General features: G+C 41.0%; 5 protein-coding genes across 6 annotated transcripts; 2 read left to right on the forward strand and 3 right to left on the reverse strand.

Moving 5' to 3' along the window:
- Positions 1-8,597: 8,597 nt before the first annotated feature.
- Positions 8,598-12,169, forward strand: LOC149298971 (zinc finger protein Pegasus). Of its 2 annotated transcripts, none has more exons than XM_089486972.1 (3): positions 8,598-8,730; positions 10,463-10,702; positions 11,217-12,169. In XM_089486972.1, exons 1-3 carry the CDS (start codon positions 8,598-8,600, stop codon positions 12,167-12,169), a joined length of 1,326 nt encoding a protein of 441 aa, XP_089343098.1. The 2 variants fall into 2 exon arrangements, with proteins under 2 accessions (XP_089343098.1, XP_089343100.1); XM_089486974.1 differs by having other exon boundaries at positions 10,520-10,702.
- Positions 12,170-13,616: 1,447 nt separating this feature from the next.
- On the reverse strand, positions 13,617-16,683 carry LOC149298972 (L-seryl-tRNA(Sec) kinase-like). Its single transcript, XM_089486800.1, has 6 exons — positions 16,468-16,683; positions 15,501-15,792; positions 14,854-15,049; positions 14,546-14,621; positions 14,206-14,299; positions 13,617-13,816 (listed from the first exon to the last, which is right to left on the reverse strand). Exons 1-6 carry the CDS (start codon positions 16,681-16,683, stop codon positions 13,617-13,619), a joined length of 1,074 nt encoding a protein of 357 aa, XP_089342926.1.
- A 2,987-nt stretch (positions 16,684-19,670) lies between these two features.
- LOC149298973 (disintegrin and metalloproteinase domain-containing protein 9-like) lies at positions 19,671-39,928 on the reverse strand. The gene is made up of 15 exons (XM_089486801.1): positions 39,840-39,928; positions 32,592-32,769; positions 31,906-31,977; positions 31,194-31,363; positions 30,578-30,662; positions 30,384-30,508; positions 29,895-30,066; positions 28,780-28,869; positions 28,268-28,463; positions 27,831-27,942; positions 25,501-25,681; positions 25,201-25,281; positions 23,668-23,773; positions 21,696-21,825; positions 19,671-19,761 (listed from the first exon to the last, which is right to left on the reverse strand). The coding sequence occupies exons 1-15, from the start codon at positions 39,926-39,928 to the stop codon at positions 19,671-19,673; spliced, it is 1,878 nt and encodes a 625-aa protein (XP_089342927.1).
- A 2,298-nt stretch (positions 39,929-42,226) lies between these two features.
- Positions 42,227-45,374, forward strand: LOC149298974 (ATPase PAAT-like). The gene is made up of 5 exons (XM_089486802.1): positions 42,227-42,363; positions 42,502-42,799; positions 43,084-43,290; positions 44,027-44,361; positions 45,101-45,374. Exons 1-5 carry the CDS (start codon positions 42,227-42,229, stop codon positions 45,372-45,374), a joined length of 1,251 nt encoding a protein of 416 aa, XP_089342928.1.
- Positions 45,375-47,213: 1,839 nt separating this feature from the next.
- LOC149298975 (CUB and zona pellucida-like domain-containing protein 1) lies at positions 47,214-52,926 on the reverse strand. The gene is made up of 9 exons (XM_089486803.1): positions 52,845-52,926; positions 52,102-52,231; positions 50,783-50,985; positions 49,988-50,138; positions 49,285-49,496; positions 48,888-49,060; positions 48,407-48,792; positions 47,918-48,183; positions 47,214-47,383 (listed from the first exon to the last, which is right to left on the reverse strand). The coding sequence occupies exons 1-9, from the start codon at positions 52,924-52,926 to the stop codon at positions 47,214-47,216; spliced, it is 1,773 nt and encodes a 590-aa protein (XP_089342929.1).
- Positions 52,927-71,705: the final 18,779 nt, after the last annotated feature.

Consider the following 71,705-nt stretch of genomic DNA (forward strand, 5'->3'; position numbering starts at 1 on the left):
ATACTTATTCTTTCATTTATTCTGAATTGCATGCAAGTACTCACCTACCCATGAACCTCCAGAGAAGACTGGATAAACTTCCTATGAATTTTACGTAACAAAATCCTATGTAGCACACATTGCTAGATACCCCGCTGACAATACAAATGTACACAAGAGCGTAACTAGAAATCACAGGCCCCTGATTTCATCAAGCAGCATGCCCCACGGTGCCAACTTTGTCCACAGACCTCTTGTGAGCACCACCTTCGCCCCGCAACAGCTTATCCGTGCCATCTTAGCCCCACACAGCTTGTCTGTGCCCCCTAACAGCCTGTCTGTGCCATATTTGCCCCCAGACAACCTCTCTTTGCGCCTGCCCACACCATTCATGTGCAGAAGTCGTGCGTCTCTCTTCCTCCATGTTGTGTGCAGACTGATCCAGCATGCGGGAAGTGGATGTGATGCCAGCATGCAGGAAGTGGATGTGATGCCAGCATGCAGGAAGTGGATGTGATGCCAGCATGCAGGAAGTGGATGTGATGCCAGCATGCAGGAAGTGGATGTGATGCCAGCATGCAGGAAGTGGATGTGATGCCAGCATGCAGGGAGAGAGTGTGATAGATAATCCCATCGGATGCTCTCTACACTCTCTTTGTCGATAGCTTTGGATATTTCTTACACCTAGCTGCTTTGAAGGGATGGACAAGTGGTCATGACCATGATTGTTAAAACCCTGAATGTACCACAAATGGTAGGAATTTGTCTTTAAGACTGAGAGAGCCACATACCCTAAATCTTACTCTTAAAAAGACCTCAGCTCCCACATGATACAAAGGAGCTTACATTAGCCAACTCCTTAGCCATCAAAGGGAACACAGACTTTCATTTTTCTTTGACCTCTGCCATATGTTCAGCTCCACTTAAGTAATTGTTCAATCCTCAGCATTTTAGAGGATCAGTCATCAACCAGTACAGACCTTGTTGCCACACATTACCTACAGGATCAGGAACTAGACAACTTCACCTATGTCAGAAAGACTTACCACTGTTCATATACTCACAACTCACAGATATTCACAGTGACATGTTCCAATACCACTTATCTTGAGGATGCCAGCATAAAATTAACCATTGGGGACCCCAAACACATCCAACAAGTTGTATAGAATTACTACATGTCTATATAATCTGCAAGCACCTCTTTCAATATGTTCTAATTTATTTATATTTTTTCCTGGATGCTCAACTTTTCAAAAGTGTGAATTAAAAAGTAGAACTACACCGTATTGTCGTGGTAATAGGCCACACATTTTCCTCCTAACTTAAATCTGTGATCTGGGTTTTGATATTCTCAAAGTCTCCCTACCTTCTGCACCGTCCACTTCTGTGCCCCTGACTCCTTCCCTGTAGTTCTTCTCTTCTATCTTCTTGTTCTTCTTTCTTCTGTCTTCAGTCTTTGTCCGCTTGCCCCTGTATCGTCTTTCAGCCCACTTGGCACACTTCCACAAAAGGGAGGAGCTTCTGAGCACACCATCTGCCCCCAGTGATTCCACTCTTTTACGTTAGTATTCTTAGAAGATTTGTGGAAAAAGAGAGGTGCGGAAATGCTTCTTTTTCTCCATGACTGTACTTCTGCAAAAGAGCGGTGTCACAGGGACAGCCTCTCCCTTGTCCCTCCAATCAGGTGTGCCTGGAAACTCTACTATTTTGCGAAAGTGCGTCTGGAGGCCTGACAGAAGACATTGTGACAAGTGGACGAAGACAGAAGATAACAAGGGGAGCTGCAGGAAAGCAGACAGGGACATGGAAGCAGTCAGGGGGAGAAGGCAGGGAGACATTCAGAGAGAGAAAGCCTAAACGAGTGACTTCGAGTGAGAGAGTGATAAATATTGTATTTAGCCTTATAGTATTTTTTTCTTAAAATACATTTTCTTGAAATCAGCACCAAACTATAGGTGCAGCCTATAATCGGGACAATACGGATCTTCTATTCAACTATTTCTTTAAGGGACAAGAAAAGCCTTGCAACACAGCAACATTTCAAAAGAATACTCCCCTTTTTTAAGTAAACTCTATCGTTGTTTTTAGCTGGTAGCCATGATCGACAGTGGCGTCTAAAAAACCCAAAGGCATAACACAATTCATACAATTAAAAGAAAAGCTGAAACAAAACAGTCAGAAATATATGTGACTTTTAGATGCTGAAAGTATCAAATTACCCATTTCTTTTATCATGACCTCTTCATCAGTGAAAGTGCCAAGAGGAGCAAACACTGTGCCTTCCTTGGGTGGCTGAGCCAGGGCATCTGGTGTGGAAGATCGTAATCGATGAGGCAAATTTTGCGCTGTGATAAGACATCGTGGGATTTTGTTGCCCAGACACTAAAAAAACAAAAGCAACAATTTTAATAAATACTTAAATGATGAAAAAGAACCAAACAGAATAGCATACTTTTAGTAATAAATTAAAAACAATGTTTCTACTTTTATATTGTACATGGTGCATGCCGGTCACAGTGAAGCAATGCCACCCTAATAGGAGTTAGACAAAATTATACACAATGCAAATGCGAACAACTGTAAGTGGACTTACTTAATTGCTTACGAAGCAGCATGAGAACAACCCAACCGTTATCATTGTGATATAGATAGAGACACTGAGCTCGCTGTATTGCTTATTTTTGTTTGTATTTCATTTAAAAAAATAACTTTTGTTCTTACTTTTTCCCTTAGTGCAAGAAGAAGAAACGTTGTTTCTCGTTCTCTTGCCTCCAACCTCCCCAGCACTGAACACACTGTGATCAGCAAGCAAGGCTCCATAGACTTGCATTGCTGATCACAATGCATGTAATCAGCCAGCAGGGGGAGCAATTCGAAAGGACAGGAGAGTCCCAGCAGGGTCTGTGTAGACCAGACCTGGGCAAAGCACGGCCCGCGGGCCACATCCGGCCCGCTGAATAGCTCGGACCGGCCCGCAAATAGTGTCCTGGTGACTCACCAATGAGTCCGGTGTCCCCCCCCGCCCCGGTCACTTACCTTAAACTCCTGTGTTGGAAGCGTTTGTCTCGGGTGCCGGCGCTTTACGCTGGGCGCCGGCATATGACGTCAGACGCCGGCGATCAGCAGTGAAGCGCCGGCACCCGAGACAAACGCCTCACGCTTCCAACACAGGAGTTTAAGGTAAGTGACCGGGGCGGGGGGGGGGGATCCTGAGAAGGGGGGGTTAGGGAGTTAGAGGGGAGATAATGAGAAGGGGGGGTTAGGGAGTTAGAGGGGAGATACTGAGAAGGGGGGTTAGGGAGGGAGGTCTTACTGTGTGTGTGTGTCTTACTGTGTTTGTGTGTGTGTGTCTTACTGTGTGTGTGTGTATCTTACTGTGTCTGTGTGTGTCTCACTGTGTCTGTGTGTGTCTTACTGTGTCTGTGTGTGTCTCACTGTGTCTGTGTGTGTCTTACTGTGTCTGTGTGTGTCTTACTGTGTCTGTGTGTGTCTCACTGTGTCTGTGTGTGTCTTACTGTGTCTGTGTGTGTCTTACTGTGTCTGTGTGTGTCTCACTGTGTCTGTGTGTGTCTTACTGTGTCTGTGTGTGTCTCACTGTGTCTGTGTGTGTCTCACTGTGTCTGTGTGTGTCTTACTGTGTCTGTGTGTGTCTTACTGTGTCTGTGTGTGTCTTACTGTGTCTGTGTGTGTCTCACTGTGTCTGTGTGTATCTTACTGTGTCTGTGTGTGTCTCACTGTGTCTGTGTGTGTCTTACTGTGTCTGTGTGTGTCTTACTGTGTCTGTGTGTGTCTCACTGTGTCTGTGTGTGTCTTACTGTGTCTGTGTGTGTCTTACTGTGTCTGTGTGTGTCTTACTGTGTCTGTGTGTGTCTTACTGTGTTCATAGCTTATTCAGTTATTGTAATAAATATTTTAGCCCATTTTTTAGCTCAAAATATTTTTTCCTTTTTTTTCTCCTCTAAAATCTAGGTGCGTCTTATCAGCAGGTGCGTCTTATAGAGCGAAAAATACGGTATGCACTCCGAAGCCTTGTTCATTTTGTTCACTTCTGTGCTGTGCTAATAGTTATTCAGGCCTTACTTATTCAAGCACCTCTACCAATGACGTAGGCTTGAATAACTTTATTAAACAGCACATAAGTTAACAAAATGGACAAGGCTTCGGAGTTTGTAGTTTGTAGAGGTCTGGCCCTCTAAAACCATTCCAATTTCTCATGTGGCCCCATGGGAAAATTAATTGCCCACCCCTGGTGTAGACACTGCTGGGACTCTCCTGTCCTTCGGTAACCTTGTGGTGAGTGTGACCAGTGAATAAGTGGGAATGCCCAATTGGTACTTCTTTATGTATCAGAGTGCTGTTACAAATGATCAGTTGGCTAGAAGCAAGCAATGCTGGCTTGTGCTGACGGAGGGAGTCCAGGTTGTCAATAGACAGCCTGATCTCCCACTCAGCGACAGGGAGATGTCCCTGCAACAAAGTCAGGAGGTACATTCTATGTTATGTTCTAATGGGCTTCTTTCGTGACGTACCGGTACGGTATGTCAAACAGCCAATCAGTGGCAGGAAAGTGTTCCCAATTAAGCCAATAGGAGCCCTTTCTGTGGATGAGCCGGCTGGTGATGAGCACACCATGTGAGTGCAGGCAGTAGGTCAAGTAGCTGAGGTTGGGGAAAGAGGCAAATGCATGAAGGGGTTCTTGCAATAGGGGTGCGTGCACAGGAAACTATAAAGGGGCTACTCAGCTTTCAGATGCATTCACTACTTATGATGGGTAATTGCCAGGCAAAAAATAACAAAACAAAATACCAGCATTAAGCATACTGTATAAAATAATAAATTAGGTCATTTTATTACATTATAGCCTCAAATCTGCAAATAAACACTTTGTTTAAATTGCCTCCGAGTCACACATTTCTAGCTTAACACGTATGTACAGCCCCCCCCGCCCCCCAATGATCAGTAAACCGATGCCATCGCTCTGCACCAGCTGTCAGTTCATGCCCTTCTCACCTGGGCTCTGCGAAGTAAGACAACAGCCATCGTTCTCCAACAGTCACACACTCTCGCGAGAACAGGGACCGGAAACCAGAATATTTGCTCCTCGTTGTGGATAGTGTGTGGTGCTTAGGTATCCGGAAATAGTAAGTTTATTAAAAGATTCATGTTTCGTACAGCGCTATCTGTGTTTAGATGAGGTGTTGGCAGTCCCTCGCTTATGCATCCGAAAAAAAAATAAAAAATACAGGTATGGAAAATGACTTTTGAATTATTTATCTTCTGTGCCGTATTGTTTTTTCTTTTCTTCTCAAGAGTTATACAGAGTCCTTGATGCCCCTGATTTTCTATTCAAAGCCGCCACTGCCCAGGTTCCTATGGTAACCTTTGAAGCGCCTCAACTGTAAACGTACTACAATTCCCAGCGTGCATTGCGGATTATGGTGCCATGACGGAGAGGTGTGAACATAGAGAGGCGTTCCTAGGCGCATGCGCTCTATGTTTTGCGAGGGCCCCCCTCAACAGCGGCAGTCGGTGTTATCGGTTAGCGGTCATTACGAATACCCCTTGGCAGGCTGGGGACGGCATGCGGTTCTACGCTGTGAGGAGCTCCCGGTAACGGTAAGGAAAACCGACAAGTGGGCGGGGCTAGCACGGCGTGACGTCACATCAAGGCTGCAGGGTGTCAGAAAATTCATAACAAAAGCAGTATTCTATGCCTCAACGTATACGCAGCACTCACGCAACCTGACGGCAAAAAGATCGTCACTAGAATCAGAACGGGTGTAGAAGTCATGGCCCTCCCATTAAAACAGTGCATGTATATGATCGGGGGGGGGACAAATTGTAGCCAGAAAATGTTAGTGCAAAGAATGCTCAGGGCATCATTAACCCCAGCGCTGTATTATTCGATACTATGTAACAAAGTAACCTGGAAATAAACATCTTCCAAATGACACAGAGAGCCGTCCTGCGTTGTGTTCATTATTATTGATGATGTTGCTAAAGTCCATTAGTAGCCTAAAATGCATTTTACACGGCGGCGATACGTCGGGGTTGTCGTTTGGAATTTGAGAAGTGAACTTATTGGCGGACAATCCGTGTTAAAGACTGGCCTGAAGTTTGTAAGATTTGCGAGTGTCTCATATTTTTAGTAATGGAATTTAAACTTGCATGGGATAGGGCTATCCTGAATCTAAGACCGAGGACTGATGTGGTTTGAGCTTTTAAAGTAGGCAGATGATAGGCTTAATTCTTACCTGCCACCAAATTGTATGTGTATGTTTAAATGGTTCTTGCGGAATCTGTACACTTTAAATAATGTTCCAAGGACATGCGGGGATTATTATATAGTTTGGTTCTGCGCTAATGATTCTGATACGCAGCATTCATAGCAGATATGAATATGGCATTCATATGTCAGACATTTTGACATATTTAATGTGAGACTAGTGGAAAACATTCAGTAAGACTGCTGTATTTTTTAAAAAAAATAGTCTTTTCCGTCTGTACAGAAAAAATTAACACTTTTGGTAAATCATTTATAAAGCTTCAGTTATAGCCATGGAACAGTAAATTCCCATTCATTTTCGCCTGGAATTGGTGCTTTGTATAGGCCAGGGGGTCTATAGAGATGTTATGTGTCTATCTATGGCACATGGTGGGTAAACAGAACTTTGATATCCAGAAAATGCCACTCACCGCATTACCTCTTCATCCGCCTCAACCAAGAGCAAATTGCCAAAAAGAGCAAGCCAGGGACACGCGATGAAACATGACATTAATGTAGCGACTGCTCCATGTGTTGAATTCTGCCCTTTATAAATACAGATCGACGTTTCACTTACTGTTAAACTAAGCCACTTCTTTGTTTTGCTGGAATATGGGACAACTTCTTAATGGCAGCTTGAGAACATTAGAGTTTGCAAAACTGAATGTGAATTAGCTTGTACGCCCTCAATAGCTCTGATGTTTCCGCTAACCGTAACAGTTGGATAGGAAACTATATATATATATATGTGCTGTTTGGCCAGCTATATATTTTCTTCCTCTAAATGATATTGTAATCAGCGAGGCTTTAAGATGCTTTACGGAAGGAGTGGTGAAAGCCCTGCATGCGCTGTTTCTCTCAGGCCACCCAGTGCGGAACACACACAGAGCTTCAGTGTTCTGCAAATATCGCACATGGATGCGACAGGGGCTTGGGTACACTGAACCATGTGTTGGCATTGGTGGGTCGGCCTTTGACACACACTACACATTCACACACACACACACACACATTCGCACACACACCACTGAATGCGACTAAAGATATAATAAACAGTCACCAACAGTCTCTGAGTGCATCCCTTACTCTGTGTTCTATCTACTTCATCAGGAAAACTGGAATAGAAAGATCTGTATCAAATGTCTTACTATTTCTAGCAGCCAGCAGCTTCTCTGAATGAAGCACTTTGCCATGTAGCACCATTAGTAAAAGAGTATTGCTTTTTAAACACGAACATAGTATCCTTGTGCTTATAATAATGCTTTAAGATTGCAAACACAATTTTTTTTGCTGGATTGTTGGTTACTGAGACAAAGCTTTATTCACTAAATGAGTCACCTGGAGACTTTCCTGAAGAGTTGTGTAACTCCTAAACTCACCGTACATTACGAAGGCCGCAGGAAGAGCTTAAATGGCCCTGTATAATGCTTAGTTAAATCACTGAGATAGATGTATCCAAATTCTCCTGAGATATTAAGTTATGAAGGGCCAGCTCGGTCCTTCTGGCTAGGGGCTGCCAATGTTAGCCTTTCAGTGAATAGATACCAAAGAACATGGTTAGAGAGCAATCCTGTTGATCACATTATCCCACCAACATCAAACGAGACAAGAAGTTGAGCTCATTCACTACAGGATTCCCCGTCATTACTAGTTCAAACCCAGAGACTGCCAGACACAGTAAGCAACGAAACTCTGAATTTATTATTTCACCCTACCCTGTGACTTCAACCAGGCAGAATCCCTACCAACGTCAATCGTTTGCTGTCCCCCTTAAACCCCCATAGTACTCCAGATAAGTAGCCAATACATAGAAATCCGGTCTGTCCATTTTATCTGATAAAGCTTATGCTGTCAGATCTCAGGTTTAATATGCACACTTCATGTGAAATTACAGATTTAGGAAACTTTTATATTTTGTGAATAATAAAATTTCTCTGTGTGTCCTAAAAGAACAGAAAAAGGCACTTACAATGCATTAGACACTATTCTGTATAGTGATAAAGGCTATAAAGACACTTTTATCCTGCATTGTATTTAAACTGGAATGTGTTTTATACAAATAAATATTTATGTAATAATATAGCAATTAATAGTACGCATATAAAGAAAAGAGGCCACATATCATATATAAGAAAGCCTAATATAATGTCCTTATGCATTTAAAGGGGTGCATTTAATTAAAAGGTTTGCTAAACTTAACGTTAATTTTTAAAATGTAAAAAGGTGGGTTTCAACAGGGGCTGTACCCACATTTATAGCAAACGGGATCTACTGCGTGAAGCAAAATAAACCAATGATTTTCTTTTCGGTTATTCAGGCAGGGAGCACTCTGGAAACAACAAGACTGAATATGGGTGAAAAGAAGCCAGAACCGCTGGACTTTGTTAAGGATTTCCAGGAATACCTCACGCAACAAACACACCACGTCAATATGATCTCTGGGTCCGTAAGCGGCGACAAAGAGGGCGACACGCTGCCAGGAGGTACGTAGCAAGTGTTTCTTTCATACTATACGGATTACTTTTTATTTGAAGTTGGAACATTTCAGGTCACAAACTTAAAGGAACAGTCTGGCCCCCTAATCTGTGTTTTTGTGTGTAGTGGACCTTTAAGAGTACAATTTGAAGGGTCAACCACAGAGTCTGTCCAGATACAGAAGACATGCTTACATTTGAAAAGCTGTTTAATGAGCAGCCAATAGGAACGTGTGCTTGGGGCTCCGCGGCATACTGGGATCACCCCTGAGCAGCAGAGTCAGAAAAAATGACATCATTTGCTACAAATATTTTAAAGGGGCCAAATGGTTGACTCAATATATTGACAGCTTTTTATGTGAGGCAAAATGTCCTTTAGGATGTAGCGTTACATCCAGCCATTTTTGCGCTTGGACAGCCTGGACTCTCCCCTATCAGCAAATTCTAGCATCACGGGCTTCCTGCTGACACATTGAGTGTAACGGCGCTCTGGGCGAGCGATCACACACCATTATACCCTGAAAGACAGGTTGCGCGGTCAGGTGTTTCCATAAGAGATCCCCAAAGGCCCATATAAGACTGAGAAGGTTCCTAAGCGAAACTGCAAAAAATGTGTGTGTGTGTGGGGGGGGTTCTACCGTAGTATATATTTTTTAAATGTAATTTTTACGTTTTGTGTGTTTCTTTGGCTTTTAAAGAAAACCCTATTTGTCCTAAAAAAGGATGTGTAATTTGTGTGTGTGTGTGTTTTCACACAGAAAAGGAGAATCTTGATTATGGTCATTTATGGTAATAATGGCAAAAAAATACAGAATTAAAACCCTTAGTACTGAAGTGGTTAAACAATATTCAAGCATATACTTTTTAGGACTAAAATGTTGGCACTGGGGGGACTAAAATACGTTTTGCTAAGGATTTCTCCTTCAGGATAGGTGCCAATGTTGATTCTGTTTTTGCAGTACTCATGAGAGAGCTGTGCAACATGACTAGAGGTCCTTTCAGGGTCTTGATACACTTCAGGGATCATTCTTGTAACCAGTGTTATCATGAGGACATACATTTTTTTTTATTGCTATTTTTATTATATATTTTTTGCTTCCAAATAGGGAGTAACTATTTGTCCTTCTCCTTACTATGATCTTACAGTAGTAGTTCATGGTATGTGTGATCAGCAGCAGGGGATTGGTCAGCAGGTACCCTAGCGGGGTCTGTACAGACCCTCTGCGATCTGTACTGCATGAAGCACAAGTGGAGGCATTCAGACGCTGTAAGTATAATGGCTCTCATACAGAGCGCCATTGCACTTAATCTGTCAGTGCAGGGTAACATGCTGGCGCCTGCTGAGATGGGAGTGCCCAGGCTGTTATTAGACATTTTGGATCTTTCGTGTATCAGAAGTGAAACGTGCCTGTCTGTAAAATAAAGAGGATGCAACGTCCTGCTCACTGTCGCAGGATGCAGTAGTTATGTCCGATAGTCGAGCGCAGGTTAATGCAGAGATTATGTATTCAGTGACAGGGCCAGTGTTCAGAGACTGTGCACAATTTCAAGATTTTTTTTTATTTAGACTGTAATGATATATATAAAAAAAAAAAAAAAAAAGTATAACTCCATGATTGCATGAATTGTCTCGTTCCCCAGCTAGCTGTATGTCCTATCTTACTAAGATTCTTACTATTGTTTCCCTTGCCGAACATACAACAGGGAGGTGCTATTCATTGACTTACTTTTTATAAATCAGGGCCACAAAACCACGATGTGCTCACCGCTAACTCTCCGTGCCTTGCTCTACCGGCAGCTGGGACAGACAGCGATCAGAATGGGCTGGACCACCCTTCTGTGGAGGTGTCTCTGGATGAGAGCGCTGGAATGCTGGTGGATGGCTTTGAGAGGACTTATGATGGGAAACTAAAATGTCGTTACTGTAACTATGCTAGCAAAGGCACTGCTCGTCTAATAGAACACATTCGCATACACACAGGTAGGTGTCTATCTGTGTGTGCTTGTGGGAACCTGGAGTATTGTCTGACAGCGTGCAGGGTGTGTTTTTCAAGGAAAATAGCAATATGAGACAGTAGAAGTAAACCTCCAAACAAAAGTACTATAATATCACAAAGGCTCACAAAGCAAGTAAGATAGAAAACACAGAGTATGCCTTCACCAAATGTGCCTTGTTGTCTACTTTCACAACATTTTTTTTTTTTTTTACAATTATGGTAATAAATTTGTAATACAACCCTACTTTATGTGTATACCACTGGGGGCAACCAGCAAGTTCCAATTGTCAGGATTTGTATGACTATTCTTCTTCCCTTTTACATTATTCTCTAGTTTTGTTAAGTGCGAGGTGTAGTAACGTCAGCGCAGAAAACGTTATGTCGGTTTTGCTTCAGATTTCAGCAATTTTTAAATAAGAGTAGCTTACTTTTAAGCCAGGTATCTCCAAAAAGATAAAACCGTCATGCTTGACGAAATGAAACTTTTTTTTTTTGCAGGTGAAAAGCCGCACCGTTGTCACTTGTGCCCATTTGCATCTGCATATGAACGACACTTAGAGGCTCACATGCGATCTCACACTGGGGAAAAGCCATATAAGTGTGAGTTATGTTCCTTCCGCTGCAGCGATCGAAGCAACTTGTCCCATCACCGTCGACGCAAGCATAAGATGTTACCCATCAAAGGTACACGTCCATCTCTTGGGAATAAGAAAATGTGGGGTGTCCTTCAGAAGAAAGTGAGCAGCCTGGGCTACACCCGCAGGACTCTGATTAACCTTAACCCGCCGTCCTTGGTGGTGCACAAGCCTGACTACTTGAGTGACTTTTCCCATGAAATACCCAGCATCAACGCCAATGAAGCATATGAAAACCTAGCAAAGGCATCTCATGGAGTAGGGCTGTCACGAGATCCCCAGGAGCTCTTGGTGGACAACCCATTAAACCAGTTGTCTACTTTAGCTGGACAACTCTCCAGCCTTCCACCAGACACCCAAAATCCCGCCTCTCCTGACACAGGACCCTGTACTGACGAAAAGCCCTTTATGATCCAGCAGCCTCCTCCTCCATCCTGTGCATCTGCTGCAGCCGTCTCTACCAGCGTGGCACAAAGCTCCTCTCCAGCCAGCCCCGAGGTGCGGCCTTCCCACAACCACAGAAACTGTAGCCCCATGGCTGGGCCAAGCAGCGAACGCAGCGGGCGAACCAGCACTCCTAGCATCAGCAACAGTCAGCCTAGCACTCCTGCCCCAGCCCTGCCCGTACAAGACCCTCAGCTCCTGCACCACTGCCAGCATTGTGACATGTACTTTGCAGATAACATACTGTACACCATCCACATGGGCTGCCACGGCTTTGAAAACCCCTTCCAATGCAACATATGTGGCTGCAAGTGTAAAAACAAATATGACTTTGCCTGCCACTTTGCACGAGGTCAACACAGCCAACACTGACTTTATACGAACTGTGGCCTGTTTTTAAACCCGACCTCTGAAGACAGTCTGCTGCGGCGTCTGCCGTCTGAGGTTTGTATATGATGTAAATATAATCTGTGCTCCTCGTGTGCCTGGACGGTGCGTGAGAACGCATAATTCAAAAGTGTTTTAAAATGGAGATGGCAAAAAATGCATTACAAGCTTTCCACGTTTTGCTGCCAAGACCCGCTTCCGTATGTTTTCATGAAGAAACACGTATGATGTTGGCAGTTGCCACCATGAGGCATCTGTCAATTAGCAGTCTTCCCATCTGTCTGCTGTGCAGGTGGGGGCTCTGGTGTATATCCACCGATTGACTGATGTGGTCATTCATTTTGCAGGAAAACGATGTTTCTCACAAACAAAATTTGTATGTATTTGGTTGTGATGCCTTTTACTGGATCTTATTCCTATAAGACAGCTTTTAAAGAAGTGATGCAAAAGATGCTTGCCACAATTCTGTGTTTTGTTATTTGTTTTCTTTTCAATATGTCCCCTCACGGTTGTTACGTATATATATCTCTGTGATACATTCACAGCATGTTGCGTGTTTCCCCAAAGATTTAAACTGCTTCATAACCCATCACTGCATAAAATAAACCTGATTGTCTATTCACACCTTATACTTGTGATCGCTTTCACGTGTCATGGTCCGGCCGCCATTGTGTACTTTAGTCATCTGTTGCGCTGTCCTGTTAATGGCAATTCCAGTTATTGAACGGAAATCTGTTTAACTGGTGTTTCAACAATTTACATATAAACCATGCATTTTGTATGAAAATATGGTTTCCTCTTCTAGGAGGAAAAACCCTTTTCATGAAACATCTCAGGGATCAATTAACTAACCCGAGACTATAACAGTTTTAGCTCCCTGACATCATTATGCATTCCAAAGGCCCAAACCCTCTGAACAGAGTTAAAGGCGGTGGATTTCTCGAATGACATTTAATGATGTCTTTATGCAGGGAGAGATCTGCCCTTCCTGCAGGAGAAGCTCATTGGGGTTGTCCATTTCCAAAGAGATTTGTGCGTTCAGATGTTCAGCTCACCAACAATTGCGGTTGTCTTCACTTTTTTGGGGTACTCGTAACACATCATTTAATGTGTTTAACAGTAAACGGAATGGGAACAGAATCCTCTCTACGGCTAGTTTTACAATGACTTTCTAGTACAGAAAAGCAACAAAATAAAGGAACGCCATCAAAAAATATAACTTTTACTCTTAAACATTAAAATGTAAAAGTGCGTTTAAGATATGCGCAGCTTTTCACAGAAATGTATGTTTTGAATAGTATCCTTTATAGACGCTGTTACTCTATTCATTTCCCATCTTACTGCTTTATACAGTTATGGATATCTGCTTGAACTTAGGTACAGAGAGGGAATGCCTTGGAACACATAACAGTGTTGTGGATAGTTGAACAATTCATGTGGCTTTACACAAATATGGATATACAATGTGTTCTGTCTGTTCTTTAAACAAGAAAAGCGTATCGTTAGCTGTGTGTGCCCCAAATGCCAGCAGTTCCTTTTGTGACATACTTTGCTTCAGTTGCTCCAGAAGTCTGGATTTTGCACCGTGCAGCTCCTGTGCTACGAGCTTCATTTCCTGCACAGAAATTGTGCCTAAAATACAGCGATAAAATAAAAATATAAAACATCTAACACCTTAACGATTTCTCCCAGTATGGCTTTTCAACATTTTTTACAGAAACAGGACAACGTTAGCTTGTTAGCATTCTTCTCTGTGTTTTGGAGGATCAAAAGAAGTGGCTAGAATGTTTATATGAAATAAAGAGAATATGCACACCTGAGATGCAATTCCATCCCCAATAATACCCCTTTAATATTTAATCACTAGAAATCTGTCTCTAGTAGTTATACTGCTACTTTCATGGTGACCCACAGGAAGACAACATTCCAACCTAAAAATATTAAAGTACATAGAAAACCGGGTAAAACATTTTACCAAACCACAGAATGAAAGACGTCCGTGGCTCAGACCGCACCCCCACCTTTCACTGACTGCATGGTCTCGGAAATTGATCTTCGAAGACTCTGGTCTGCCTGATGGAGAATGTTGGCTGCGCAGACAGCTCGGTCCTTGTCCTGTTTGCAGACACAGAGTAAAGAAAACAGATGCACTACTATGCACACAGCTAAAGGAGGATCACCTCTTAGGGGATAGGGAGCCCCTGGATGGCCACAGGTATAGGTTCAACATTCAAAGAGGACAAACAAGCCTGGCAAAAGGTTGCTTGTTGCTAAAAAATGGAACTGGTTTTAATAAATAAAATACTCTTTACTTCGCGGTGTGTTTTCCATGAAAAGAGTTCGCTCCACTAACTTCCATACCTTGTCCATAGAGTCTTCTTGTAGTGGCCTTAAAGGGTTTTCAACAGCTTCTTTCAGCAGGCCAGAAATTCCTGGACTTTAAGAAAGAAATATTAGTCTAAATCAGAAAAAAGCACCTGTCTTGTAAAAAAAGGTACTAAAGACAGTCTCTGCAACAACACCGCCAAATTTATAAATCCTAACTATTTGTATACAACATTTCTTTATTTACTACAACTGATCTTATCAGATATTTGGGTAGTTGTCCGAGGCATATACAAAGCAGCGCCATCGAGGGGAAATGCCGTTTCTCATTCCCCGATTCGTACTTCTCTTCTGTCAGAGCCGAGCTGTCAAGGATCAAGCTGTTTTGCTCCCATGTGTTTTTCCTTGGATTTGGAATCTCCATTTTTTTCTCCATAAGCCAAATGGTTTGGTCTGGCACAGGAACAGCTCTGCTTCTATTCCTCATCAGGCAGCACTCTACAGGACACTGTAAGTAGATCTGGCAGAAACCTAATGAATCTGTTAAGAGAAATTGTTACATCTGTTAAAAAAGATGTTTTTAAACAAAACGGATTGTTGTAAAAGTCTTGATCTAGTACTGCGGCAAAGCAGATTTGGTAAGGGGCGCACGAGGGACTCTGAAAGAGACTGGCTGCTGGGGACAAAGATAACAATGGGAAGCCGTTTAATGACAAGGATGGCTATAAGAAGCTGGGGACGAAGATGACTACAAACACCAGGAAGAGATTATGTTTAAAAACAGGGCTCTGGGGGAGTTCCAAGGGTATCCAACCAATGGAATGCATCTGCCGACAGCACAAGGCCAATGGTTGCTATGGTGATAAGGCTGCTTTTTAAACATTGCTGCACGGTACCTGCACCCTGGCCACCATCCAACTCTTCTTTACAACACTATTGTGACATAATGGAAACACAGATCACATACAGGTTGCATTTAGGAGGTACTCACATTTGCGCGCCAGTTGATAAACTTCGTATCGCATACTCTGGTAATAAAAATTATCATCCAGCACAAGGCAAGTAGCATTGTTTTCGGGGATATTTGTAACGTGGCACGGAGAACCATCATCCAACCTTGCAGGAGATACTAAGCCTTGACGTGCCAGACAATCAACGAACCGATGCCACGTTTCCTCTGATCTACTTTCGGGACATACTAAACCAGAAGAGTTAAGAACGGCCACAATAAGATGCTCGAGGTAGCCCAATATCTGTTGACGGTGCTGCTTCCAGACAGAAGTCTAGAAAAGATGAGAAAGTATACACATTTATCGAGGTCATAAAATGCTTTGGGACAAATTGGGATCCATTTTAACATCTGCAATGGTTGTAAATGTCCGCTGGTGCAAGAAAACAGACATGCAAGCGCAAAACTTTTATTCCAATTAAATTAAAAACTGCCGTGAATCTTAAAAGAAAAATGTTTTTTATTAGATACACCAATTAACGTTGTCTTTTAGGCGGCAGGGACAGTTTGGATAGCAGCTATAATCAGGGTCTGATCAGCAGCGACCCGTGCCGGCTCTATTGATTATTTGTGTTTGTCTGTACGAGTTTTAACCATTTCAGATCCCCGTTATCACCGTGCATAACGGTCACCAACACCAGGGGGCTTCTTCTGCAAGACAGGACTAAGATTACTCCGCATAACGTATAGCAAATTCAGAGATGTCATTATAAGAGACCCTCCAGGGCCACCCTAAGTCTTGCATGGGAAGCCTACTGGGTTGTATAATGTATGATAAAAGAGAACGGAAGCACGTATGAACCGGATTGTGCACCTCGTACTTGGGGCACTTTATTCAACCGGACAAGCAGTGTTGATGTACAGAATAGACACTTCTGGGCTAGGGTAGGACGCACTCTGCATGACAAAGACACCAATTGTACCACACGGAAATGGGTCGTTGACCTGCCTCATCTCTCTCGGGTTCCGCCGACAAGCTAGAAATCTCGCGAGACTCGCCGAGGGCTCTGCGGGGCCCCTCTGTAAACGAGTCAGCCGTGATTACGTCATCGTACGTGATAACAAAAACCGACTCGCTGAGCCAGTGTTTTTCCAGAGACCGCGCTAAAGTCGACTTTCCCGAACCAGGGAGCCCGCAGAGGAGACATATTGCAAGCCGCCGCATACGCCTGGGCTCACACACCGACACAGCCGCTTAGTAAACACGCGCAAGCGCCGTCACGCTGCATAACATGTGACTCCTCCAATCATTGTTGACTTCCTTTCGTAATTTATTTCCGTATAAACTCGAGAATTCTGGGATTTGTAGTTTTTCATAAATCTCTTTACCCGTTTTATTTTAATAGGTGCAGTTAGAGGGGTGGCTGGAGGCATTTTTTATTTCTTTAGCGAGATGTTTTAATGGGTGATATATATATATATATATATATATATATATATATATATATATATATATATATATATATATATATATAATGTATGCATTTTATATTGAATGCATAACCAGATTTCTTGTCCTAAAGGTCCCATTGTTGTTTGTTGTGACGGATAGGGCTGGTGGTACAAGCCTAATTCTGAAAGTACATAAAACGTAAAAATAATTACTGCTAATAAATTGTATTATTTTTTTTTAATACTTATGGCCGTTTCTCGGAATCGCTGCTTCTCCAGGTCACTAAAGGGAAACTCTGGGTGGCGGTGTTGCAACACGCCGCGCTCCCCACCCACATCCTCATTAAAAATACAACTAGAACGCCCACTGATGTTAGCGGGACCTCCTACCCACATCGCGCAAGGGGGTCTCCGGGTAGCCTTTTGGGCGTTTCATGGTAGTAAAAGCTTTTAGTTATAATTTTTAAATATATTACTAAAATATGAATAGAGATACTCTTGAGATCTTGCGGATGCCAGCGGTGTGATGGTGACATCAATGGGTTGTTTATAATGGAGTTTTTTTTATGTGTTTTTTCACATAATAGATCTTTTTCATTTTTTAGAAGAGGGAGGAAAAATCCCTGATCACCCCTGTACTGCTCACACTGTGATTAGTACACGAGCAGAAAATACTCCTGATGAAGCCTGTTATGGCGAAACGCGTTGAGTGACTTTTTTTGGACTTATCATTTTTTATTTGCACCAGTGCCTTTTTATTATTTTATTGTTTTTATTGATTTTATTTATTTTAGTTGCCCATTTTTTAAGCTGCATCTGTTATAGATCCAGCTCATTGCTACCTTGGAATAAATATATTTTTTACCACACATCTCATGTGGACAGTGGCTGTTTGATGCACCACACACCCACCAATATTTATCATCGGATTCACCAAACAGAGGAGGATACGCATGTGACCAAAACGTCACCAACTACTACGGGCACCTTGACACTGGTGTTAGTGTAAGTATTACTCCACTTGTTGCGCCTCCAGCGATATATACAATATACACTATTGGTTCCTCTCTTGTTTCTTTCTCGGATATATACCCCATACGTCGACCCTGAGAGTACACCTGTTTGACGCATTGAACCACATAAACAATGTGAGTGTAAAATCTGCAACACGCAGGGCACATCACATTTTTGTACACCTGCACTATTTATTTTTGTTTTTCTTTTGTATTTTTTCATTTTATTTATACGGAACGGAATACACGAGCGCCCCCTATCGAACCTTTTGCTGAAATTCTTCAACACCCGGAGAGTGTTGTATAAGGGCTGCAGCTGTGATTCCAGACTAAACAGGAAAGTTATTATAGCTTATCACTTTTTTTGTTCACTGTTCCACTCCTTCTACTGGTCTTCTCACTTTTTACATAACTCACACTGTGATTAGCAAGAAGAAAGAAGACCCCCTACCACCAAAGTAAAAAGTACCCACCCACCCCCAGCCCTGCAAAATGATATTTGGTCCTGTGCCCCATAGCTCTACCAATTCTGCAGTAAGTAGGGACCATGCTGGTGGGAACCAGGGAGTCGGTGGGGGGGGGGACATGTACTCTTTCTGACCATTTGGGTAGTGTCACCCCCTCTGTTTCCATTTTACCTTCTTAAACGAACAGACATCACTGGGTACAAAATAATGGACGCCTCTGGGAATATTGCTCAAAGGTTAACAGGAAAGAGGGCAATTTTTGCTTTAAGGTTGTGGATGTAAGAGGGCTTTAACTGGACTTTTGTATGACTCTGTAACCACTCGCATGATATTTATGTCATTTATTAAGACAGTAATAAAAACATTGCATGTCATTTACACAATATTTAAGAACCATTCAGCCAAACTAGTCTGCCCATGGAAGTGAACTTTCTGAAAACCTGACCTTCTAGAGAGCCAACGGTTGAACTGACAGATCCTCTCAGCATCTGCCATTAGTTGGCCATCTAGATGGTGTAATCATTTCTTTTTGTAATCTGAAATGAATTTTGATGCCTTGACATTAATTGATATAAATGATAATAGATGGTGAATGTTCATACCACTTCTCTTCGCATAACACATTTTCAGATTTCCTTAAAGGGTTAGTAAACCTTTGGTTTTATTAATAAATGCTTGTTAAGCAATGTGCTGATTTGGCCTTATTATTGTGGCAGAATTCAAGATGTTGTGCAATCTAGAACCTATAATTTAATAGATCGCTTTCCAAGCTTATTTATTGCCATGACGTGCCAGGCATGTCATTGATCGTTAACAGACCATTTTTCCGTGATGCCCGTCATTAATCGTACGGGGGTTAATAGTAAGATGTGTTTATCGCTAATATGGATTTCATCATAACTTCGGTGAAATTTAGGAAAGGTGAGTCAGGGAACACTCGCAGTAAAATAAACTTACAGACTTTTGTCATTACTCTTATAGTAGATATGCCACAAGCCAAACACCGTTTTCTTTGAACATTTTTCATGAAATTTGCTACCCTTGCTTCTCCTTCACTTTCATTCAAATACACCAATGATACATGACAGAGCATGGAATATACAACTCAGTTTATCTTCTAAGCAGCATTGAATGGCATCCTACTTGGTGGATAGATTGAGAACCCTGCATTGACAATACTGTGAAATCTGATGGCTATAATCTAACTGTATTAATTCCTCGTCCATGGAACATGTTTAGTGAGGTGCCTGCAGTTTTGCACATGCTTAGCCCTTCATATATTAGCTGTACTCAGGATTGGCAAATCTTTTGGGAGGCGTAGGAGGACATGGAGGTGGAATTGGGTTCCTGTTAGACACTTGCTGTCTGTTACTGTAAGAAAAAAGATCAATTGAAAACATACAGTAATTAATATACATTACATTGAAATAAGCATTGAGGCTTTCATTGGTGATATAAATGCATATGCTTGCACTGTTCTTGAGTTTAGTGTGATGTCACACAATAAGCTGAGCTGTATTCGTTCCAGCGCTGCCCGCGGCCTAAGCCAAGTCAGTGCCACCAGCTGCCCCCTCCACGCCAATAGCCTTCCATGACCAAAGGGCCAGTTAAAGGGAGAGCACTGACCTCCCTACTGATGCATTAACACTATGGAGAACTGTGCCTCCGTATTATTAACTAGAGAATAAAGCCCACGGTACCTCGGGATGATAATTCTTACGAACCACTTGTGTGAATCGATAAGGGTGATACCCTAGTCTTTCTTATTCTCTTAAAGGCTACCAAGAAACCCAGAGTGAAACGTTGCAGCTTGACTGCCCTTTCAGCTCTGAAAAATTGTCCCGGATTAAATACAGATGGGGACCAATATAATCCAACCTTTGTGGACCCTGACTTTTGTTTAGGCTCATTAACCGTACTACAAATTGCCTTTGTTTCAAAATTAAAGGAAAATCTGAAGGACTAAATCTATATGGCATCCATACTACTGTAAACAACAGTGTTGCCAGCTGCAGGTTCTGTATCATTTAAATTACCTGACATTTGCAACAATGTCCAGTATGTTCTTAAAACCAAAATTATTTTAGCCTAAAGGGCTAATTGCAGTATAACGCCAGTAAAATTGACCCAAGGACTTAAAGGCGAAATGCCAGTAAAATTGCCTCTAGGGTGTGACACTTGTTATCAATCAGTTATATTCAATATTTTACTTTGAAGCCAAGTGGGCTTTAGCTGCTGTTAATTTGGCTTTAAAACCTGTTAAAGCTTTTACTGAGCTCTTTTGTTTGAAAAATTATACAATGGCATTCTGTTACTCACTTAGTTACCCAAGTCTGTCTTATTATATAGATGGGCCTGAAGGAACAATCAGTGATTTTTCTTTTAACTGGCCCATTGGCCAGTGGTGCTACAGGGACCTGATTGCCTAGGCCACATGACTTCATTATGTATAACGGCAGGCATACTAAGCTTCCTCTGCAAGAAGGGGTGAACTGGCCATACATAATACATAGGTGAAACAGTGGGACGACAATCCATATAATATAATATAATCAAGAAGATAAGGTGAAGTATATTTTCAGTTGGACCAATTCATTTAGAATTTATAACTTCAATGTAATGAAAGTAAACTATTGACCAACCTGCTTGCTGGATTATGTGTTATGGTGAATACTTCTAGGAAGGTGTCCTGAGGCTAAAACAAAACACAAAATCTTTTAAATCAAACAAGTACAATATTAAGTTATGTGCCGCTAATTTGGGGGCATACAATGTACAGTACCTGGCTCCTTGATGTTTTGCCGGGAGTGTTATTATTCCCAATGGGCATTGATTGAGTTTGCTCTCTGTTGACGAGAAGGACTATTTTAAAAGACATTAAAGTAGCTAACACATTAGTCTTTCCTATAATAAGACGTCAAAGTCATGCAATGCACAGCCCACAACTGCATACTTCCCAAGTGTCTCGGTTTTCAATCAGGCTAATAGGGTAAGTAGGGAGATCCTCCAATCTCCTCTGTCAGTCCCAAGGAGCTGTGAAATCATCCCGACACACAGAGTTTCCAAAACGCATTTATCCTTCTTTTATGTATCCAGGGTCGCTATATGCACTTGTATTTCATTAGTCCAATGACTCCAATAAAACTCTATTTTATGGACAAGTACCCGCTGGTGTTCCAGTGTCGGCTGGCGCATATTTTTAGTGTGCTGGTCGTAGTGGATGGTGGAGCGGAGCAGCACCCGGGTAACACCAATTGGGTATATTTCGTTTGGGGTCAGCATTTCTGTGGCATTACATAAAGTACCTTGATCTTCGTTTTCTGCCACATATTCGACTCCGTATTGCATCACGTTTAATCACAGCTACAAATATTATGATCAAGATAGGCACAACGAGGAAGAAGAAAATGAGCAATCCATCGCGTAGAGAGTTGTCTACTGAGAAAAACAAAAAAGGTAAAATAAAATACCGTAAATATTTTTTTCTTTAAAAATTAATGTTATCTTCCATGAGAAAGTTAAGGAGTAGACGCTGCATATCTTTAGAAATGTAACTTGTAATGGGGGATACGTCGTAAGACTACCAAGGCCTGAGTTACTATCTAGGAGGTAACACCTGGCGATTAGGGTGACCAAGGATAAATTCCAAACACATATGTAATGGTTTTAAATTAATTCTTAGACCAGAGCGTCTCTCACAGGTAAATTAAGAAATTACAACGGTGTAAATATGAGTAGAAATCCTAATTTTAATGGGTAAAACCCACCGTTATGATTGGAGAATTCCAATCAAGACGTGGAGGCTATGATAATAAGCTCTGTTTTTAAGCTTATGTCTTGGAAAAAAAAAAAGAAAAGGACGGACTTATTCACCAAATTTACCCCAGAGTATTGGAATCTAAAGATCCTGGCACCATATTTCACTCTTGGAGTTACTTTGAGTTCTAACCTATATAACTGGTAGAAAGTTATATTCTTTTCCACTTAATTTCTTGCCAATGAACCTGGATTAATTTCTACAAGGACTGGTGGGACAACAGCAACAAGTGGTGGTAATTATAATTGTTTTATTATTCTGAATAGAGATGAATTTTGTCTTCTTCATATAGAATTCCCTGTTTCTGGGAAATAATATATTGCATTATTGTATATGACGGCTTGTGAGACTGCAGCTTATAACCCGTGATAATAACAATAATGAAAAGGTATTTTTACCTGTAGATGAAGTTTGACATCATTTGCATCTATTAGGAATTTCACTAATACTCTTAGACACAATTAAATTATTTTTAATTTGTTATATTAGTTGAACTAATATAAGAGAAATAGTGGTATCTTTATTACTGCCCTGATTATTATCAATTTTTGGTTGCTGAGTGGACTGGAAATTAATTGTGTGTTAGACTCATATAGTACTAATTCATATTGATAACTATCGATAATATATTGTATTTGAATTGATTCATTTTTGACATGTTTTAAGAACTTTGTGTTTTATATTATGCACTGTGTGACCCATATATAGATTTTATAAATTGTATTTACAATAAATATTTTTTGATTGATTATTTTGGTGATATATATCTGATTTGAATTATAATTTTCGGCGATCTGAAAGAATTTAGGATCGGAGATAAAATATAGGGTATCTCCTTAAATTAATACTGTGGATGTGGTACTACAATATTTGGTAGCGTCGTTATTTTGTGTGTGTGACGAAATATTGGTTTTGCCTATTTTGTCTCATTAATATCCCTAACACACCTCATGTGTGTACACCGTGGAAACAGCTATTTCTATAAATACCTTCTCCAAGGTTTACATGATTTTATCCTTTATAGAACTCCATTTTTGACTGAGTCTTTTTTTCTATCGATTCACAACAATGCAAGGTAAACAGATGAATCCTATTTTCCGGACTTAAGCCTCTAAATTATCCAAAAACCCTTCAAATGTTTATTATTGGCATGGCACATTTTATCGCATGCAAATTGGTGCATACATTTCAGTTTTTTGTCCTGCTTAAATCAAATGAACATCAACCTGCATGCTTGTGAGTTGATGGGCAGCTACTCACTGTGAGTTGGATCCCATTGAAGAACTACTATAAAAATGGATGCACACACTGATGTGTATGTGATATAATGTAGGGGCGACACTTTGGGACTGGAATGTCCCTTTAGGTGAACCTCGAGAGCAATGTGGGTAGTGCATTTATGGAACAAACACATCCCTTTCATTTAGTAAAATAATGTCCTAAATAATATTGTGCCTTACCAATATGTGTTGGCCCACTATCAATGCTACCACCGTAACCCAGCTCTGCACAGGATGGGGGGGCCCAGCCATAGTCGCAATGGCAGTTTCCTTTGTTATTGCATACCTGTGATAATATGAAGCCACCATCATACAATATATTAGGTAAATACATAAAAATACTTAAGTGAACAATGTACCTCCCTATGTATCACCAAACTCATTAAAGGGAATATCCCCTGGATGCTATACACAGTGCTATATACACTGTAGGTTAGTGTTTACACAAACCTGGTTTTATCTCATTTACCTTTTCACTGGAGGCTGCCATTGTTAATAACAATTTGTTATCAATCATGTGATTATTTGGGTGTTTTCCTGCACAAACACCACACTGAGCTGTTTTTGGCAATGCTAATGAAGTATGTTTCTCCACTGACCATTTGTCAGAGTGTCAGGCTAGGTGGTTAATACTGAGCCAGCATGATAAGGAGTTCATGATAAGGAGTTGGAGTGTTTGACCAGTAGACTGGGCTTGAGTTGGAATACATATAAACAGCCATTATGCAGATGACAGAAAACCTTATATTATGCTAAAATTAGAACAGTTTTCCAAAAAGGAAACGGCACAATGTTTTAAAAACTTATTTTTAATCTGATACTAGTGGTCCTCCCAATGCCGTAGAGTTATAAGCATAAAATATTTACAACTTAAGTTACTAGATGCTCAAGTCCCACCCTAAGGCTTATAGCATGTGAGGGGTAGAAATGCATACATATGTGTGTAGTAAATAAATGTGTGCAGGACCAAGGGTCAAGATCTCCCAAACTGGCCTACTCACGCTCATACCTGGGAACTTCTCGGCTCTGGCTACCCGGAGCCTTCCCTTGCGTGACGCGGCCAGGACTGCACACTGATGTCGGTGGGCGGTCCCGCTGACGTCAGGGGTGTTCCCGCTGACGTCTGGGGGAACACCCCCATGTAAAGGAAAAAATGGTCAAGACCCCGCTCCCGCGACCCGGAGGATTCGGGCCTTGAACCGGAGGAGCAGTGCTCACCCGGCAATCTCCGGGCCAAACCCGGAGAGTTCCCAGGTATGCTCACGCTGTGCGCCTTTAAGATAAGGCAATTGGGATATGATGTCATATAGTTTTTTTAAAAGGCACACAGCAGCTTTTATTGTACAGGAGATGCCAACCACGGAGGTGGAGGAGAATGGGGGCGCTGTCCTAGGGGTGGCCTAGGGCGGCCCCAAAGGTAAATACATGACTGTGCAGGGCAGGACTGGCTATGATGGGTCGGCTCCCGGCACCTTAAGGCCAGCTGCTGGGTATGTGTGGCCGCATGTTATGTTTTTATTCTCACGTAGCATGTGGACATACCCAGCAAGCAGCCGCACACAGAAGCACCCGATCTGCTGCTGCTAGAGCAGGTCATATTTGTGTCTTGTTTTGGTGCTGTAAGAGGCATACGTTCAAGATGGCAGAGGTGACACTGCATAGGTCATCTATTACAACATTTTTAGATAGTGTTAGGAGAATGAACCAACTTACCCCATGGTCATTGCATTTGACTTTGGTGTCACAATTGTATCCTAGCTCGCTGGCATTCACACACTTGTAGTTGACACAGGCCTGTCCAAAAATATAAGTGAGTAAACTGCACTGAAAGCTCTTACTGGTTCAGCCTCCACCAAAGCTTATAATACAGATGAGCAGAAAGAGGATAGCAGAAACACATCCCCTGTATGCAACAGGCTGCGTAGCGCCGGCCTTGAATGCATTATTTATTTAACGTCTCAACTGTCATCATCATTGTATTTCCCATCGAAGCGTGTAAAATAAGTGTCTTACCTTCCCCTCAGCACAAGCTGTCCCGTCACGTACCATTAATGGGTCAGGAATGTCAGTGTCTAAATCAAAGTCTGCACTGATACATTTCTCCGTCTTATTAAAGTAGAATGTCAAGACATTGGCATGAAGCATGGCATGGGGGTTTATGCCAGTGCACCAGAGCTTCCCACACAGACTGTTTCTGTTAAAGACAGAGAGAAAAAAAAGAAATATAAGAACTCCTATAATTCCATTTAAATAAAGGCATAAATGACTAGTATATCGATACACCTCGAGCCTTTACAGAAATGACATGACCGTGTAGGCCATTTTGTCCAGGACACACATTCATTTTATGTGTTGCTGTCCTGTATTATGTGGGATGTATAACTGAGTAACTGTGACCTTATATATCCCACTATCCCGGAAACACGTGAAAAGGAAAAATGGCCCCTGTGGTCATCCTACAAGGTAGGCATAAGATAGCATGAGAATTCTCCTCAAGTCAAAGGGACTCTTCAGTGTCCCAGGTAGCCTTTTAAGCAGATAATTCATATTAAAGTACATTGTAAGTTCTAAACAAATAATCAATTTCCTTTAGTAAAAGCTGCAGCAGAATGACATTTTATGCCAAAGCTTGGCTACTTGAAGCAACCAATCAGTGGCAGGAAAGTTATCCCGTTGAAATCATTGGTTAAGGAAAACTTGCCAAGCCAGCACTGTAGGTAACAGGCAATAACGTACCACATGTCAGGAGACGTTTTTGGCTGGCCTCCCATAGCACATCCGAAAAAGGGAGGAGCCGGTGTGCACATGCTCTCCCGCAATTGGAGGAATGAGGGAGAGGCTGTCCATATGGGACACAGGGCCGGCCTTAGGGGTGTGCGACCTGTGCGGCCGCACAGGGCGCCATGGCAACAGGGGCGCTGTCCGGGACTTAAATTATAACATCAGTTTTTTTTTGTCACTTAATTTAACATCCTCCATGTTAAATAAAGTTTGCTTTAACTTTATTTAACATGGAGGATGTTAAATAAAGTTAAACAAAAAAAACGGTGTTTTCATGTAAGTCCCGGGCAGGGGCGCCAAGCGGTTGCTCGTGAAGTTTTCAGCAACCGCTCGGCGCCCCTCACTCTCCGTGACTCCGTCGCGGTGCCGGCGTTTCGTGAAGCGTGCACCGTGGCAGAGGGGGAAGACGGACGCCTCCCGCTCCCACCGCAGGACTCCGGCATCAAGGTAAGTTAAGTATAGGGGGTAGATATAGTGATAAGGGGCAGGGGGGGGTAGATAGTGATAAGGGGAGGGGGGGGTAGATAGTGATAAGGGGCACTGGGGGTAGATAGTGATAAGGGGCAGGGGGGAATGCAATGATAAGGGGCAGGGGGGGGAAGGCAGTGATAAGGGGCAGGGGGGGAAGGCAGTGATAAGGGGCGGGGGGGAGGCAGTGATAAGGGGCAGGGGGGGAGGCAGTGATAAGGGGCAGGGGGAGGAAGGCAGTGAGAAGGGGCAGGGGGGGAAGGCAGTGATAAGGGGCAGGGGGGGAGGCAGTGATAAGGGGCAGGGGGGGAGGCAGTGATAAGGCGCAGGGGGGGAGGCAGTGAGAAGGGGCAGAGGGAGGAAGGCAGTGAGAAGGGGCAGAGGGAGGAAGGCAGTGAGAAGGGGCATAGGGAGGAAGGCAGTGAGAAGGGGCAGAGGGGGGAAGGCAGTGAGAAGGGGCAGAGGGGGGAGATTTTTTTCCTTTTTTGGGGGATGGGGGCACTCCAGAGGAATAGTCCGCACAGGGCACCAGAACACTTAAGGTCGGCTCTGATGGGACATACTGTGGCTCCGCCCTTTTGCGGAAATACTCCAAGAAGCCAGAATATTTCAGGTGGATCAGAGAGGGGGGTGCAGAAAGGTTTCTCTGTGAATCTAAAAAGGCGGAGCAACACAGTGCCCAATGGGGACATCTTCTCCCCCATTCCTCCAATCAGGGGAGAGGGTGTGCAATGGGGCTCAGCCCTTTTGCGGAAGTGCTCCGGGAGGCCTCGTTAACAGAGCTGATACCGGGGAGTAGCCGGCGAAGAATTAAGACAGGAGAACAAGAAGAGGCAAAAAAAAGCAGAGCTGCAGAAACGGAAGCAGATGGCAGAGAACATAGTTAAACATTGGGAGAGAACATGAAAGAGTGAGTGAGGGTGTTATAGAGCGTGAGTAAGAGTGAAAAAGCAACAAAATGCAAACAAGAATTCTGAGCTCTGCTTTCACTTGTTTTGTTGGGGGTTCCTTCTTGTTTTAATGCATTTGTACGAATTAAGAAAATTGCCATTCTGGTCTGTAATTTCTTTACGGTAACAAAGTATTGTACTTACGCATCAGTGCATGCAACGTAACTACCGGTATTCTCCAACTTCCCACAATTCCCATACTTTTCTCCTTGTATATTTTGCATCTTGAAACATCCATCAGCACTTTTTGTTACACCTGCAAGGGAAGTTGGGTGTTAGGAAGACCATATATTTTATGCTTTCTTGCTCAGTATTTGTTGATTCATTACCAACAGTGGTCTTTTTGTCTTCCTGTCTCAATTTAAAAGGTAAATATTTAATTGCTTGATCTCAGTGCCAAACTACTTTCTTGATCAAGGTTGCCACTTAGCTGGTATTTTGGTAGGCCATTAATGCAAATTAATGATAGTAGAAGCAATTACATGGTCAGTCATGGTCAGTTACTGGAGAAAAGGTAGCAACCCTTTCCCTTAGAATTGTCACTATTTTCATAAAATGCAGACTATCCCTTTATTACTCACTTGGTCCAAAAAAGTGTTGGCATTGCGCATCATAGTTTTGGCACTCTCCGCTGTGGCAGTAAGACTTGTTGTGGTTACAGGGGAAACCATTCATAATGTACACATCTGCTGGGCAAAGTGCATGAGACCCGTTGCAGTATTCCGGGAGGTCACAGGCACCTATTTGTGGGCGACACATCATGCCACTGACTTTAAACTGAAAACAATTAAAGGGCAATGTAAATAAAGGTCAATGCAGGGTAAGCTTTAATGATATAATTCTCCAGGCTACTAGGACGCTTAAGCCACCTGGTGATGTAAGTGCAGCAGACGGCCAGGTCTGCACAGCCACACGCTATGTTTTTAGGCTCACACGGTGTGCGGCTGGGCATATCTAACCACTGGCTGCACACTGCAGCAGGAGCAGTAGATCAGGTGAGTGTGTGGCTCTGTTGGCAGCGGCCCTCTGGATATTCGCCTGGTGTTCCAGATGCCCAGTCCTGGTGTGATAGAGAGCCTTTTGTATACTTTACCTTGCAGTTCTCACAGCATAATCCATGGGCACACTGTGATCCACTGGTTAGCCTGCAGGTGGCAGCATTACAACAGGGATTTTTGCATTCCTGAGAAATGTAGGAGGAAGAGATGGGGAATATGAAATATAGTTATTACAGTACTCTATAAGAAAATGAGAACAAGGGTTTATGGGGCATATTAACCCCTATTATGCCAAACCATGTACAGTGCATGTCTGATATATTGTCTCTCCTGTGCTCTTAACCGCAGTACTATGTCAGCAGTAGCGTTGCAGGTCACATAGAGCTGCAGTGATGACAGGGCTCCGCATGAGTTTGGGAAATTATAGTGTGTGTATACATGTGTATGGTGTTGTCGTAAGTGTGTTAGCGTATGTTGTTAGCTTGAGTGTGTGCATCACTGAATGATAGTGCTGTATGGTGTTAGCATGTGTGTGTTTATGTTGTGAGTGGGTGTTAGAGCGAGTTTGCGTATTAGTATGTGCTGGGTCCCGAAGAATTACTGTTGAGGGTGGATAAGAAAAGGTAAGGGTATGTTAGTCAGGTGTGGGAAGGGCAAGTATAGTGATGAAAGGAGTGCATATGGGAAGCATAGCAATGTCCCTTTTCAGCATATCAAGACATTTTGGGGAAGGCCCTTTTCTATTCCAGCATAACTTTGCCCCAGTGCACAAAGGTCCATAAAGAGTTTGGTGTTGAAGAACTTTACTGGCGGCACAGAGCCCTGACCTGACATATCGAACACCTTTGAACTGTATCTGAAAATGCGAGCCAGGTCTTCTCATCCAACATCCGTACATTCATACTGGATGAATGGGCAAAAATTCCTATAAAAACACTCAACAATCTTGTGGAAAGCCTTCCCAGAAGAGTGGAAGCAAAGGGGGGACCAACTACATATTAATGTCTATGTATTTAGAATTTGATACCATCAAAGTCAATCAATGTTGGTGTAATGGTCCATATAGTGTACAAAATGCATTTAAAACGTTGAGCCTCCTGCAGTATCAAAGCAAATATGACAGGCAATATAATTCAACTAACATTGTACTTCTTTGCCAGTCAAACCTGAAAACGTAAAAAAATATCTCTTGCAAATGTTTCCTTCTCACCTGGGGTGAGCCGCAGTCACACTCTTCTCCGTGATCTACAATGTTGTTGCCACACACAGGCAGGCTCAGCACATTGTTAGGGTTCGGAGCGTTCCAGAGGCAGCCTCCACCACCTTGCACAATAAATTCCTCAAAGTCATCTGAGCTGCAGGTGCTGAAGTGCTTGGCATCGCTAAGCAATGAAGAGGAGATCAATATAAATGCAAGTCTTATATAGGAACTCTTATCTTGTCTAATTAGACCCTTTGAATGAGAGGGATGACCAGCGTAAATGACTGGCAATTCATTGATTGGAAACAGTTTAAAGTTCAAAAATACAAAATAAGACTTTTCCAATACTTTTTCAGTTCAATTTAAGTTATAGTAGGTAGTAGCAGGAATCAATAAAGCTGAGGTTATTCCCTAAGAGAATTATGTTTAATAATATCACTAATTTAGGTAACATATGATAAGATCAAAAAAAACTTGGCAAATTCTTCTGTTATTTACCTGGCTGTACTATGCATTATATAGGAGCCTTTACATAGGGAATCATCATGTCCCATCCCCAGATTGTGTCCAAGTTCATGAGCAAAAACTGATGCATGTAACGCCGGGGTTCTACCTGTGGGAAACTGTAAAAGGGTAATAGTCAGTCGCTTGTCCATTATCATGCCAACATAGTGATACGGTCCTGTACTTACTACACTGAGAGAGATGCCATAAGAAGGTGAACACACAGTTCCAACATAGCCCATCCCAACCACGCCAGAGAAGGATTCACGTCCTCTGGAAGACCAAACAAGAATAATTTAGCATTAATAAATTATAATTAATTGAGTCCAAACTGAGGTTACCCACTAATATAAAATCCTTCTAATGCATTGGAAATCTGCACATTTTATGTGAATCAGCTACTCTGCAGGATATTATAGCTAGACGATAACACCATGAACATTCAAAAATCCTTTATTTACATCAAGCATACGTAAACCAGACTATTTATATATGGTCCTAAGGGACAGACATAACATTTTATTAATTGGTAGAGCGCCACTAGATTCCATTGAGCTATAACAAAAAGGGCATAGTAAAAAGTTCACGCTTACATATCGATATGACAACACTAACGCTGGTACCCAAGAAAGGCCACTTCAGCGCTGATAGGTAAACCCCAGCTGTGTTAATAATACATAAATATATCAGTTTTAACTAATTACCTAATTGAGAGTATACGCTGATTGTTAGGAACAATACAGTCTATGGAAAATAAAGTCAATAATAAAGTAGGAACACAAAGAGATCTTTCTGAATGCTCACATTAGCAGGTGGGAGATGTCACTTCTCTTGAGTCCTGTGGTCTTCTCCCTCCATCCCGCAAACTGTTCTAGAACTTTGCCAGCATAGTTATAGTTTACATTGATAGGATTGACATCAGACCACACGGTCAGACTGGTCAGGACTATTCTGATGTTTATATCACGAAACATCTAGATGATAAAAAAGTAAAGAAACACCCAAATGTCTTGTAAGAAAATATATACCGTACTGTCCCAATTATAGGCTGCACTTTTTCCATCTGATCTTTAAATTAGGGGTGTAGTCTATAATCGGGGTTTAGATATTGAGGATGAAGGGCTGTTTTTCCAAAATATGGTTCTGATATTTATACCCCATTTGCTCTTTTCTTAGACTTCTAACTATTTCTATTTTCTACCTACCCTATTCCTTTCCCCTTCTTTATTTATAACTACAACATAGTTTTCTATATTTCTGTGAACAATTAACAAATGCTGTCACAAGCAGAACTAAGTGCATAATCAATACCAAAAAATTTACAAATACATACATTTCCTTAAAAATTCAATTTTCTTTAAAATGGCCCCAAACTTTAAGGGTGCGGCCTATAATCGGGACAATATGGTATAACATCTGATGCTTTTTTAAGTTTGCCTAGTATATGAAAAATATTTGAGGAGCCTGCTCTTTAATTCAGTTTGCTTTTAATGTAACACAGCAACATCGTATTTACCGCATCCACGATGTGCACGAGCTGCACAGCATCTTCTTCTACAGCTGTGGCATTTGATTTATAAGCCCTAAACTGCAAACAAAAACAAAGATTTTACTGAATGAGAACTATATTAGAGAGGAGGGGATTGTCTATAAACACTGGATAAAAATAGGTGGGTTATGTATAAAAAGTGATTTGGGTTGAAAACAAATTGGACTTATCACCATGGCAACTAATGGAATGGACCAATCAGTAGGAACATTCTTTCAGAGCTCACTTTTCATACATAAACACTTTTTAATTCAATTGGGCCTAAGTGTCAGCTAGCCAGTCAGATACATAATGGGGACCTTCACAGCTTTTCCCTAAGATGCTATATTTATGTTTTTCTTAGGCCGGCCAAATACTGTTTGAGAAACATGGTAGTTGTGGCTCGTCAAGAGCAGTAGACGTGTCCTTAGCTATCCGAATAGTCACTTGATTGCATGGATATTCAAGAAACAGAGAATTACCATTTGGTTATCCACCACGATACTGAGCTCCACATAGCTAGTTTTCGCGAGTACAGCTCTCTTCATCTGTTATAAGACATAATATAGATACTGGATATCCCAAAGACAGCATATGTGAAAACATATAAAGCATTTTACATGCCCAGAACATTAAATGACACATACAACATAGATGGCTATATATGAACGCACCCTCTTCATCTTGTAATGTTCTGGCAGTATAGTATGTGCCATCTCTGTCTCAAAGTCCTCCACACCACATATGGAGTCTGCGCTAGGCTTTTCCATCTCGAAGAACAGGTGTTCTCCTTGTGATGAGTTTTTAAGTGGCTCTATCCCATAACGCTTGTCTTCCATATGCATGACTCCCCTGTATATAAACATAAATGAACACATCAGCTCAGGAAAGCATTACATTTATATCACAAATTACCACCTGTTTCAAAGTTGGACTGTTTTCAAAGGAGGACATCGGGTCTTAAATATTAATGTCTAGAAGAAATCATTAGATCATTAACTGACTGTTACAATCTCAAAAGGAGAGTATTGGTGGAATTAGAGATTCACCTGAGGCCATGACATGTACTGAGTGCCAGCGCTGAACCCAATATTCCTTCTACTTCTCCATGGTAATAACAAGAATGTTTCTGCAATGTGAAGGTGAATACAACAACAAAAAACTACATTATTTAGAGACGGAAAACATACAAATATAAAATAAAAAGAAGCTTTGTGATATAGTGTCCCCATTATGATCAAATAATTAAAGGGGAACTCCCCATAGTTGACCTAGGGCTAGGGTTGAAGGTCCAGGGAGGCGAAAGTCCCCATCATTGGGTCAAAGCTATAGTTGATAAACAACAGAAGCAACTTTAGGTTTTTAGGGTCCCCAAGCAAACATATTTAGAGGGGTCCTATCTCTAATACACGTGTGGAAAGGTATATTAATTGTCTAAACTGGACCATACCTGAAGAGCTACCATGAGGTGGCCATGTGGCAGCCGCATGAAGGCAGGGGCATTACACTTACCACTAATTTGTTATTAAGTGCTTGCAATCCATGGGCTGTGCTGTAAATATATCGAGCAAAGTCTCCACTCACAAAACCTCTGCAGACAATGAGGAAAATAACATGGGTGATGCCTACATATTTGTAGATGTCTCTAAGAATCTTGTAACAGATCCCAACCTCAGACCAATATTCTGCACATCAATAAATAATAAAAGTATATTTTATTGTATTTATTTGTTTATTAATCCAAGGAGCAACATTTTCCTATTTAAAAAGCTGCTTGAGCATTAGAAAAACATGATTTTACTTGGTTTACAAATTTAACCGTTACTTTTAAAAAATCTTTAGAATTTAAGTTTCACCATGTAATCACAGGCAGCAGAAGGGAATTCAGTATTTCAATGGTAACTGAGCACAGTAATCAAGACACTTATCTGTTTTTCAATATAGTAAATCCTGTTGAAAACAAAACTACGTATTTGTAATGCTATAATTTCAGTAGCCAGGATGTTTCCTTCTAGATACCCCTGATTCATATGCTGTGATTGTCCTATCCAACTGTGTACCTGTTTTGCTTCAGTTTCAGTAGAAGAGTATGATTTGATGTTTGGATAGAATAATATATATTTTCATCCTACAAGAAAACCATAGGTTAAACCAACATTATGTTTAACAAACATATTTAAATAGTGTGTTTTGCAAATATCTGAAATATTTAGTAGAGATAGGCAAGCTGGCAATGGCAGGACACAAGACATGCTGTAGCTGAGCTGGAGCCTTCTTGGAACGCCAAACAAGCCAAACGGGACTAATCCGCATGATATGCAAAATTCATTTTTGTTCACTTAGCTCTGCCTTGAGCATCTCCCTCCCTAGGCCAAGTCATGTGTTGGGTTCAAGCTCACACCAGCTTGCCCTGCTCTACCATATAACATGACAGCATCATATATTCAGTCACTGTCAACTCTTTGTACTGACACAAAAGGCACAACTGGAGTCCAAAACTGGTCCAGGTGTTTAAAGCACTTTTATGGCAACATACCACTGTGACAGAATGACCTGTCATACAGGGCCCCAAGGTACTCAGAGATGGCTCCAGCCTGGGTGCCAACCAAAGATAGCACAGGTAGGAACAGGTGGATTGCTGCCAGGGGAATTAAAGGTTGGGCTATATACATGTATCTGTTTATCTATGTTAATGCTTCATTCTTGCTGTACTCAAATCAAGGTAGTTGTGTCTACTTATTGGGTACACATAGCAGGGTTCCATGGTGTGCATGCTGACTGGTGCTGGAAGTGATTTTGGGGACAACAGGAGGATACATCTGGGTGATCTCTGGGAGTGACTGCAGCTTTCTTGGTGGACCTGTTACAACCACTATGTAAATTGTCTAAGGAAACCACCATAAAAAAAATAGATCTTTTCTTCCAGGTGCCAGGTTATGATGCCATAGTAGACTATGCTAGGCACCTTGGGCTATGACATTATAACAACACGGGTGAACTAGAAGAGAACAAGGATTTATATTTTGATGAGGTTTTAATGCAATTGTCTACTGATATGCTGCTACAATGTCATCTGCCACCTTTATGTTGACTAGATTAATTTACCCAGTGACACCAAATGGTATAGACAAATGGGTTACAAGGTCCTGCATCATGTTAGAATGCAAGTTCATACATAAAGGGGCATCTGAATCACCCAGTGCTCTAGAAACCCAAGGTCCTGCAAAGCAAAAACTTGATATTCTTCAGTTTCTCTGTATATCTCCATGTACTTTCTCAGATGAGTACAAGTGGATGAATCAGTGTTTTGCTTGCAATCCACAATCAGATTTGTCTACATTTAGAGAAAGAGGAAGCTTGCATTGTTTAGGGTAGTTGAGGATAACATTTGAGAAACTTAGTGCTGTTTTACATCAAGCAGTGAATAAAAAATAGACAAAGGGGCAGTGTGAGGAACAAGAGTCATCACACCAGTCAATCGCCATTCTGTTATTTCAGATGATATGCATTGGATTGTAATCTATATTTGCAAAATAGTAATATATTTGTAAGAAATCTTACTTACTTATAGTCCACTCAGGAGTCAACAGCTAAGAGTTGGCCAGTGAAAAGAGGTATGGGCTCAAGAAAGGAAAATATAATTTTGCCTCTTTATAAGTCAATGGTGAGACCCCGATCTTGAATGTGCAGTGCAAGTCTGGGTATCTGTTATCAAAAAGAACCTTATGGAACTTGAAAAGGTACAGAGCTGGGCTACAAAGTTAACAAGGGGAATGGGACACCTTTAGATGGCTAGAGAAACACAATTTGTATAAAAGCGTCTTAGAAGGGATATGATCAGGGCCGGCCCTACCATGGAGCAGAGTGGGGCAATTGCCCCAAGCGGCACTTTTGAAGAGGCGGCACTTTGCCACCCCAAGCGCCTTATTTTTTAAAGCGGAGGAGAGAGAGGGGTGCCGAGTGGTTTTCGCTTACCAAGTTGTCAGTACCCGGCGTCGGTGCCGGCTTGTAAAGCTGAGCACCGGAATATGACGTCATTTCCGACGCTCAGCAGTAAAGCAGCGCGCACCGTGGCAGAGCAGGGAGACTCGCCGCAGGACTGCTGAAAGGTAAGTGAAGTACAAAGGGGGGGATAGGGTAGATAATAGATAGGGAGAGAAAGGGTAGATAATAGGGAGGGAGGGAGAGGAAGGGTAGATAACGACCCCTAGCGTCGGCGGGGGGGGGGGGCGTCATTTTAAACTTCGCCCCATGCGGCATTATGTCTTGGGCCGGCCCTGGATATGATAGCATTATAGTAATGCATACGGGGACAATACTAGATGCAATACCAGATCATTTCTGATGACCTGTTCACTAATAGATTAGATTGTAAGCTTGAAAGAGCAGGGCCCTTTGTTCCTTCTGTATCAGTATGTGCAAATGAGTGTTATGTCATTTTAAATCACTACCACTTATTGTAACAGCACTACATAATATGCTGGCACTATATAAATAAATGTAATGTCATTAGTAGGACTGTGCAAAGAACAAGAGGTGATCCATTCAGATTGAAGAAAGGAATATTCACTTAAAACGGCAAACGCGTAATTTACAGTATGACCAGTAAACATGTGGAATTTACTAGCTACATATGTGCTATCAAATTTGATTGGTGCCTTTATATATGGGCTAGATAATTTTTTAGCAAAGAAGAATATACAGATACATAATTAGTTATAAGGACAGGATTGGATACAGCTTTTGGAGTTAGGATGGATTTTTCCGAGGTACAATTAGAAATTGGTTTAACGTGGATTTATGCCTTCTTCAGGATCAACGGCAAGGATTAAACTTGATAGACTTTTTTGAACCTAAAATACTATGTTACTAGGGACAATAGCACAAAGATAAACATATTTATTTACTAAGCAGGGTATATGGACATGTGAGCTAGCATTTGCTCAAACATGGATTGAGTTCCTCTCCGGGTTCAGCCCAGCTCATCTTGATGGAGGCACAAACAGGCACGTCTCACTTGTGAGAAGATGTAGGCATGTTTGGTTCATTCACGGCTCAGCCGTCTGGGCCTGGAGATGTGACTTGCTTATGCTTTAAATATTGTCCCCAAAAATCTGAAAGGCGATAATTTACTGTATTGTGTGGATCCAGGTGCCTCTTCTCCCTGCTCGCCACCAGCTGTGGGAACACGATCTCTTGCATAGGGTGTCCAGAAACCTGATACCCTAATAGATAAAATACAAAGAAGCAACTCACCATCATCCACCACAATGTGAATTTGTCAGCTATGTAATTCAGGCAGAATGGGAATAACCATTTTTTCTAAGCCTAATGAAAGATGTTATTTTGTAACACCCCTTTTCTTTACTATGACCACTACATTTTACCCACTCTGGTATACCTTTGACAGCATCCCACTGCATCACTTTGGCACAGTCCTACATAGTGTTTATAGGCTGGTTGGAAAGCTTTTTTATCTACATTTTAACTGGTTCAACGGTGACACTACAGGGCTCAGAGGGCAGTCAGACTCCAGCAAAGGGAGTGCCACCCCTGAACCTGCCGCACCAGGCCTAGGTTTTCTCTGCCTGGGCCAGCTTATGCTGCTTCCCCCATTCCTTGCCATGCCTCCCAACAATTCATCCAACCAGAAGATATTACCCTCTGAATTTCCAGCAACTCTCTACTGATCCTGCCCAAGCATGGCTACTCTTTAACCATTGCATTTGCTCTAGAGACATTAGCTCCGGCCACTGCTTGTTCTTTAATCGAAACATAGAATTTGATGGCAGATAAGAATCATTTGGCTGATCTAGCCCATTTTCCTGAATTAAAGACCCAAACCTTTATCAGTCCTTGTTCTCGTCTTCATCATAGCTTTAGGCCTATCCTATATATGTTTAAATTCTCTCACTGTATTACCCTCTACAACTTCTGTTCGGAGGCTGTTCCTCTTATCTACTACTTACCTACATTTTCAGTAAACTTCCTTGTGTTATATCCCTATAGTTTTTGTTTATAACCTTTTGTTGTTTAACATGTATCCTCCTTTGAAACAAACTTCTCTCCTGTAAGTATTTAAATTTTTCTATCATATCTCCTCTCTCTCTTCTGTCCTTCAGACTATCTATGTTGAAATTCCTTTCCTAATAACTTTTATCCCGCAAACCATTTACCATTTAGTAGCTCTGAATTCTCTCCAAAATGTCAATATCCCTCAGGACTGTACACAATACTCTAGGTGAGGTTTTACCAGAGTTCTGTAAAGTGTCAGAACCACCTTCCATCTTCCTGCTACTAATGCCTCTCGCTATACAACCCAGCACCTTGCCTGCTTTTTCTGACACTTTATTGCACGGGCTCAGAAATAGTTACTCCTAATTCCCTCTCTTCTGTTGCCACTGACAGTGCCCCAATCCTATATTCTACCTTGGGATTTTTTGTCATACTGTGTGTATAGACTTTACTGTAGATTTGGTTGCATGACCAAGAAGAGTAGGGCATTTTGCTACATAATTAGGACAGAATAGGGTTCCTCTAGACATCACAACTAATTAGAAGTGAGGACTCGACCATTCTTCTAATTTACGTTGATCAATTTGCATTTGACTTGTTTCCCCAGGAATGTCTACACTGAATGCTGATCTCTGTAGCATCTGCATTCATTTGGGACCTATTGTAATATCACTAATAACAATATTAAAAGGTCCCATTACTGATCCCTAAGGTATCCACCAGTAACAAGACCTTCCTCTGTATATACGGGCCCTGACCCAAAGCCAAACACTGCATTTCATGAGTCTTCTATGAGGGACTGCTTGAAAAGCCTTACTGAAATCTGGCTATGATGGCTATTTAAGAAACCGAGTAAGCCACTTAAAATAAGGATAATGTATTCCATTTGAGCAATTTAGTTTAGAAACTAATTATGTGCTGTTTCTATACATATTTTAGAGACTTTTTCAAGCTGTGGAACACTATGATACACTCACATACGTACCAAACATTCTGAGCTCTTAAAAAGTTGACATCTGGAGATAAAAGAGGGATTTGGGACCCAAAGAGACACAGTTCCCCCTCATGAATTAGCCTTTTAAAAGTTTAAAACATTTATCTACTAGGACTATACCTTAAACTCGGATATTGCTATTTTTGTTTGTCTAAAAGGTAACCCTGTGCATAAATTGAGTGAGTAAACTGACTGTATAGGGTTACAATTCATAAAATCTGTCTTTTTTAAGGAAATATGTAGAATAAAAGGAATAAAAGTCACCATATAACGGCTAACTAGAATGCAGCCTAGACCACTGCCTAGGCTCCTGTCATGCAGCCCTTTTTCACTTAAAAATATATAGGCATTGCTGTAATGTTATGGGGGAAAGATGTAAAACACAAATGATACAAAGTAATAGAGCTATTCTGTACCCGATTAATGCTAAAACAGATTCCCAAACTGGTTTGTTAATTCATCAGAAAAAGACATAAGAAACTAAAATATTTCTTTACATTTTGGCTTCTTTTGAAAAATGAAATACTAACACGAAATATAAGGAGTTAATTAGGTATAAACACAAGTGAATATGAATGCATTCTTCTGCTATCTGATCCCAAAAAATAAAAGCAATTATTTCCCAAGGGTTTATGGTATGGCTGGTATTATAAAATCAGCTTTTTGCTAATTGTTTAACAATACCTTTGTCTAGTTTAGATAATTGTAGTAATGAAAAGAACCTGTCAATGTGCAACTAAAACCAACTGGTGAAAGGACAAATGACACCTGTTTTTATGGACCTAAGTTTGGTCAGTTGCAAGGTCAACATGTATGTATTCTTCCTATGCGCGGAGCATTAATAAATCAGCGTAATTGTTTCTAAACATAAATCGTGCACTATGTAGGTTATACCACAAGCTAAAGAACTCACCCCAATGTAGAAACCACAACAGCACCAACTGCTCCCACATTGCTGAAGACTGCTTTGTTCTGTTTGCTGAAACAGTCTACAGCAAACATGTCACATGTTCTCCCCCCCAAAAAACAAGAAAAGCAGGATTGTGGTCCAGCTGTAGATTGTGATGGTAAAATAAATGGAAAAATAAACCTGCACTACTTGCATAGTTCAAAAGGCATGCGCAAGAACCAGATTAGCAAGTTGTACACTACAGACCAACAGGGAAAAGATGAGCTAACCATGGGTCTAAAATACTGGTTCATGCAAGTTAGCATTTTTCTTCCTTTATCAGTAGATCTGGAGGCTGCCATTGTAATATTTGTGATGTTTTGGCTGACTTTCCAAACTATATATATTAAGCTTATTCTTCAATGCAAAGCTAATAAAGCCCTGCAATGAAATGATTTCCTCCATTAACCTTCGTAAATCAGCAAGTCAGGCTGGGTGATTAAGATTGAGACATTCTACTGTTTTTTACAGGCAGCATGGAAATAAGTCAGGGGTGTTTGTCTAGCAGTAGTGTTTGTCTAAGATAACAGAGCTAAACATTACAGGGCTACACAAACTACACAGCATGTCTCTAAAAAAAGTGTAGACTTAAAACAGTAAACCTAAAACAATATTTTCCCATCAATTCTGATACTACATGTATAAGTACTGTTTAAGATGATGTTTCTTAATTAAATTCTTAACTTATGGGTAGTGTGACGGGATGCCCTGTACCCTGACTGGGTACACCCGTCAGCTGTTCTTTGCTTCCTCCCGGAACCGCAAAGGTTAATTGCTTGCAGCGCTAGACGGTACTGCGCGGAACCGACTCTGTATCCTCTGTGTAGTAACCCCAGAGACGTAGCCAATACGGTGCTGTAATTGTCCTGAAAAGGACAACGAGTGATATAACCGGTCCCTTAATCATTCGACGAGACTAATGTCAAGGTGAACAATAACAACCTTTATTGGGAAACACCCAGCCTTTTATACAAAGCGATTCGCGGGTACTGATGGATAGCTCGGGGTCCCTGGAGTATTCTGTCGAAAAAGCGACACGATACGCGGTTGGGACCCTGAGCGGTAGCAGGTTAAAGGTTCCCTGGGACGGACGGTGATACAGCCGGGCATGCGTCTCCATGGCCGCGCCGGATGAACCCCGTTCTCCTGGAAGTAGTAGAAACTGGGGTTCCATGGGAGGCTCTCTCTGCAATCCAGGGTTGTGACAGGTAGATATTGAAAATTCTATATCGCCCCACACTCACTGGACACTGAATCCCTCCAAATAAAAGACCCCATGATATTTCATCTCCTGCCAACTACTCTACTCTCTTACCATACCTGGGGCTTCCTGCAACCTCGCAAACAATGCGAATTCAAGCTCTCTTATGCTACCCCTTTAAAAATGTTTGATTAAATCCCTTGGATAATGCGGGCATATATATCTACATCCATTTACTTTTGTTAAAAAGTTACATTACTAGCAGCAAAAATAAACATTGTTACAAATTGGAGGATATTTGTGTCTCCTACTAAAAGGGTTTATTCAGACATTCGGTGACTGCTTTTTGTTCCAGAGTGTAGCACAAACACTGCTGTTAATTTTCATATTTCTTTTTGTATCATATTTTTTTATTTTGAAATATTTTGACGCTTTGTTTTTGCACACACAATAACGGCTACATTGAACAATTGAAATGTTTTTTGTTTTAATTTTTGGACGGGCTCTGCATGCAAGGAAACTCAAATCTCAGTCTACAAAAGGGTCATTTGTTTCAACGTGGAGTATTAACGGGGAACCGCTTCCATTATCAGATACATCGGTACGGGCGCCGTAATGCAGGAAAGCGGGACATCGGAGGCTGTAAAACAGACATACAAGTCATGTGACAGGAACCATGCCTCGGAGAGTATAGCATCACTATGGCAACCAGCTGTGCGACGCGCTCTACCTAATCCTGTAATCGGAAGTTGTATGCGTGCGGCGTTCCTCTTCCCGGAAGTGGTTGATGGTGGCAGTGGTTGCTGAAGGATGCCGGTAGACTTGGCTGGTCGGAGGGCTATTTGTATTCGTACAATGACTGTGACATCCGGCGATTTCTCTTAGCGGTTTACGGGTATTTACGGAATCTCATACGCACTACGAACCCTGCGTCCCACCGCAGTATTCTGCAGCACTGACACCCGCTGCAAGTTACCTTTATTGAGTATCAATAATCATTTTCTCCATTCCACTAAATCAGATACTGCTTTACACCTCAGCCGGTCAATATTAATCTGCACAAGAACATCCTGTTATCCCCCATTTCTGTATCCCCAATCTTAAAATACACAGAGGGTGCTTGTAATTATCTCCGCTGATGTCCGGACCCATGTCGTCAGACCTTGGAGGATACCATCAGGTGCCAGTGACGTGTACCAGCACCTGGCAGTGTGATGGGGAGCTGTGTTCTGTGTTAAACGCCTCCTATTCAGAAAATTCACACGAGAAAGAAGAAGATACATCAAGGTGAGAACCGGGTGAGGTTTTAATAAATTCAAATTTTTCGTGTTATTACTGGTTAACTGGAGCAGCCTCTTCAGATGTTTGTATGGGTACCTGGGCGATATATCGCTTTAACGTGTTTCATTGGATTTTATTTTTCAGAGAATGCTGCGTGTATTTAGAACCAGCGGCATCCATTGAAGCTGGGACTCCATGCTCGCTGTTTTTGTCCGCTGTCGGCCCAGAAAAGAATAGAATCCGGAGTGTTAGTGTTTGTAGTCAGGCAAGAACGATTGAAGTTTACAATGTATCATCGGATGGGAAAGAAGAGGAATACCTCGGGAGCTGTCGGGGAGAAAGGTTATGCACTTTGCCAAGCAAGGACGTGGTGGAGAGTCCTGTTGTTTTGTATAAAACATACCTCAAGTTGGATTTTCCTATATCTTCATGCAAAGTCAAGGTATAAATTGACTAACATAATATTTAATACACAATATATATATATGTGAGAAAAAAACATTGGATATAACATTTACACTGTATATCAAGTTTAATATATATGTTTTTAAATGTGTATATATATATTTATGAAATTCTTGTTGGATTTTAACAGATACAAAAGCAGATGCGGTTAAAATTGTGTAAAAATTAGAGGGAGTGCCAGTTTTTTATTTTATTTTATTAATTCCAATTCCATTTTGTCTCGCATTACCTAATTGGTAACTTTTTTGTTATATTATCCAGTTACTTTCGCTTGCTGGGAAACAATGTGTTGCTTTAAACAAGATTTTAGTGGAGATGACCTTAGTCCCAGAAAAATCTTCGCAGCCTTCTTTTGGACTAGGCCCATCCATCAATCTTGATCGAGTACAAAGCATAGTGGACAGTATGGGTGGGAAAATGTCCCCTGGCGCAGAGCAGCTGATGAGTATGGTGCGTGCTCAGCAAAAGGTAAGTGTGAGTGGAGACGTGACGTGTAGATTACTTGACATACTGTGACTCAATTTTGTTAAACCTCACGTTTTTTAGTCTTTCAAGATGCTCACATACAAATTTAGAAAGCCTCTTTTAAGCTTATGGGAAATCCAATATCAATAGGGCTTGATTTCAAATGTGAATTTGCCAGCCTCATCACATTTCCAAAACTGCCTTGCAACTGATGACCAAAGCCATTGGCTCAATTCGAGTGTTGGAGTTGGTTTTTATGTCTTATAAGAAAGCGAGTACATTTGTACACTTGAAAATACATAGCCCTGGCCTTTCTATTGTTCTCAAGGAAACATTCTTTTGTAAAAAGAGCCAAAATGTTAAAATACCAAAATAAGGTTAAATACCATTCTTGATTTCTCGCTGCTCTTTTTCAACTTATGGGATTCTTGAAGCTGGAGGCGCAGGGATTCCACCAGTAGAAATCACAACCAAAAAATTGAGATCAATTAAATCATATTGAAAAAACCCTTCATACTGAAGACAGCCAGAATACAAATACACTAGACTTTATGTTCTATGTTCATCACTTGATATCAGGTAACGATTGGAATAGTTCTTAAATAGTTAAGAAATGCATATAAACAGCACAAGTGCTAACTTTGCCTTTGCCTGCCTCAGAGACACTTGACCGACACCATGAATTATTATTTTTTTCTACTTCTAGCATCAAATTCCCTTTGGGCCCCACTTATTGCAGTTGTTTGGCAACTTTGACCATAGCACAGAGGGAGTGCAACGGAACAAACGGCTTGGAACACAAATCCCCCCAGTTAACAAAGTTTCTGAAATGTTGCTTAACCAGACAAGAGACTTTCAACTACCTTCAGAATCTCTCGCCTCCGTACAATCTGCTGTTCCACCAAATAATGATCTAAAGACAGCAGTGTGTTCATTCTTGCAAACTCCAGTGAATGGTATTACTGGTGCTTCAAATTCAGACTCGCTGATGCCCCTTCTTCGCAATTTGTGTGTAGAACAGAACCAATCGTTAAGAGAACAGGTACAGGGTCGACAAGAAGCTCAGGAAACAAGGTAAGGTCTCCGTTACACATTTACTTTGATGCGTTTCAAGTTTATTAACATAAATAAGAAGTAAATAGCAGAATGTTTCATATAACATTTAGTCTTTTTGTTTTTACGCCTTCAGTCCCAGGGGTTTTTGGTACTTGACATCCCAAAGCCTTTTTTTGCCATTTAGATTTGAGCAGGGCCCTCCTCACCTCTTGTCTCTGTTAGTCAATTTGTTATGTTACATACTACTTGTTATGTCCGGTCTACCCATTGTACAGCGCTATGGAATTTGATGGCACTATATAAAACAAATAATAAAACAATAAATAATAATAATAATTTAACCATATGTGGGTTTCATTAAGATGTACATATACATTCCAAAGGCCATTATTGAATGCCTTTTTAGGATGTGCATGTATGTCCTCCAGGACTGAAGGGGTTTAGAAGTGTCTCCCTACTTCCCAACCAATGGAGAACATCTATTGCCTATGACTAGTCATGGTATTATATTGTTTTCAAATGTAATGCCAAATATATATTGTTGTATATTCCTGTATATAAGAAATGTTTTGAGCAAGGCTTTTTCTACCGTGTGCATCTGTTTCTCTCTGACCATTCAGTACCCCATATATTGTATTAAGCTCTGTCTATATTGTTGGCTCTGGTGCCTGGTAGATCTTTTTTTACTATGTGTTAATTCTACCATTAATATCTTTGTGTGTAAACTTCCTGTTTTAATACATTTAAATTTGTTTAGGGAGGGTGCAGCTGCCCTGGAGAAACTAGTATCGTTACACATGGAGCGAATGGAGAAGACCCTTATACAGCACATTGATCAGAAGATGAAAGATCTTCAGGAACACTTGGATGCCAGACTGGATGGCTTAATAAGTGTTATACAGAACAGTAATTCCTTATCCCCTGGACGGGCAGGGGTGAAACACATCAACGGTGAAATTGATCACAGCGGGAAACAAAATGGTGATTATACGGCACTTTCCAATCATCACATAGCTGACACTCTTTCGTAAACTGGAATGTCTGCTGCATTTATATCCATAAAAACTCTTTGTTGTGAAGACTTAATACAATAATGCAGGAACTGAAGAGGCCTCCATCACCCATCAGGTACCCTATGGGTTTACACAGCTTTGACACAAGGTATGAGTTTTTCATTTCACCTCATCAACTCATCATGCTTTATGAAGCAGCAATCCCTTTGAGAAGGACAGAGTTGGACCTCCATAATGAATATTTGGCGATGTCTCATTGATTAAACTGAGTTTTTTACAGGGCCAGCCTTGGAATGTAGGAGAAGCTCACTGTTTTTTTCTTCATAATGTTTAGTGAAGTCAGTTGGTTAAATGACTAAGCCTTATATTCTATATACGCATATTTGTGCTGGAAATCAGCAATAGGTTCTATCTCCAATAAAATTAGGAAGTTATAATTTACCAATTTTTTCCAAATTATATATTTCTGCGGTTTTTTTGTATGTACTCAGATTGTAAGAGTCCAGAATGAAAAGGCAACATCTAAAGAGGTACATCAATTTTAAATAAAACGGATAACGTTCCATCCTTGATTTCTAATGGTTTATAATTTTATGTAGGCTCTTTCATGGTCACTCCAATAGTAATGCATGTAAGCATTTTCACAGCTTCATACCCCACACGTTCTTTTTTGCATCTGTCCCTCCTATAGAATTAAAATCACAGGGGAATGCTTGTTTTACACAATGGTAGGTTAGACACATACCTGCATAATTAATGTATAGCCAAGGGGTTATTTTTGTAATAATGCAGTATTATAGTGTTAAATGCAGGCCTGGACTGGCCATCTGGCACAATGGGCAAATGCAGTGGTCCAATGACCGATAATTCCACACACTCACCAGATCAGGTGCCTCAGTGTGCGGCCTGGGGCTGGATATGCCCAGCCATATGCCACGTGAGCACAAAAAGCTGCTCATAGCTAGCTGTCAGTCGCACTAACATCATCAGACAGCCACGGCCCTTTATGTGCTAGCGCCACCTGGTTACACCTGCCCGGCCCCGATTAGATGTGTGGTCTAGTACAGCCCTATGCCATGCCACACAATCAGTTTGAAGCAGGAGAAAGCCCCCCCCCCTCCAATATGCAAGAAGAAAAAACATTGGCCAAAACAAGAAGGGAAGCAAAGGCTTGTTTATTTGATAATACTGCAATATGAAACGTTACTACCCCACTGCTCTTACCTATTCCATGCCCACTAAAAATATAGATGTGGAGTTAATATAGAATTATATCTATTTTAAAGAGGATCCAGCCACATAGAACACGAAATAGAAATGTGATGAAATAGATTCTGGAAGCCTAACGCCAAGTATATAGATTTCGAGGAGCAATATAGCAGATAATGCCCTGCGCTGCTTTGTAGTGTTACAGCACAGACTCATCGTACCAAAGATCAAGCCAAGATTATTAATTAAAAAAATGCTTATAGTGTACAATTACAATATACAAAGTGCAAAATATAGCAAAGCCAAAAAAATGAAATTCAAATGGATTATAGCCCAAGAATCAAAGCTATTCAATAGAATATACAACTTTTCTGACTAGTCTATTTCACAGTTTGTCTTATGTTCAGACAGTCTATGAAATGGCCAGGCAAAGTGTTGTGTTTTTTTAATTTATTATGTTTTCTATTTAAAAAATTCACAACCACTTCCCAACTAAACTCTTGGATACAAATGTGTCTCGGAAGAGTCAGTTTATAGGTGAACCAATTCATAGTAATTGTTAGAGAGATGGACATGTTGATGCTTTCTGGTTTTATTTTTCATCAGCTTTTGTGCTTCTTGGTACACAGAATATTGCCTGTAATACTCTTAACTAGTCGGTACTGGCAGGTATCCATGAGTACTTGGCTGTTTCCTAGAATACTTCAGGACCACGAATGCCACAATAAGCACATTGGCCACCAGTACAAGTATTCCAAACAAGTAGAAGGTGCTCTGTTCTGCTTTGGAACCATCTTTATTCTTCTCACTAACCGAACCTGGAAAGACACATGGAACAAGCAAATTGAATTGGAGAATTCGCTGAATACATATGTATATGGGTAAAGGTGGGCCAAACTGGCCAAAGAGTGGCACAGACAGAACCAGACTCTTAGGCTCAGCTCAGGACCCAAATACAGAGCTAAATATTAACAATATTTCTTATAATCATATTTAGCAGTTAAGTTTGGTTAATTCAACCCTTCAGAACAGATTTATGAAGACATCTTTAATAACAGACACATGGCTAGACTGCTCCACTTGGAGAGAAACCTGAAAAGGATTTGAACGTGTCTGTTTATACTCTCTTATCTTCTTCCACTATCCACACTGCCTGAAAGGCAAGTTTAAGTTGTCACCTATTAAAAAAATATGCCTCAACTTAAAGTTACATTTCATATTTCAACTTGTGAGCTGCATCAGCTAGTTATTTCTATGTTGGATTGATTGGGTTACCCTCGTCTTTTGTTACATCCGATCTACATCTGTCTTTTTCACTTATTGTTTTAGTATACCTGGGATGTATGTCTTACCTAAAGGCTCAGCTCCGCTCTGGCGTTTCAGGCGGATCGGGCCAACCACTGCATGTGCTTTCCGTACGTTTGAACCCAGATCCCTGCGTTTTCGAGTGATACAGCCCTGGTTACAACGGGATCCAGAGTCATTTGCGTCGCATATCACAACACGACACTGGAGGTACACAGAAGGTTGCGCTCGAAGAAACTTAAAGGCACTAAAGCTGAACCGAGAAAACCCACTCCCAGAAGGAAAGTTATGGAAAGTGTCATCTTTTAGGCACCTGTAAATTAGAAAAAAATATATATATAAGGGCTATCAAAACCCAGCTTTTGGATATAATACATTTAGTTGGTTATAGTTTCCATAATTAATAATAATAAAATAGATTTTGCTGTGTTTTTTCTGTGACAACCACACAGCTAGCTTAAGAGCACACTAAGGACTGAAGGTAAACACACCTGACCTGGTATGTGTTAAAAATGTTTTTTATTTCCTCTCCTTACCCGTTTCTGATAAGGTCATAATTTGGAGAGGTAAAGTCTGGCTTGGAAGATGCAAAGCAGGTGTCTGTGAACACAGTGAGTTCTGGGTCGTTTGTCTTTAGTGTGGCTTGCAGGAAAAGTGTGTTATTGAGCTCAACAAAGTAAGGCGAATCCAGCACCGGCGAGTTGAAATCTTGGGACTCGTAGAAGGACAGACTGACGTCGTATTTGCCCGTTTCCTGCTGATCCTGAATGATATCATTTTCTGTCACATACATGATCTCCACTGCAGACTCGTTGTCTAATTCACATGTCACAATGATTTGTAACTGCTTACGCCTTGTGATCACTCCTCCGCCAGGGGATGCAGTAATGATGTTGGTGTATGAAACAATGTGGTCATCCACCTACAGAACAATCAGAAATAAATACATTTGCAAAGTGATTTTTTTGTCAGGATCTGTAGCAATGAACCCAAAAGGTACACGTTTACAACTCCTACCTTTTTGACTGTTCCACAAGCTGAGAATGGCACATTAAATACAACAGGGTTGGAAGAAGCAGCCACACACGATGCATTGGACAGCGCTAAATCATTTACATCATATCCCAATGAGGTGATGTAAGAGGGATCAATAATCACTGTCATTTCCTCTCCAGAGCAAGACAAAGCACCTGCAATTACACCATACCATTGGTTACCAAAACAAAGTGAGATCAAATGGACTTTTAACAAACGACAGCTATTAGTTATCCTATAGATATCCTGTAAAGGTAAATGTCTCCTAAACAATCCATCTTTAATGCCTCTTCACAAGAAGTGCCACACTGTTAGCTCAGGTAGGTCTTCTGCTCTACAGTAATGGCAAATTGTGACTATTTACTTTGGTTGCACTCACTTGTGTTGGATTTTGGTAATGCTACATAATTAGCAGAGAATCCATAATATGAGTTGGCATAGTCAGTGCTCAACAACAAGGTCAGGCTGTTGGACGTTGTCTCTACTTCTGCCACTGTACGGCCACACAGTACATCCAATAGCGGTGAACTCGTAGAGGGGCCATCGTACAAAGCAATGAAATCAAAACGGCATGCGGGGTCTATTTCCAAACTACACGGAGAAGAATAAACACGTTAGAAAGAAATATCAAAGTTCAAAACATGAAAGTGAGCTAGGTGTAGTGAAATTGTGAATTGTGTTTTCCTAGGTTTAAAGATAAAATTGTCACAATAATATGTATACAAAAAGTAGAGAATGTGTTCATAATTGTTTTTCTTCTTCTAGATATCTTACTAAATGGCATTCACAAGTCACATAGAAAGTTGTGGCGATGTCCAATCTCTAACTACACGTCTTAAAACAATATTTTTTATTAAATTCTCAGTTTATTTCCATTTAGATCGCTTTGACAAGCAGGACATGAGTAGACACTAGAGGACATCATAGATGAAACAGGAGGCAGACTCATATTTATGATAGGTATTGTGACTCCAAAACATCATCAGGAGTCTCTAAGCCCCTTAAGAATTATTCTGTTAGCAGACATCATAATAAAATTCAACGTCTAGTTCTAATTAGTTGCCAAAACCTTAAACACTTACAAGATTTCCGTGAATGTTAGATCGATCTTGGTGTTCTTTGGTACTTCCAGGTGCCAGATGCAATATGCAAAGTGTGGGTGCCGCCCAGGATAATTTGGACTGGCGATCGTTCCGGAAAAACCTCGGAGATCCCCCCCACAATTTGCAGGTTCTGTTTATAGTCCACGGAGACAAAAACCCAAAGATATAGGTTTAAAAAGACATATTTAAAGGAACAGTCTAGCCCTAAAAAAACTCTGGACTTTGATGCATGCAACTAAGAACATGCATTGTTTAATTGTTGAAGTTAGAAAATGAGATTCGGCTGTCATTTTTGTACCAGTCTGTTTCTAATGAAAAAATTAAGATTGCATTAGTATGTTAGCTTCTTGTACATGCTCAGCAGAAGTCTTATCGAAGTCACAGAGCAAGCAAGCAATTGTATCATGTGTTCTACACATTGGTGACTCCTATGACTGCCTTGTCCTGACAACTCAGGTAGCTGCTGACTCATCTGTTATTAAGGCCCTGGGTTGTCTGCTCCCATTGAATATATACTCAGTAGAAGCAGCCGGGGGAAGAGTTAAATGAGATAAATACATTCCAATAAGTTGAGAATGTCTGTACATGTTTGCATGCAGTAAAGTACCAAATATTAGTTTTGTTTTTAAACTTTCCAGTATTATAAATAAACGTGAGCCCTGATTTTCAGCAAGTTCTCAGGGTCCACCTAAAGTCCTAGATTCGGTGATTCCATGCTACTGGTTATGTTATGCTACTGGTAAAACAGGCTAATACAAGTTGTAAATAACTTACCACTACCAATAGGAAATGAGTAATACAGGACATAGGCATTCCGTTGGAAGCTCTCAGAGTTGGTGGACACGCGGACAGATGCGCTGCCAGTTGTCTCAAACACTGCAATTCTAGGAGAGTCTGGGCAGAGTACACCGAGTACTTCAAGATTTTCATCAAACACCGTTATGTTCTCTTGGGAGCAGTCTGCGACTGGGTTCAGACTGGAGAAAAGAAACCAAGAAGATTATTAACTGAGGCTTCAAAAACTGAACAACCTTAAAAATCTCTTTTATGATTTGGGTTGAAAATTGGTTTCCATAGGGAGCTGAGCCCTATGAAGCAAAACAAGTAAATCACAGAACGTATTGTAGCCTCAAAATAATTATTAACCATCTATTTTTTGTTTTATTACCTTATCCTTTTAAATATAGTCCTTGCTTTAAAGTAGACATAAAAAGCATGTCTTCATAATACTTGCCTAAAATGCCCATTTTGGTTTCATATCAGCAAATTTCAAAAGTAACATTTAAAAACATCAGAATTATAAAAAACATGTCTCAATTTGCTGGTCCATTAGAATCAGATTAAAATATGTTTTCAATATTGTGCTGTTTTCTTTAAATATAATTAGACTTCATTAGCATGGCCATAAAGTATCGGCTCTGTGTGGTACGTGAGTCACACAAAATATTACAAATGACAGCAATGTTTACTGGAACAAAATGAGTTAAAACCAGTTTTTGTCAGTGCTAACCTACATTTCTTTATGCAGCACTGCATTTTATGCTCAAGCGGAGAAACATTTTTCAAAGACGAATAGTCCTGCAGATGTAGCAGAGATGATTGACTACACATGCTAAGGTTCTCCTTCTCACTTGTCACCTCTTCCTTTTTCCCTCTACGAGATTTCACTCGGGCTGCCCCATATGTCTGGAACCTGCTTCCACCGAACCTTCAGCTTTCACCCTCCCTCCCAACATTCAAGAAACATATCAAAACCCACTTCAGAGAAGCCGCACCATCTTAGTTACTAGAACTTCCCTGTCACTGATACAACCCCCACACTACCTCTCACCCTTTCTCTATTCCTTATGTTTGTCCTCACCCCATTCCCTCAAGATTGTAAGCTTGCGAGCAGGGCTCTCTCCACCTAATGTATCGGTTTGTCTTAGTCTGTCAATTCTAGTCTTGTTATAATGCTTGAATATATGTATTGTAAGAAGAGCTGCGTAAATTGTTGGCAATATATATAAATAAAAGAAAAAAATAATAACATATTGAACTACACCGAGAATAACCATATTTAACTAAATTATAGCATACAAAGTAGCTCTCACTTTAGCACAGAGAAGACAATTCTTGTGGTTTCATTGTTTGGTCTCACAAAGTCCCATGTGCAGTCAGAGTCTTCGTTCACCTGGATCTGTATAGGTTTGTAGGCTTCGGTGAAGCTGGCCCCACATCGTGCTGCATTGGAGAATTTGATTTATTCCTCTTTAGGGTAACACAGTCAACATATATATTTTGGCTCAGCACTTATGGCCTCAGTTTATTATATTTAATGCCATTTTATCTCTTTTCAGTACAAGTAGATTACTTTAGATATCACAATTTCCCAGTCATCATCTAGAATTTCATTCTAATTACAGGTAGGTGGACTAGTGGACATTTCAGTCATGTATGTGAAATGCATCCATAGCTGATGCAAGTTATCAATGAAACAATAAGCCATTTATTTGCCAATTACAAAGCATGGATCTGAGTGATAGTATGCTCCCGTTTGTGTATCGCTATTATCATCGGTGGTCTACTTGAAAAGCTCTCTGAAGCCTTACTTACTATTATGCTAATGCACATAAGACTTTACAACACAGCATATTAAATATACAGTCTAAAACATGTAACATGTAAATGACGTAACATAGAAAAATAGAATTTTATGGCAGATAAGAACCACTAAGTTATTCCTGTACTCCAGTATAATGTAAAAACATCCTACAATTGGAAACTGGAATTCCATTTATACAGCTATAATAAAATAATCTTAATAGTCGCCCCATAATCTAGATTATTTACATACGTTGAATTTCCACAGATTTCTCCTGGGCTTGCGAAGCAGTGACAAATAAAAGGAAAAACGTCAACACCCCCACCGGTGGCATCTTAAAAATGTCTGTGTGAAACATTTCCCTGAAATTCTTTTTAAAGGATACGTAAATTAATATATACCCATGCATAACCCTGCCCCGTCCTTCAAACGTTTTTCATTGAGAAACTTCTTGATTGCCCCAGCTGTTATTATTCAAGGTGTATCCCACAGCTTTTGAAGTGACAGGTGTATTAGGGTGATCAGCACCTGTTTTTCTCTCATCTGCATATCTCAGCGGGCTGAGAGATTGTACATAAATGTTGCGGTGCCAAGGATAAAATGTACTCAGAGCTGAGGTTACTTTCTGTTTTACAAAATACTCTAAACATATAAACATAGGCAGATCCAGTGGTGTTTTTTGGCCAATGGCAACTATGCTAAGGGTAGCATTTCCAGGGAATCACAGGGACAGCTCACAATCACGATTGGGTGATCAGGCTCCCTGGTTCATCGCTGATCCATGCACTAGTTGGGAAGATCAATGATCTTGCTTATAATTGGCCTTTTACACCATGTGCCTAGTTTGCAGAGGCTCTGTCAGGGACTGGTACCATACAGACGACTGTAATGACCCAGGGCGCCCAATAAGGGGATTCAGGAGTTAAAGCACAGTATCGGAGTCGGACACTGCACTCTCCCGGGTGATGAGCACCTAGGGTTGTGTGGTCACAACCAGGGCCCTGACATAGCAGCAGATGTTGTCCAGAACAAAACAGAATCTGGTCATATCCTACAGGCAACCTGGAGTAGACATGAGACAAAGCAAGCAAGGGGGACAGAGCAAGAAAAATAGCCAGACAAGACATACATGGTAAAGGACACAACAAAGGACAGGAAACCATGCAAGAAACACAAGGGATGGAGTGAGGAGCTGAGATCCTCAGACACTTCTCCTTTAAGCAAGGATAGGATATCTTAACTGGGACATGGGGAGAGGAGAGAGGAACCGAGATACTCAGATGATTCAGGGAAATGAGGGCAGAGGTACATAAAAGACTGACACACATAAATACAGGACTAGCCTAGGACTGTATGATAACAATTGGAGATTTAGTCACATTGTATGGCCATAGTATGCTTAGCCCACCACTATGCTAAAGTACTCCAATATTCGGTGGGTCCTAACGCTAAACCCTGCCTACTGAATTTCTAATAAGCTGAAACTAAACATTAAATCTAAACACAGAACCGAGAAGGACATACCTTTAGACTGCTGACTGACAAACGGGTAGGGCACACCTTATTAAGGAAACAAAAGCTAAAGCTAAGAGCAGGACCGTAACAAAGTATCAGAAGTAAATGGCAGAGCACAAGGAAATCCATGGGGGACGGGGAACTGTAGCGAGACAGGGGAACTGTAGCGAGACAGGGGAACTGTAGCGAGACAGGGGAAACTAGAGATAAGCAGCTCCACAGCCTGAATGGGGCCTGACAAGATATATAATATGTCATATTAATATAACATGTACCAGCATTGCAATACAATTGAGATAAGTGAAGCTGATGTAGTGCATTTCTTTATTGTTAATAATATATAAACATAATATGTGCTTCAAGAGGGTTGTGATTAAAGCTAAGAAGAATTCTGACAATAGAATAGAATGGTTAAACATGGCTGGTTAAATGATCAGTGACACTCAAGTGAATCTGATTTATAATACGTACAGTTGAAAAACTCGAGCATTACCTTTGGCCTTTGGCTTTTTGAGTCTAGGGCAATATAATTCCCTTGTTAGTTTGGGGAATGATGCCAGTTGTTACCACTAGAAAATATTACATTGACCCCTGGAAGTTTTTATTTTATATGCTGCCCAACCACCCACATGATTTGGGTGTTTTTTAAACACTGTGGATTTGGGCTAGAATTCATAACTGATTGGGATGAAATTTATAAATTGTGGGGTGCAATTATCGTTAAATTTAAATTCACGTTTAGTGAGTAACTTCAATGAAAGTTTGGATTCCCTGCTTTCTTCAGTGAGATCTCAGCTCAGGAGCTAAGCTCAAGAAAAGCTTGCTCAACACACACTACTGGAAAGTCTCCTAAATTGCACTGTTTGTGTAGAAGGAAAAAGTTGTTCCACAGCTGTGTAAACAGGATTATCACACTCATATCCAGACTTCTTATTTACTTCGGATGTTAGAACTCATCAGGGACAAAATAAAATTTATGAAGTCCCATATTGTGTGGTCCAAAATGCTAAAATTATTGTGATATGGATATGGACCTTTGTGTCATTATTCAGATGACACATTGTTTCTACCCAATACTGTATTTTTCAACTTTGCTTTACTGTCCAGTGGAGGGCAGAACAGGTGAAGTGAAAGAATATTCTTTGAGCATACCCACTATATCGTGGTAGGGGCAAATGAGTAGGATTAGGGAAATGGAGAAATCTAGATATAAAAGGTCCATTTGGTCTGAGGTATGCCAAAACTGACGTACCAGGTAGGCCTAGAAGAGCCCCCCAAGTTAAAGAAATGAAAGAAAGGAGAGGGAAAGGAAGAGAAATAAAAAGGGGGGGCAAGGGAGGGCAACCACGAGACGCTGCTACCTAGCTGTAAGAGGACCAGACATTGGTTAAATAACCACAGCCCCTCCCACAACTACAGGCTAATGCTATCAGCCTTAACATGTATGTATAGAAATGGTCAAGATTTTAAAGCAGCTGTATTTTCTGTTGGGAGCATGATGGAGAAGGTCAATGCAAAAGATCCAAATGCCCCAGCATTAGATTATTTGCCAGTATAGCAATAGGAGACAGTATTTTAAATGTGGGATGACTGATTCTTAATACAAATGGTGTTATGTGTAGCATTATAACTTTTTATTGCTGGACATTATTGTGCTAGGAGACTAACTAAACGCGGGTCTAGAGCACCACTATTTTTAGAGGAGCTGTGAGACATAAATATGGTGCTTAAGCACTTTCCAATGTTGCTTTTCTCATTGAAAGCTTGTGTTGCTCAGTTTCAAACCATGCCCTGGTCTTAACATCTAGTTAATAAATGATGTCTTTAGTTATGTAGAAGCTCCTCGCTTTGTAGTTTTTTGACTAGTGCACATGGAATATAAATCTGGCACAGTGTGTTCAAACCACTCTTCTCGTTGGATTTTGGTCCATGTGAGTATCCGTACATATGACAGAGAGGACTTTTCTTATGTTGTAAGTAGAAAAGGTTTGGCTTTCACTCAGCACAGTGTGTGATGCCCTGCTGCTTAGCTCAGCAACCACCATATTGCCCTCCACTCCAACATTGACCAGTATTAACACAGTAAATGGGGATGTACAACAAAATGATATGTGAAAAAAAGGGGGCAATGCTAAATGTAGATACTTTCTACAGCAATTGCTGTCTTTCTGTTCAAGACAACAGACATGGTACAGAGTATTAGGGGTAGATGTAAATGTGTTACCTCAATGAGGTCTTTCGCTGTTTCAGGCTTTTAGGAAAACCCAACTAGAAAAATGTGTCACGGTGTGCCTGATCAGATTGTACCAGTCAAAGCCATGTCCCAAGTTGCCACTCTTTAAATACGTAAACCTCAAAGTCAGATGGAGTCAGTCTGGTCTTAACCATAACCATGGTAGCCAAATTCGGTTTATAAATGTTGGGGTTTTGGGTCAGGGACAAGGGGAGCATGTTTTATGCAGGCAAACTAAGATCAAACATAACATCTTTTGATGGGAAAACACCATGTAATAATATAATAATGCTTTTTTTTAACCCCTTAAGGACAATGGGCGGTCCCTAAACCCATTGAAAACAATGCATTTTGAGCCCGTACATGTACGGGCTTTGTCATTAAGGGGTTAAAGGCAATTGTCTGTAAAAAGTAATGGATATATAAACACTAGAACACTGTAACATACTCCGTAAACCTCTTCTGCGTTTTTCATCAAGTGCTCCAAATAGAACATAAAAGCACTCATACGTTGTTTTGATGTCACAATCAAAGCTTTTACAATATTACTTAGCTTTTTTTAAATGCCAAAAGGTCTGAATTTCTCTCTTTCATCTTATTCTAACAGCAGTTGTTATTTGTGTGAGCATCTCTTACTTGCTTTGTGCACAACAAGCTTACAATGTCAAATGACGCGTGGAAGATTTGCCTAAAGTAAACAGCAACCATTTTATCTTGTTTGTCTCGCTTGTGTCTTTGTCAGAAATTAATGTATTAAATGTGTATGTGTGATATACATTTTGCTCTAAGTGCCTAGTTACGAAAGTTTGGAATGTTCACCAAACCATGTCACCTCTCCTTGACCTCTCTAGAAATAGCAAGCAAAGGAACTATAGACTGGTTATGGTGGGATTTTGTATGTATTTCATGTCACCAGATGTTTGCTTTGTATGCTAATTGTTTTGTGTTTATTTGGATATAAATCGGAGGGGGGACTCTTTTGCTTATTCAACCTACTGAAGCAGTGTCGTCATTCACAGACGTCATACAAGAGTCCTCTACAAAGACAGAGGGTATGATATTGAAAAAGATGTTCTGGATCAAATTAACCCCTTAATGACAAAGCTACGGGCTCAAAGTGCATTGTTTTCAATGGGTTTAGGGGCCGCCCATTGTCCTTAAGGGGTTAAAAACTATTGTTGTATTTGCTGGTTTGCAAAATCAAGGAAGCTTTCACAAGGTTTGAATTTTTTTCCTTCTGCAAATCTCCAAAACGCAAGGAGAAACCTCTGAATATTTATTATGTTTGACGTGGCGGGTGAGCTTAATTATGCTTTGGCCAATTCATATAACCAAAACCTCTCATTTATATTATGTTTATATATTTGTTGCCAACTTTATTAGGGTAAGAAGCGCAGACAGTTTTTGTTTTTTGTATACATTGTACAGCCAACACACTGTTTTTGCAGCATGCTTACACCTGTTTGGTAGGCCTCGTGTTATACATTTGTATTATTTGAGCCTGAGACTAGCTTAGCGCACCGACATTTTTTCTTTTCCCTGTTTGCACATATTTGAGGTTGTTGGCTCATCAGTCTGGTTGCAGCTTGCTGTCCAGGGGTTAATGGGGAGGAGGTTTAATTGCACCTCCCCCAACACATTAATGAGGTTTTGGTAGCAGTATAAACTGCTTTGTGTGCTTACTATGTAGGAGGTGAGAGTAGGTTCTCACCCTATTGAGAGTGTGCCTTGACGTGGCGGGTGAGCTTAATTATGCCTTGGCCAATTCATCAGTGGTGTCGCTACAGGAGGGCAAGGGGGGCAATTGCCCCTGTCACGGTCAGGACTACTTGCCAAGCCGTGACTGTGTGGAGGGCGTGGGCATGAAGGGGTTAATAGCACCAGGCCTCTGGATTTACTAACTTCACCCCTTAACAAGGCATAAATTACACCAAATTAACCCCCAAATCCTGCCTGTATCCCCCCAGGTAGTCTGCCACCACTCACGATTTTGATACCGGATTCGTGAGAAATCCGAATTAGAACCTTTATCTCTATATATATATATATCAACCCCCCTGGGCAACCAACATATATATATATATATCCTGTAAAACTTAATAACAATATGGTAACGTGTTATCCTCTCTTAGGGTTCGTGGATATCAATACTAGAGCCCAAAGACAGACTTGGATTATGAATATTTTAATAACAAAAAGACAAAGATTACACAGTGCCAGAATTACAAAAACAAGACATACAAAATAAAAGTATTTTTACTTCAACTGTAATTTCTCTCTTATCAATTGGTGCACCCACACAAATCATATATTGTTTTTTTCAGCACAAGTAGGGCTTTCATTTGAAACCATAGTAAGCTGGGTAGTACATTGTTTTGTTTGAAAAAAACTGGAAAAAGTGGGGGGGAAATGAAAAAACGCTTTTTTTTTTTACAGTTTTGTATACATACAAATTGTACACACATTAAACCAATGGGAAAAAATTATCCCAAATATATTCATTAACTTGTCCTGATTTGGAAACCACCCAACATGGCCAGGATTTTTATCTATTTTGACCAGTATAGGGCAAATATTGCAAGGCATGCATCACGTTTTTGAAATGTAATTTTTTTCAAATTTGGCATGGCAGTCTAATAACTGCAATAGTTGTCACAGATACTGATTACCCCCCAAAATTATATGTTTATGAACAGTAGATAAGTCAAGGTGTACAACTAGGGTCATTTTGACACTTTTCAAACAGGGATTTTATCGCCAATTGCTGCCAAATTTTGAGGTATTTTTATATTTTTTGGGGTTTTTTTGCATATGTTGCAATGTTGCTTTAGATTTTATATTATATTTTGTATAGAATATGTGCAACTGCAGAACAAAACACCAAATTGTGTTCACCAACATCCCCCGGTTCCAACAAGGATTCACATGCATGGTTCATGCATTTTTTGAGGAAGCTATGAGGGCAAAACTGGAACATGCGCATTTTCGTTTTCACATTTGGAATTTTCAGAAATTGGTTTCCTGGGCCCATATCCCATTTGGGACATTTTGGAAGCCCCCTGCTGTAAATTACCCCATAAAAGTATATATTTATGAACAGTAGACAAGTCAAGGTGTTCAACTAGGGTAGTTTTGACAGTTTTCAGCTAGCCTTTTCTTCACTGATGTCTGCCAAAGTTCACGGAAAATTTATTTTATTGCGTTTTTAACAAATACATTTCAATGTTAAAATTTATTTCTTGCACAGCATATGTGCAACAGTGGAAGAAAGCACCACATTTTGTTCACCAACACCCCCCGGTTCCAACAAGGCCTCACATGCATGGTTCATGTATTTTTTGAGGAAGCTATGAGGGCAAAACTGGAACATGTGCATTTACATTTTTTTAAATATTTTTTTTCATCAGATTACTTGTAAGTGACAGGTTTAGGCCGCTGACATCAATCAGGGAGACCGATCAATAATCAACGACTTAAAATGTCACCGACAAGTGATCAGGTAATAATTATGATTTTTTCATTTTATTAATAATTTGTGTTTTTTCATAATTACCCTAGATGACCCCTCTCTCTTTGTAGAGCAGGGTCATCCGTGGGCTGCCATAATGATCCGATCACTCCTATTGGCCAGGGGCGATCTGATCAGCCCAGCATTTGACCTGGAAGCACCCTGGACTTTCAGGTCAGTGCTGTTATTTTTTTTTTTATTATTATTATTATTTTATTAATTTTTTTTTATTTATTTATTTATTTATTTTTTTATTATTATTATTATTTTTTACATTTTTTTTTTTTAACTCTTTCAATGCTGATGCTCCATTGAAGCACAGCATTAATTGATATTTAGTCCCCACAAGCTTGTGGGGACTAATATTAACCCCTGCAATGCTGCGATGGGGGTCATACACAATCGCAGCATTGAAGAGGTTAATTGAGGAAGAGGGGGGTAGGGGTTAACTGAGGAAGGGTGGGGGTGGGGGTGGGGGTGGGGGGGTCTGGTCTCCACACTCATGTGGAGACCAAAGAACCCTGTCTCCCTGTCCCTGAAGCTGCCTCTGGCAGCTGGGACACAATCTCCAATAGACTGGAGATTGTAGGGGAGGAGTCTCTCTAATCAGTCCTACAGGACTGATCAGAGGACTTCTGGGGGCTCGTTTTTGCTGTTGCTGGTCTGCCTGGGCTTCCAGGCAGACCACCAGCAGCAGAACCCCCTAAAAAACGGGAATTAACCCCTTCAATGCCGCGATCGCGGCATTGAAGGGGTTAACGCTGCACTGACGCTCTCATGGAGCGATCAGGCAGCAGGGGGGTGTTGGATCAGGTCCCCACACTTGTGTGGGGACCCATTCAATACCCCCCCTTCCCTGAAGCTGCCTGTGGCAGCTGAAACAGCGATTGCAGATTTTTCTGCAATCGCTGTTTCTGCCTACAAAATCACTCAGTGGGAGTGATCGTGGGCTTGGGGGCGGGCTTAGACAGGATGTGCTGTCTGCCCAGGAGTCCTGGGCAGACAGCAGCAGCAGCGCCCCCACGATCACCGCGATTGTGGTGATGTGGGGGCGTTTTTTGGAGGAGACGTACCTGGTACGTCCCGGTCTACCGGTGACTGTTAACCAGGAAGTACCAGGTACGTCCCGGTACTGAAGGGGTTAAACACAGGACCCTCACTCACGAGTTTCTCCAATAAGTAGGCCTGTGGGAACTCCTTAAGTCCAGATGATTTCTTGTGATGTTGTTCCGATCAGAGTATATCATGGAGTTCTGCCTTGAGGTCGCTGCTTTGTCCCTAAATCAGACTTTTGCAAGCAAACGCCCCTCTGACCACATGACTGATTATATGACACCATCCCCAAGAATCGGGTCCTATCTTTGATGTGCCAATAAGTTATGGTGGGGTAAAGGTGATGGAAACCCCTCCACTTAAGATAGGAATGGAATTCCTATAACTAAGGATCCTTATCTGTTAGGCCATGAATCACCACAGGGGTCCTTTGGGAAGATGACACCTCTAGCCAGAACAGATACAGAGGGCATTCACAAAGAAACACATTAAATCAACCTCAGATTAACTAATTGAATGCTTAAACAAAGAAACTAACCACCTCTGCTGGGTTACCCTTCCATGCATCCACTACGTTATATGAGTTAATCATGACAGCCCCCCCTAGGATATTCCTTGCCCCCCCTGTTGCCCCCCCCGCCGAGGTGCCGTCGCTAGCAGTCCCAGTCAGGTGCTAACGACGGCACCATGCCGTCACTAGCACTACCCTACCTTGATGGAGGTCTGTGGACCTCCATCACCACTTACCCCGGCGATCGGCCCCTCAAACTGAAGGGCATCACCTGGGCCACCCGATCCGCCCGGTGACGTCTCGCGCAATGACGCGATGACGTCACCGCGCAACTTTATTAACAACTGACAATTGTCAGTTAAAGAGGTATGGGGGCATGCTGCTTAGATGCCTGTATCTCAGGCATCTAAGCAGCTACAGACCCCCAACATATACCATTGGAAAGGTATATAGATTGTAAAAAGAATAAAAAATATTAAGTTAAATAATTAAAAATTAAAAAAAAAAGTTTAAAAAAAGAATTAAACATAAAGTAGTTTAACTTAAAAAAAAAAAAAAAAAGTTTAAGTATTCTAGCTAAATGATCCACTGTGGTAGCCAATGTTACCACAGTGATCATATAGCTATAAAAAGTCACATTCCCTTTTTAAAAATGGCCGATACTAATTTTTAATCCCATGATCCCTTTGATCATGGGGTTAAATTTAGCCAACGGCAATTTTTGAAATCCTGATGAACTGCAAATATTAATAAAATCAGCCATTAAGCCGGTGTGGTACGCGAGTAACCATCTTATCCCTGGAGCGCCTTGCATTTTTACTGCAAAACTTATTTTTGCTGTAAAAGTGATTTTTTTTCTCCCTTTACCATCATTTCTTTGGGATTGTAAGGGGAAAGAATGGTGTGTGCTTCTGTGAGTGAATGTATGGAAAGTATGGTGTGTGCTTCTGCGAGTGAATGGAGATATGAAAGGCGTGTGAATGATCAGTAATTAGGGTTGAAGCCTTGACGTGGCATTACTGCTCATGTAGGAAGTTAAATTATGGTACATAAAGTACACATTTGCAAGAACTACACCCCTTGGCGCATCAAATGAGGGGCTGTATGTGTTTCTAGTACAAACCTGGAGTGCGCAAGACACAAATGAACATGTCGCTATGGTTAGAAAAAACATTTTCTAGCCAAAGCGACATATTCCATCATTATTTGTGCAGTCAACTTTTGTCCTAGAAATACATGTAGCCCCTCATTTGAAGCTCCAAGGGGCGTAGTTTCTTAAAATGGATGAATTGTCCGAATGAGGGAGAGCATGAGTTAATATGTGGATGAATTGTCTGAATGAGGGAGAGCATGAGTTAATGTGTGGATGAATTGTCTGAATGAGGGAGAGCATGAGTTAATATGTGGATGAATTGTCTAAATGAGGGAGAGCATGAGTTAACATGTGGATGAATTGTCTGAATGAGGGAGAGCATGAGTTAATGTGTTTGTGTGTATCATAGATGTATAATTGTGGAAGGGCAAAGATGACACTAGCAGGATGTTTGAGCCTTGGGGACCAAGATGGCACAGGCAGGTCAAATCTTATGTGTGTTATCTGGGTGCTGGTCAGGTTCTATGTGGGCAGTGTTGACGCCAGGGCTGACTTTGGGGTGTGCAACCTGTGATCTATGCCTGTAATTTAGGGGGTTTAAAATATAAATGTTTTTATGTGAATTCCAATTGACCTACACCTGCAAAGCTGGGTTTCTGTGTTATTCTGTAGATCCATATCTGCTATGCTATGTTTCCATACATTATTTATGTATACCTGCAAATACAGGGTTTGTATGTCTTGTTCAGTTGATTAATACCTGCAATGCTGTTTCCATGTATTTATTTGATCTATACCTGCAATGCTACATTTCATATATTATTATTGTATACCTGCAAATACAGGATTTGTATGTCTGATTCAGTTTATTTGATATATACCTTCAGTGCTGAGATCACAAGTGAATTTCAATTGATCTATACATGCAAAGCTGGGTTTGTGTGTTAGTGTTGATCTATACCTCCTATCAGCAGCAGGATATAATATTTATATATATATATATTTAAAACACTTTCAAAAAGAAGGTCAGCACTCCCGGGCTTGGAATATTTGGAATGGTGTGCAATGGACTCTGTGAGTAAATGGATATTGATATAGGACTTGTTGCAGTCTTGTCCTACCATTAGCACCCACCATATATAATGTATCGAGTATTGCCCTTTAAAATTGAATGGGAACTACAGGATTAATCTAATCACCATTGGATATATTGAATTGTGGATTCCTCTATTCATGGAATATACATTGCTGCACTGAAAGACACTCTTGCACTTTATTTTTGTGAAATACTGAAAACTGCAATTTCTTTGGGACTGTGCAATAACATTTGATGCTGCTAATTCAAACTACTTTGACTGCTGCTACACCTGTTTGGAGGTGTTATTAGGATCATTTTGATTGCTGCTATATACTTGGACTGGTTTATATTAAGTGCATATATATCTATTGTATATATTTACTAGTATTTCCAGCACCTAGGAATCTATAACTGCTGCGTAATTGACCATTCTATTTTGAACTGGATATACCCTTTAATCTACTATTGTGAACTTTTTAAATAACATTACTGTGATATAACATGGAAGACTTTCTGCTACAAGCAGGGGCATTGGCCTCACAGGCAGAAATGAAACAATTCACAGAGGAAGAGGCTAAAGACATTTTATGGAACATGTGCATTTACATTTTTTTAAATATTTTTTTTCATCAGATTACTTGTAAGTGACAGGTTTAGGCCGCTGACATCAATCAGGGAGACCGATCAATAATCAACGACTTAAAATGTCACCGACAAGTGATCAGGTAATAATTATGATTTTTTCATTTTATTAATAATTTGTGTTTTTTCATAATTACCCTAGATGACCCCTCTCTCTTTGTAGAGCAGGGTCATCCGTGGGCTGCCATAATGATCCGATCACTCCTATTGGCCAGGGGCGATCTGATCAGCCCAGCATTTGACCTGGAAGCACCCTGGACTTTCAGGTCAGTGCTGTTATTTTTTTTTTTATTATTATTATTATTTTATTAATTTTTTTTTATTTATTTATTTATTTATTTTTTTATTATTATTATTATTTTTTACATTTTTTTTTTAACTCTTTCAATGCTGATGCTCCATTGAAGCACAGCATTAATTGATATTTAGTCCCCACAAGCTTGTGGGGACTAATATTAACCCCTGCAATGCTGCGATGGGGGTCATACACAATCGCAGCATTGAAGAGGTTAATTGAGGAAGAGGGGGGTAGGGGTTAACTGAGGAAGGGTGGGGGTGGGGGTGGGGGGGTCTGGTCTCCACACTCATGTGGAGACCAAAGAACCCTGTCTCCCTGTCCCTGAAGCTGCCTCTGGCAGCTGGGACACAATCTCCAATAGACTGGAGATTGTAGGGGAGGAGTCTCTCTAATCAGTCCTACAGGACTGATCAGAGGACTTCTGGGGGCTCGTTTTTGCTGTTGCTGGTCTGCCTGGGCTTCCAGGCAGACCACCAGCAGCAGAACCCCCTAAAAAACGGGAATTAACCCCTTCAATGCCGCGATCGCGGCATTGAAGGGGTTAACGCTGCACTGACGCTCTCATGGAGCGATCAGGCAGCAGGGGGGTGTTGGATCAGGTCCCCACACTTGTGTGGGGACCCATTCAATACCCCCCCTTCCCTGAAGCTGCCTGTGGCAGCTGAAACAGCGATTGCAGATTTTTCTGCAATCGCTGTTTCTGCCTACAAAATCACTCAGTGGGAGTGATCGTGGGCTTGGGGGCGGGCTTAGACAGGATGTGCTGTCTGCCCAGGAGTCCTGGGCAGACAGCAGCAGCAGCGCCCCCACGATCACCGCGATTGTGGTGATGTGGGGGCGTTTTTTGGAGGAGACGTACCTGGTACGTCCCGGTCTACCGGTGACTGTTAACCAGGAAGTACCAGGTACGTCCCGGTACTGAAGGGGTTAAACACAGGACCCTCACTCACGAGTTTCTCCAATAAGTAGGCCTGTGGGAACTCCTTAAGTCCAGATGATTTCTTGTGATGTTGTTCCGATCAGAGTATATCATGGAGTTCTGCCTTGAGGTCGCTGCTTTGTCCCTAAATCAGACTTTTGCAAGCAAACGCCCCTCTGACCACATGACTGATTATATGACACCATCCCCAAGAATCGGGTCCTATCTTTGATGTGCCAATAAGTTATGGTGGGGTAAAGGTGATGGAAACCCCTCCACTTAAGATAGGAATGGAATTCCTATAACTAAGGATCCTTATCTGTTAGGCCATGAATCACCACAGGGGTCCTTTGGGAAGATGACACCTCTAGCCAGAACAGATACAGAGGGCATTCACAAAGAAACACATTAAATCAACCTCAGATTAACTAATTGAATGCTTAAACAAAGAAACTAACCACCTCTGCTGGGTTACCCTTCCATGCATCCACTACGTTATATGAGTTAATCATGACAGCCCCCCCTAGGATATTCCTTGCCCCCCCTGTTGCCCCCCCGCCGAGGTGCCGTCGCTAGCAGTCCCAGTCAGGTGCTAACGACGGCACCATGCCGTCACTAGCACTACCCTACCTTGATGGAGGTCTGTGGACCTCCATCACCACTTACCCCGGCGATCGGCCCCTCAAACTGAAGGGCATCACCTGGGCCACCCGATCCGCCCGGTGACGTCTCGCGCAATGACGCGATGACGTCACCGCGCAACTTTATTAACAACTGACAATTGTCAGTTAAAGAGGTATGGGGGCATGCTGCTTAGATGCCTGTATCTCAGGCATCTAAGCAGCTACAGACCCCCAACATATACCATTGGAAAGGTATATAGATTGTAAAAAGAATAAAAAATATTAAGTTAAATAATTAAAAATTAAAAAAAAAAGTTTAAAAAAAGAATTAAACATAAAGTAGTTTAACTTAAAAAAAAAAAAAAAAAGTTTAAGTATTCTAGCTAAATGATCCACTGTGGTAGCCAATGTTACCACAGTGATCATATAGCTATAAAAAGTCACATTCCCTTTTTAAAAATGGCCGATACTAATTTTTAATCCCATGATCCCTTTGATCATGGGGTTAAATTTAGCCAACGGCAATTTTTGAAATCCTGATGAACTGCAAATATTAATAAAATCAGCCATTAAGCCGGTGTGGTACGCGAGTAACCATCTTATCCCTGGAGCGCCTTGCATTTTTACTGCAAAACTTATTTTTGCTGTAAAAGTGATTTTTTTTCTCCCTTTACCATCATTTCTTTGGGATTGTAAGGGGAAAGAATGGTGTGTGCTTCTGTGAGTGAATGTATGGAAAGTATGGTGTGTGCTTCTGCGAGTGAATGGAGATATGAAAGGCGTGTGAATGATCAGTAATTAGGGTTGAAGCCTTGACGTGGCATTACTGCTCATGTAGGAAGTTAAATTATGGTACATAAAGTACACATTTGCAAGAACTACACCCCTTGGCGCATCAAATGAGGGGCTGTATGTGTTTCTAGTACAAACCTGGAGTGCGCAAGACACAAATGAACATGTCGCTATGGTTAGAAAAAACATTTTCTAGCCAAAGCGACATATTCCATCATTATTTGTGCAGTCAACTTTTGTCCTAGAAATACATGTAGCCCCTCATTTGAAGCTCCAAGGGGCGTAGTTTCTTAAAATGGATGAATTGTCGGAATGAGGGAGAGCATGAGTTAATATGTGGATGAATTGTCTGAATGAGGGAGAGCATGAGTTAATGTGTGGATGAATTGTCTGAATGAGGGAGAGCATGAGTTAATATGTGGATGAATTGTCTAAATGAGGGAGAGCATGAGTTAACATGTGGATGAATTGTCTGAATGAGGGAGAGCATGAGTTAATGTGTTTGTGTGTATCATAGATGTATAATTGTGGAAGGGCAAAGATGACACTAGCAGGATGTTTGAGCCTTGGGGACCAAGATGGCACAGGCAGGTCAAATCTTATGTGTGTTATCTGGGTGCTGGTCAGGTTCTATGTGGGCAGTGTTGACGCCAGGGCTGACTTTGGGGTGTGCAACCTGTGATCTATGCCTGTAATTTAGGGGGTTTAAAATATAAATGTTTTTATGTGAATTCCAATTGACCTACACCTGCAAAGCTGGGTTTCTGTGTTATTCTGTAGATCCATATCTGCTATGCTATGTTTCCATACATTATTTATGTATACCTGCAAATACAGGGTTTGTATGTCTTGTTCAGTTGATTAATACCTGCAATGCTGTTTCCATGTATTTATTTGATCTATACCTGCAATGCTACATTTCATATATTATTATTGTATACCTGCAAATACAGGATTTGTATGTCTGATTCAGTTTATTTGATATATACCTTCAGTGCTGAGATCACAAGTGAATTTCAATTGATCTATACATGCAAAGCTGGGTTTGTGTGTTAGTGTTGATCTATACCTCCTATCAGCAGCAGGATATAATATTTATATATATATATATATTTAAAACACTTTCAAAAAGAAGGTCAGCACTCCCGGGCTTGGAATATTTGGAATGGTGTGCAATGGACTCTGTGAGTAAATGGATATTGATATAGGACTTGTTGCAGTCTTGTCCTACCATTAGCACCCACCATATATAATGTATCGAGTATTGCCCTTTAAAATTGAATGGGAACTACAGGATTAATCTAATCACCATTGGATATATTGAATTGTGGATTCCTCTATTCATGGAATATACATTGCTGCACTGAAAGACACTCTTGCACTTTATTTTTGTGAAATACTGAAAACTGCAATTTCTTTGGGACTGTGCAATAACATTTGATGCTGCTAATTCAAACTACTTTGACTGCTGCTACACCTGTTTGGAGGTGTTATTAGGATCATTTTGATTGCTGCTATATACTTGGACTGGTTTATATTAAGTGCATATATATCTATTGTATATATTTACTAGTATTTCCAGCACCTAGGAATCTATAACTGCTGCGTAATTGACCATTCTATTTTGAACTGGATATACCCTTTAATCTACTATTGTGAACTTTTTAAATAACATTACTGTGATATAACATGGAAGACTTTCTGCTACAAGCAGGGGCATTGGCCTCACAGGCAGAAATGAAACAATTCACAGAGGAAGAGGCTAAAGACATTTTATGGGACCGTACTAGCTTAGATTTACCCAACAGCACCACTTCTAAAGATGTGGGGGTGCAATTATTAAGGTTAAAAAAGAGGGAAATTGACCTGGATCTACATGGCCTGTTTCTTTCTGATTACTATAAGGCTAAACAAATCCCTAGAGGCTTCAGAGTGAATAACATTCCAACTATTGGCAGATTAAAGCCTGGTGTATGCAAAGAGTGGACATCAGTTCTCAATAAGTGTTCATTTGATCTAATGCTCATAATTATAAAGGATGTGAGAGCTGATCTCATGGTAACAAGACAAAAAATAGCTGAATTGGAGTGTCTACATGCAGTAGAACTTTCATCTACAGAGGGGCTATTCACTTTACAAAAAATAACAGAGGATGCCACCAGATATAAAAATGAGCTTATCCGATTTAAGAGACAGAAAATGGAGAAAGTAAAACAAGACTACCAGGGCCATCGTGTCTATAGGTGGCTGTCGGGAGACCTGGTAAGACCTAATAGATCCCGGAGACGTATTATGAAACCGAGAGTAACCACCATAGATGTAACATCTGGTGAATCAGCATCAGAAAATGAAAATCAGACGGCTCCTAGTGATTTTTTAGGGGCACAGGGGGGAGGCACGTGCGGCACCTTAACCAGGAGCCAAACAAAAGAAAAAGGAGGAGACGCACAAGGAGGGGACAAGGGACAGGTAAACTACAGAGGCAAGGGACGTCCTCCACACAGGAGGTAATGCCAATATATAACCTGTCCGAACACATTTTAACCCCTGAGGAAACACAAGTACTTTCTAAAGGCCTTTCATTTGTGCCTACTGAACTACCTGATTTGTTCAAATTGAATGTGGAGCTATATCAATTTGGCAGACAGATGCGATTGAAAGAATTTTTTAAAGAATCAACAGGAACTGAACCTAGACAAGAAATAGCAGCAAAAAATATCAGTAAGAAGGATGAATTTAAAGTCAAGAGTAAGTTTGACCCTTTGCCGAATCATGCTTCCATTAAAACATTTTTGAATACAATAAAGGTGGAAACTACAGAGGCTATCAAAAAGATGGAAAAACCAAAACAGAATCTGACAAAGAAAGAGAGAGCAGCTATCAAAACTTTGAGGATGGACAGTAACATAACAATACGACCAGCCGATAAAGGTGGTGGAATTGTCATCCAGAACTATGTGGATTATTCCAAAGAATTGCATACTCAGTTAAATGACAAGCATACGTATACGGAATTAACGGGTGATCCAACTAGAATGGTACAAACCAAGGTGGAGGAGACCCTAAGTATAGGACTGCGCATGGGAATCATTGATATGAAATTGTACGATTACCTGATTAAGAAAAATCCACGTACCCCAATTATTTATAGCTTGCCAAAGATACACAAGCATGCTCAAAGACCACCTGGACGCCCCATCGTTTCGGCGATAGGTGGTGTCCTTGAACCAATAGCGAAATGGCTTGATGCACAATTCAAGGATTCTGTTGAGGCTATCCCCACAATCATAAAAGACACAGGTTCTTTGATACATCAACTGGACTCTATAAATGAGGATCTGCATAACGTCATTTTAATATCCATGGACGTTAGTAGTCTATATACGGTCATCCCTCATGAGGAGGGTGTGGAAGCAATGAGAAGGCTACTCTTAGATTCATCTTTATATCATGGTCCCCCCCTGGAATTTACTTTGGAGTTACTAATGATCACACTACAATACAATTATTTCCGCTTCGAGAGTAAGTGGTATATACAAAGGTCGGGAACATCGATGGGAGCAGCCATGGCGCCCATGTATGCTAACGCATACATGTATGAAGTAGAAAGACGTACATGGTTAAAAACACATGCAAATAAAATCTTGAGGTATTTTCGATATATCGATGATGTGTTGGTACTATGGAGGGGTACCGTTGAGGAAGCGGAGATGTTTGTTGTGGAGATAAATTCTCTACCAACCCCTATTAAAGTTATTGCTCAAATAAGTTCATCAACAATCAATTATCTTGATTTATCTATTTACATCGAAAATAATAAACTAAAGTATTCCATGTATAGTAAGCCAACGGATAGAAATACTCTACTACATGCCGAAAGTGCACACCCTAATCATTTGAAAAGATCCTTACCGTATTCACAATTCATTAGAGTGATCAGGAATAATACGGATGAAGATAAGAAACAGGAACTGTTGCAGTTGATGTACAATAAGTTTATGGCAAGAGGTTATACTACCAAGATCTTGACAGCAGCTATGGAAAAAGCCACACAGTCGCATACGAAAGTTGATAAATCTTTGAATACACAAATGGTATGTACAACCACATACAATGCTGGATCTCAACATTTAACTAGAAGCATTAGGAAGAATTGGAACATGCTCACCTGCGACGCTTCCTTGCCTCAGGCATTACATCAGGCCCCGCTAATGAGTTACAAGAGACAAAAGAATCTAAGGGACCTCCTGGTACAGACTGACCAGGTAGAGAGCTACTCAGAGGGTCGAAGTAAATTTAAGAATTATGGGAGTGTCAGATGTTTGGGATGCGTCACATGTGGACATATGACTCCAGGTAAAACATTTGCACACCCACATACGGGCAGAGTCTACAACATCAGACATCGGATCACATGCAAGACAGAGTATGTGATCTACAAGATACAGTGTCCCTGTGGCCTTGCATATATAGGCAAAACAGAAACTACTCTAGGTGAGCGCATTAGGGGTCATAGATCCAGTATTCGGGTAGCTTACAGGGATGGGGAGTCTGATAAACCTGTGGCAAAACATTTTTTGGATCTTAAACATCCTCTGACATCCCTCAGGTTTATAGCAATTGACCACATCCCGGAGTTATTAAGAGGGGGCGACCGTGGAAGGCACCTATTACAGAGAGAAACATACTGGATCTTTCATCTAAAGACAATGTCCCCCTTTGGATTGAATGAAAAGCTTACATATACATCGTTTTTATGAGTTATCTCGCAAACTGTATATAGTTAGTGTCCAATGCCTGTATGCGGCATTTTGGAGTAGGTATTTGGGGAGTAGAATACTGTATGTG

Source organism: Sceloporus occidentalis, unplaced genomic scaffold (genome assembly GCF_023333645.1).
Source record: "Sceloporus occidentalis isolate IW3139 unplaced genomic scaffold, rSceOcc1.0.p SCAF_30, whole genome shotgun sequence".
NCBI classification, from domain to species: domain Eukaryota; kingdom Metazoa; phylum Chordata; class Lepidosauria; order Squamata; family Phrynosomatidae; genus Sceloporus; species Sceloporus occidentalis.

Coding starts and splice junctions, on each gene's coding strand:
- LOC149298971 (XM_089486972.1), top strand. CDS start 8,598: ATGGGTGAAAAGAAGCCAGAACCGCTGGACTTTGTTAAGGATTTCCAG. Junction 8,731..10,462: donor GGGCGACACGCTGCCAGGAG/GTACGTAGCAAG, acceptor TTTATAAATCAG/GGCCACAAAACCACGATGTG. Junction 10,703..11,216: donor ACACATTCGCATACACACAG/GTAGGTGTCTAT, acceptor TTTTTTTTGCAG/GTGAAAAGCCGCACCGTTGT.
- LOC149298972 (XM_089486800.1), bottom strand. CDS start 16,683: ATGCGGCGGCTTGCAATATGTCTCCTCTGCGGGCTCCCTGGTTCGGGA. Junction 15,793..16,467: donor CGGAACCCGAGAGAGATGAG/GCAGGTCAACGA, acceptor CATCTTTTCTAG/ACTTCTGTCTGGAAGCAGCA. Junction 13,817..14,205: donor GACCATGCAGTCAGTGAAAG/GTGGGGGTGCGG, acceptor GCTGTATTTTAG/GCACAATTTCTGTGCAGGAA.
- LOC149298973 (XM_089486801.1), bottom strand. CDS start 39,928: ATGTTTGCTGTAGACTGTTTCAGCAAACAGAACAAAGCAGTCTTCAGC. Junction 28,464..28,779: donor TATGCTGTGAGAACTGCAAG/GTAAAGTATACA, acceptor AATTGTTTTCAG/TTTAAAGTCAGTGGCATGAT. Junction 25,282..25,500: donor CAGCTTGTGCTGAGGGGAAG/GTAAGACACTTA, acceptor ATTTTTGGACAG/GCCTGTGTCAACTACAAGTG.
- LOC149298974 (XM_089486802.1), top strand. CDS start 42,227: ATGTCGTCAGACCTTGGAGGATACCATCAGGTGCCAGTGACGTGTACC. Junction 42,800..43,083: donor TATCTTCATGCAAAGTCAAG/GTATAAATTGAC, acceptor TATATTATCCAG/TTACTTTCGCTTGCTGGGAA. Junction 43,291..44,026: donor TGGTGCGTGCTCAGCAAAAG/GTAAGTGTGAGT, acceptor CACTTATTGCAG/TTGTTTGGCAACTTTGACCA.
- LOC149298975 (XM_089486803.1), bottom strand. CDS start 52,926: ATGCCACCGGTGGGGGTGTTGACGTTTTTCCTTTTATTTGTCACTGCT. Junction 48,793..48,887: donor CTTGTGGAACAGTCAAAAAG/GTAGGAGTTGTA, acceptor ATTGTTCTGTAG/GTGGATGACCACATTGTTTC. Junction 47,384..47,917: donor GAGCGGAGCTGAGCCTTTAG/GTAAGACATACA, acceptor GTGTCTTTCCAG/GTTCGGTTAGTGAGAAGAAT.